The sequence below is a fragment of the Papaver somniferum genome, chromosome 2 (genome assembly GCF_003573695.1).
Source record: "Papaver somniferum cultivar HN1 chromosome 2, ASM357369v1, whole genome shotgun sequence".
Classification (NCBI taxonomy): domain Eukaryota; kingdom Viridiplantae; phylum Streptophyta; class Magnoliopsida; order Ranunculales; family Papaveraceae; genus Papaver; species Papaver somniferum.
The window spans coordinates 98620965-98693053 of record NC_039359.1 but is presented as its reverse complement, the minus strand read 5'-3'; the positions used below and the strand labels follow the sequence as shown (position 1 = coordinate 98693053).

Genomic DNA, 72089 nt, shown 5'->3' with positions numbered 1-72089 from the left:
TAGTACACTGCTGATCAGTCAGCCTAAGAATTTTTCTTTTTATAAATCGTACAACACATTGAGTCATTGACGTTGTATTCCTGGTTTGGCAACAAAATAATGAAGTGTTTTTTTTTTTAATATTTTGAAGTGGTTTTTTATTATGCTTTTCACCCGAACTCTTTAAGTCTAATCGAGTAGTGGTAATTGACGTATTGAAGAGACATGCAAACTATTTGTTGTAAAGTGGGAGCTTCTTCTTTCGTTTTCCTTTTTTCTTGTTCCCCACTTTGACCTCTTCTAACTTTTCTTTTGGGTGAATTTACCTACCTTTGTTATTTTTGAAGATTATTTTGAAACTCAATTTGACTGCATCGTGATAGTGGCTGTCACTAACTAATAACCTGCTTCTGTTTTTTTTTATTTGAGTGATTTACTCAAGTATACCTTTCCAAAGAATTATGGGGTTAAGATGATCACCATCATTTAGATTGGGATGGTATTGGAAGTTCAATTATATTGAGTTATCAACCAAGTGATGGCATTTGTAACTTTGATGCTCATATATGATTTCAACCTTTTCGCCAAACAAAGAGGGCTCGCACCACTCTCCACTTGTCTGCCAGCAGGACATTATTCAAAGTTTTTACATCCCCTGGTATGTCCAGAGAAGGAAAAGCAATATTTGAAATGGTGTTTGTAGCCCGTAGGGAAGGCAATAGATTTTTTTCTTTTTCTTTTTTGATAAATCGTATAAAATTGGGATTATATGGACTTCCAGAACATCAAGATCGAAATACAATTAAACGGTACTAACAAAGAGTAATTCGTTAAGAGAAATAACGAACTACCAACAAGAATACCAAATAATCCAAGACAATGGATTTCATTAATGTAACATACGATTTTGTGAGACAAAACTTTCTGATATTTTATGAGTATAAATCCTTCCTTAATTACTTAATTTTATTTTATTTATCGTAAGGAGAAAATTTATTTATCATTAAGGAGTGGGTATAAAAGATTTGTACCACGCTTAAAAGTTATAAACTTATAAAAAATAGAAGAGAATAAAATAAATAACAGATTACTACTTTGCTTAAAAAGAATCAAAATGCATCTTAGGCTATTTAGTAATTACATCCTTGAAACATGGTTATTCAAAATTTTTGGAAACAAAATCCCAAGTAAATAAAATAACCGCAAATAGATCTTACCAAAGTATTTGAAATTGCTGCTTAAAAGGTATACTGGTGTTCCAAGAAAACAACGTAATAACTAGGTCCTTTGGCATTGTAAATTTTCATTTCAGTTTTTCTTCGAAGGAGATAATAACTTTCCAGCAAAGAAAAAGTAAAGAAATAGATGACTAACAGTTTCATTTTGAGAGCAGAAAAGACAATTTTGAGAAACATCAGTTCCTCTCCTCCTTAGCGTATCCTTTGTTAGAATACTGTTATGATCTAAAGTCCGAAGAAAAAAGCAAATTTTTGGAGGAAATTTCTGAGCCCATGACTTGACAGTGTGCATCTGACCTTGATCAATAGACATGTCTGCAGGTGCATCATAAATAAATTTAACTGAAAACTGACCTATTCTACTGATGGACCATTCAATCTCATCATCCATATCCCTTCTCAGAGAAGCCAAACTTGAACTTCTTTGCAAATCATAAAGTTCAAGTCTTGATGCAGCAGCATTTCATCTTCTTGGTGAAGCTGGTCCAAATTACTTCTTATACCACAAAATATTAGCTAAAGTTTTATCCTTACTTCTAGAAACTGCGAAAAAAAATTGAATACTTTAAGTGTAAATATATTTCATCCAATTATTTTTCAAGATTGCTTGTACAGTACCAAATTACTTACGAGTATAGCAAAGTCTACATAAAACAAAATATCTCTGACCTATAACTTGGTACACCCCCATCAAAGTAATATTCCCACTAGAAGCCATGTTCTTATTTAACATTCGAGAGAGACTCTAAAACTAGAGTGGATAAGCATACATTGCCACTCCTTAAGTGGACACACGCCACCAACTTATTTATTATGCTTTATGCAACAATTGACATCAAAACTCACCTTGGGGGAGAAACATTATTCGACATAATTGTTCTCACATTAACACACAATTTTGGTGTTAATGTTACAATAAAACACAACCGATGATGAATTAGGATCCAATGTTTTGGTGACATGTTTTTCTAGGGTGGCCTTCCCAAAAACAAACACGATCTAAGACCTATGACATTGCCGTCTGCTATCTCGTGAATTATTTGATTAAAATTAATGATCAAAATTGAGATTAGTAGATGGAAAATTTTGGCATCTAGAAATATACTAATAATTTTTAATAATAATGAAAAGCTTTCTAAAGAAATATATCATCAAAAAAAAATAAGTGCCGGAACTATCATATTGTAAGAATAAAACATGTAAGCGAATTCTCTCCGGAACTCTTTCCTTTTGAACCATTTTAGGTATGTGCTAAGTCATGTTATTACTGCCTAAACATGTCTAGATCTTATAATTACAAACTTGCATGTTTGAAGTCCACCTATGTATATTTCTTCACAAATCTTTGTATCAAAAAAACTAAGGTTTGAATTTACTATATGTATATTAGTAGGAATCATATTTCAGCGGATATCTTAATAAAAGAAGTAAGAATCAAGGGCCTTCAACATATGTCCTTACATTTGTAGCAAAAAGTTAAGAAAATCTAGTATCTTATCTAATGTCTTGGGAGGAGATGAAGTTGTAAATTTAATCTTGACACTTAAATTTAACCTTCTCATCAAAAAAATAAAATAATAATAAGCTATATGAATTTTTCAGATCCACCCATGGTAATAAAAAATATTTTCTATGCAATAAATTTGAGTTGAATGTCTTTCACAACATTGGATTTCAAAGTGATTTGATATTGGATGTGAGAGGAACCTAACGAAACCAGAAGCTGGTTCATAGGTTGGACTAAATGACCTTCCATATCCACCTCACTTCAATGATTTCCCTATTAAGACACTGCACATGATTTGTTATATTGTTCGGCAAATTGGAACTATTTACAGAGACGAAGTCAAGTCTAAGTCCATTCTAGCTTAGATCTGAAATGGAATGGGAAATTGAGGAAGCAAAATTAAAAACGGAGTAAAACTCTACCACATATAACAACCAAGAATGATAGTACATTATTATTCTTTTCCTCTTCCATATGAAACATATGGAAGGCCTAGTCGAAGAGATGATAATTTGACCACTTCAAATAAAAATCAGCCACATCTATATTGGATGCAAACTTTAGGACACTTCTCCTTCACATTCTTTTGGATTTGATGTACAAATATATGTGTCTCTAAGAGAATCGGGATAAAACCAAAGTACCAAACAACCCAAAATCCACCCATAATTTCTTTTCCTTCCCTGTTTTTTCCCCTTCGTAATGTCAGAATCGAGGTTCTACTTGCATTCCACTAGTCGCTTTGAATACTTACTTTGATGTATGTTTGTGGTCCTTCGTGATGACATTCCTCTGGCTTGGTTAACGTCTGATTCAACCCCCGCATGCCAATATTGAGGATTGACCAAGATGACTACTCACTTATCTCGAGCAGAATATATAGGCGAATTACACTCGTGGCTCTAACAAGATTTACTAGTCAAGTAACAAAGTAGGGCCACCTTTTAGAAGTCTCGGGTGAATTGACTGAAGTTTCCAAGTCCAACAACATACCCTACCTTTGAGAACGAACGGGCGGCCCGGAGAATTTGATGTTCCAAAGTTTTTATTCTGTTAAATCGCAAATGAAAAGCATCCTACACTCGGCAAGATTGTGCACAAAACTAGTGCATTGCACCCTGACTATAAATGGAAGAGCGCCTATGGCCCTAAGCAATATCTGCAATGCTTATGCAGAGGAAGCAGCATGCATGGGTGAACCCGCTTTCTTAGGTAAAATGACAAAGGACGGTTATGAATACGATAAACAAACTGGGGCCATGCAAGCAAGGGAAGTAAAGAGCAGGGCCAGCCAGCCTCACTAACAAAGAAATCTCACGGAGAGAGGGTCCCCAAAACTCAATGAGAAAAAAGTTGAGAGATAAAGGCTAGACAAGACACACCCAGACTGTCCATAATTGACAGTAATAACACGTCGGCACGTCCTAGTTGTGTAGTAGTTAGATTGAGATCCAACAAAGACCCCCACACCATCCCATACGTCCTCCACGATTCTTGCTTTCTACTATCTAGTTTTTAGCTTCTTCCTCCTAGATTTACTATAGTAAGTTGCTAGTTTTAACTGCCCGTTCCTCTATAAATCGGACTCCCAACATATGCAACCCCCACATCCGAAGAGCTGCCTTTAGGAGTGAAGAAGAAATAGATCAGATAGTCGTAGAAACTAGAAACTACACAGACAGACACAGTTCAGAAATGGATTTGTCTTTCCCAATCATCAACATGGAGAAACTCAATGGTGAAGAGAGATCATCCACCATGGAGATCATCCATGATGCTTGCCAGAACTGGGGTTTCTTTGAGGTATATAACCTTCTCCTCCTCCTCCTCCTCTATCTCTTCATGCGTAATTGTTTCTTTGCATAATAATATGTAGTAGTCGCTGTTTTTTTACTTTAAAATTCCTTTTCAATTAATATGTTTTGTTCTGAATGATAAACAGTTGATAAACCATGGAATCTCTCATGAACTGATGGACAAGGTTGAAACCTTAACAAAACAACATTACAAGAAATGCATGGAAGAAAGGTTCAATGAATTAGTAGCAAAGAAAACTCTAGAAGGAGTTGAGAATGAGATTATTGATATGGACTGGGAAAGCACTTTCTTCTTGCATCACCTCCCCCAGTCTAACATGTCAGAACTCCCAGATCTCGAGGACGATTACAAGTAAATAAGTTTTCTTTTTTCCTTTACTTCTTAAATTCTACTTCCCTAAATTCTCAAAGTTGTTGTTAAAGTGGATTACCAAATTTCATATCAGTTGTACTTGAGACTCAAATAATTGCATCTACTGTGAGAAGCCTAAATTTGTAGTGTACGTTGTTCATTTTTTACCAACAGTTAGTACTATCACATGATAAATCTGCTGCATCGGGGTAAACATGGTCATCTGACCTGATGATAAATATCCTTTCACTTCTTATCAACATTGTCGATCTGTTAAGTACATTTATACCAGACATTACAGAGAGTTATTGTTTGTTGGCATGTCTCTTTCTGTCTCTAAAATCTTGTTTGAAAGTCAAGCTTTCAAGTTTTTAACTGACTTGTGCGGTTTGGAATTATTTCAGGACTTCAATGAAGGAATTTGTTGTGGAATTGGAGAAACTAGCTGAGCAACTCTTAGACTTGTTATGTGAGAACCTGGGGCTTGAGAAGGGTTACCTTAAGAAAGCCTTCTGTGGCTCAAAAGGGCCTACTTTTGGAACCAAAGTCGGAAACTACCCACCGTGCCCTCGTCCAGAACTAGTCAAGGGACTAAGGGCTCACACTGATGCAGGTGGCATCATCTTACTGTTCCAAGATGATCAAGTCAGTGGACTCCAACTCCTCAAAGATGATCAATGGATTGATGTTCCTCCCATGAAACACTCTATTGTCATCAACCTTGGTGATCAACTTGAGGTAATTAGTACTGTAGTAAATAATTTTCACAGCTTGAGTAATTATAGAAGTCATCTTTTTTCACTGTCTTAAATGGTTTTGACGCTTTTGAGTAAGTTGGGAGAGAAAAACCATACGACACTTTTTTTATGTTTAATGCTGTTTTTGAAAGTCAAATGCGATTAAAAAAGATCGACATGAGATTTAAAGTACATAAGAATTTAGGTTTCTTTTGTGCGCCTTATTGCCTTTAGAATCTATGCTTCTCCTTTGTTGGAAAATTATATTTTGTCTTCAGCATAATATCTTCTCTAAATGGGCATCTGGAGAAATTTCTCACCCTAATTGACAACAAGATGCATCAGTTAACAGCAAGCATTGTCATATGACGCATGAGTTGTTTATGTAAATATAGAACTCATGAGTTGATGATTGTTCCATATAGGTTATCACAAATGGAAAATACAAGAGTATCATGCACCGAGTGCTAACTCAAACTGAAGGTACACGAATGTCAATTGCTTCATTCTACAATCCAGGGAGTGATGCAGTGATCTACCCAGCACCTGAATTATTGGAGAAAGAGGAAGTTGATGAAAGCCAAATATACCCTAAATTTGTTTTCGCAGACTACATGGAGCATTATATGGGGGTTAAGTTCCAAGCTAAGGAACCAAGATTTGAAGCAATGAAGGCAATGGAAAGTGTTCCCGTTTCTGCTACAGTTCCTATTGCTTTTGCTTAATTAAGAATGCATTAAGGTTAACTACTAAAATTATGAGGATTGCCACTATAATAATGTAATAATAATGGTAACAATTGGTATTACAGTGTTTGTAATTGTTTCTTGGGAGGGTAAGTGTGTTTGTCTGTGTGTTTTGTTATATGTATGAGCTAACTTCTAGTTCTACTATCATATTGGGAATTTCACCTTGAAATGTTCGTATTTAAACATTTAATCTGTTCGTAACTTTCATCAATGAACATATCTGTTAGGTGTAATTGTTGAAGACAACCGATGTATATCCTCTTATTTCATTCTTGGATGTCACTTCCACTCTAGGATAAAACGACAATAAGCTCATCTCTCTCGCTTCTTGTTCTTGACCAAATTAAGTGCTATTGAATAGTTGGGGTCAGCTGCTTGTTCGGCCATAAGGGAGTGATGGCCCAAAAGAAAAGATAGGAACTTCAAATAAATGAATAGCCTCGCCAAATGATTAATTATTTTCTTTCCGAATTGAACAAAAAGATTAAATGAACAACTTCACTAAATTCATTAACGAATTAAAAAGTTTGAGTCCTTAAAAATCCTTGGAAATGTAAACGAATAATTACCAAATCATGTACAAGAAGTACAGGTGAGTATACCAAAATATTTCATTCAATTTACAATATTAGTATAAGAAGTCGTTTCTTTATAAAAATATTATTTAAAGTTAATTATTTTTTTCTTCTATCTAAACCGAAATGGATCTTGTCCTTAATATTTTATATAGCTTGTGTAATTTTTGAAATATTTTGTTCGCGTTGTAACATTCAATTTTTCATTTTGCTACTATTCTTTGGAAAACCTTTTTTGATGGCACATTTGGTATGACTCTATTATCATCGGGTTCAAGATTATTCTCATAATTTATTATGGACTCAATAATTTCTTCGGCTATAATAGATTCCATAACTTCACCATTCTTGTTAGAATAGTTAAAGTTAAAGGTGTTCGACATCCATCATATATCCACAGCGTACATTAGAAATTGTAGCAGTTAACAAGAAAAAAACAAGTAAAAATGCTCTCTAAATGAATAAATAAATATTCATTTATCGATAAATAAATAACCTCGCTAAACGATTTTTTTTTCTTCTTGTGCTAACTTTTTGGGTTTTTCTTATTACTATGAGGCCAATAGGCTTTAATTTTGCAAGACTAATTTATGTTGTGCAACATGATTCGATGACATTTCAGTTTAATGAATTTGACCTTGAAGTGTGTAAAATTACGTGTCAACATATAACTCATGTACATGTTTTCCAAAGCTTGTAAAAGATGTCTTTCCCTGGAGACTGATAAAAATATCTATAATGGCAGCTATTTTAAATGAAAAATTTACTAAAAATGAACTTGAAGGTTCGAATATACAGAATTCTGGAATTATCTATACTTTAAAAGATTATATCATTTGGATAACTTGATTTTATATTTACGGATATATGATTATTTCTATGATGTGTCTTAAAGCTAAATATGGATTGAAGATTTATAACTAACATAAAATGTATATGGCATCCACGTATTATGCAAATTGCATTTTTTTCAAAGCTTAAGAACCTTAAACTTTGTATCTTCACAAAACTCTTATAGTTGTTTTTTTATGTAAAACAATCTTAAGATCACTATAATCGTCTACAAGAAAACACTCATTTTCCTTAAATATGAAGAGTAAATCATGGATAAGCACAAGATATCATTTGCTTTCGTTCTTCTTTTTCTTTTACAATGGCCGCTGAAGAAGCACAAAACCTCGTTTTCATACTACTGAAGGTATTATATGGGGTATAATCACTCATTATCGGCGAAGCCAGTTCTCAGATTTTAGTGCATATGTAAGCATTTCTATCATATGACTGAACAGAAACAGTTTAGCCAGATCTATTCGGTATATAATGGGATGTTTCTTGTTAGACTTTTACTCATAGACAATAGTAATAATCTTGACTCTTGTGTTGCTGGGAATAAGTCTGTTGCGTTATCATACTGATTTTTTATGTTTATAGATTATGTTCATACTTATTTGAATCGTCTTATGTATCCTGACTCAAGTAGTAGTGGTCGTGGTTGTTTTTTGTTATTCATAAATCCTAGGGGAAGTCGAGGGTTTCATTTGTTTCGTAGACAACCCTGGAAATCAAATACGCTTGGTTAACCTAACCGGTCTAAAACTACCTTCTTCTTGGATACCTAATCTTCTTCACATGGAAGAGATGGAAGGAAATTATTTTATTTTCGATCGTTCTTCTAAAAAAAAATTGGGTACAATAAATTAGGGATATCATATAAAATAGTTTATATCACAACTCTACTATGGCGATACACATCGATCTACTTTGTTGCAAGTACTAAAATATCCAGATTGTTACTGGAATAGGATTAGTGTGCCTTTATATTTCCATACCGATTGATCTCTCTCTACATTGTACTTCCGAGACTATATTTATATATTTTCAGAAGTACAAAGGGATTACAATGTTGATACCCCCTACAACTTTATCCATTAATATTTTTAGTGATATTTGTAAAATCTACAGAGCACCAGGTTTTATTTTGGGTCATCTTTCTTCTCCCGAAATGAATCTTCAAAGCGGAGTTTGGGTGATCCGAGAGTAGAACGGTAGAATTCGGGTGATCCGATTCATCACACGTTGTTAGGTCATTTGAAGATATGTTAATTCTTTTGTGTGATATCATAGAGGATGTGTTAAGAAAGTTTATGATACAGAGTTGGTCGTATCGTTCTCGGTATTGTTAGAAGAAATTAATGTATGTTTGCGTGTCACCAAGACTTAACTTAGCAGCAATGGCTCAGTGGATACAATGTTTGAATTGTATAAAAGCACGGAGATTTTTCCTCATTTTATTTACAAAAGAAAAACACTACCATAAATGTTTTAATTGTGAATTACAAAGGGAACACTTACCAATAGATTCTTCAGAAACACAAGGCTATTACTAGAGTTGTCTCATACTCCCTGGAGGATGTAGGCGAACTAAAAATGTCGCATTTTATGCCACCAATACATTAGAAGAGCAAAAAATGTTTACACATATCTTTAACCAGTAATTAGTGTTTGCACATATAATTTTCCAAAATATTTTTTTAAGCACATTCTTGTATATTATAGTAATACTTATCATTAAAATTAAGGAGATGCAGGATTACCCACCAACTAACACTTCCCTTCTATCTTCCTATGAATATTTATTTGTATCCAATATAAAAAAAATATGTTCACCATTCTTTTCTTGGTTGAGAATAATTAGTATTTTCAAATAATATTTATATTTATATGAATTATTTGAAAACTAGAAAATTTATTTCTCAAAAATGCTCACCGAAATGGCCAAACTTACAAATATATAATTTGTAGAAAAGATACTCATCTAAAAAATTTATATGCAAAATATTAAAATTCGTATAGTGAGACATAGTTTTGTTAACATGCAAAATTTTATATTTTTTCTTATTTTGCTACAGCAGTGGGGGGCCGACGACGGTGAAAACCGACATAACTAAGAACCAACAAATGAAACGTGTATTATCAAAAAGAAAAAAAAGTTTGGAAGCAAAATGTTCAAGTACAGATTTTAGCATTTTACATCATTAAACACATAATTTCAGAAAAATAAAGTATTAAAAAGACAAATGAATTGATATCCTTTTCTTTTTCTCTCCATTTGCTCTGCATAACCGAATATCCCAAAAAACTCAAACTCCTACTCCTTCTTCATCGATTCCTTTTACAAATCTTCAATTACATATCAATTTTTTAGTAGACTTTTGTGTGTTGCCTAGGTTTACTCTAATATTAATTAGGGTAAATTTGGGTAACATTTAAATTAGGTTTTTATGCTTTCAATAAAACTTGTCCTTATTTTACATGGATCTTAGAGTCAGGTTTTGTATATATTTATCCTGATCGTCTTCTAATATCCTTAATGTCACTTTGTTAACATGTGATGGTATGTTCATGTATATTGTTGACGATGATTTCCTCCGGCTTGACGTAGGTCTTTGCAACTCGATACAAGATGCATGGCTACCGGTTTTAATTGTGATTATGATGTTATGTACTTATTATTCCTTGCTATGGGAGCATCAAGATTTGAAGAAGTTATCCAAATGGTTGGGAAGAGTTCCAAAAACCATCCCTCGGAAAACATTTGTTTTCTATTTGAATATGTACTCAATACTTTTAATGTTTTGTAAATCTTTTGTATTAGGGGCTCTCATTAAATGTATTTTTTACTATTTCTTTATTGATGATGTATGAATTTTTGTCACTTGTTGATATTTTATTAATATAATTACTCTAGGAACTCTGTTTAGCCCCTTGTTCATTCAAAAAAAAAAACACATAATTTCATGTACCACTCATTTCTTTTCACCCAAGCAAGCAACATGTACGAAAGTAAATTTTAACAATTTACACATTTGAAACACTAAAGAAATATGACAATACAGCATAAGCCTATGCTTTCAAAAAATAAGAAACATTCGATGCGTATAAATTAGGAACCCTCGGTGTTGTTGACTCATATACTCATAGCAGTTTTCATCACCCAATATCGCCTGCAATTTGTATAAGAGTAAAGAATAAATTATTGGTTCTGATATATATAAAAGATTAGAAACAATGTACATACAAAAAAAGATGATAAAGGTGATGGAAACTCACATGATGGGCTTCCTAATCGGAGAAGCGACTCTCCGCGCGCCTTATTGACCTTAGCAGATGAACTAGTTGGGTCATTTTTCTTAAATCCAGATTATGAGTAAAGTTTTTTAAAGAAGTAGGGAAATTTGCATCCCATAATCCATCAAAAGTAAATCCCTTATTCAAATCAGTCTTAAATTATATCACTTCATGTTTATTCCGGTGAGTGTCCGTGAAATTGACGAGCTTTCTAATGAAATCAATGCACTTTTCAGCATTCCATAGAAGTGGGTGCTGGTGTAGCGATAAAGGAGAAACCAAGAATTTTCGTCGGAATATAACACTCAACAGTACTCTATTGTGTTGTGAGAATCTACCAGCAGGCCTGTTAAAAAACACATGTAGTTAGTAAACTGTCATAATCGACACTTCCAATCCTAATCAACATTTTTAGTAATGGGACCAGAGGGAAGGCCGGGAATGTAGTAACTTACGGATTGGTGATTGGAATCCTACAAAGCATATCCTGAACTTCAGGAATGTTGGGGAAGCACATCTGAACAATTCTCCCAAAATCGTTGAGATTGGATGATCGTTCTACGTACACACACAAAGAAGGTGTCAAATCATATCGTGCAATGCTGAAATCCGACTAAACCGTATAAAAGAGAAAACACAATCAACGTTACTTACTGGTTCTTTTAACCCCTGGCGAGTCACTCACTGTACTAATTAGATTGTCCATGAGGCGTACAACCAATTTCTCCGCTTTCATCTCAATCGTGATGGTGCTAGGCCCAAGAGAAGAATGAGTGCGGTCTGAGTTAAAGATGCCATGAAGCCCGTTTGCTATCTGCCTGAGAAAGAAATACGATACGAAACTTTTTAAGAAAACATAAAAGGAAGTTGCCAATTGTTTAACTTAGATGCTTCAAAAAAAAATGTTTAACTTACCCCAGTAGATCAATCCAAAATAATAAATTTTAACATCTTACACTCTTAAAACCCTATGTAAGTATGATAACACATCCTAAGCTCATGTTTTTATTTTTTTATTTTTTCTTGATCGGTAAGCTCATGCTTCAAAAAGAAGAACAGGCGGCCTAAGCTCAATGAAAATAAAATGGCTTAACAACTAGATGGGTTACCTTAAAGGCTTACACCATCATCATTGTATTAATATGAATAATGCATGTAATATAGTAAGTGGAGTTAGTTGGATCTCTAAATCGGACACCACATGTTTCCATGTACTAATGCATGGTCGATACGTGTTCAAGATATTCCACCTTTTGTTGACCAATGTTGACTGATAAATAAGTGTAAGGTTGTAAGCAAGTCTTATAAAAGAGAGAAAATCTGTAATTTTATACGAAGAATTGAAAAATATTACCTATCAAACCTAATGTGAAAGAGTGGGCTTTTTTGTTTTGTTTTCTTCTTTTCTCTCGGAAGGAAAAGTTTTAACGCTGTATTTCTAATCAATATTTGAATGTTTCTCCTCCTTTATATCTCTGCCACACCAAACACCCAGTGTCTCTTAATCACATAAAACACAATCATTATATCTTTTAACTCTTGCACGGACTCAAACACCATTACGACTTACACCAAAATTGTTTATATCACATCTATTCTCAGTGAAGTGCAATGATCCAAGCTTATCACTATCTCACTCACTCTCCGAGCCTTTTCGCTTATTTCTTTGAAGCTTTGTTGTTGTCTACTCATTTTAAAGTTTTTGAAGTAGTAATTGCTGGTGACTAAGAAAGAAATTACGAGTTTTTACTTTTTTCGTTGATTCCACATTAAGGTCGGGATAAGCCGAATCTATTGCATGTGGTTAGAACAACTTAGGGTTTTATACTGATGGAGAAAGAATTAGTTTTCTCTTTTGATCTAATAGGAAGAAATTGGTTTATTTATTTTTATTGCAAAGGCAGAGAAATTGTTAATTTGGGGTTTGATTGCAAAGGACACTACTACTTACTACCAGAAGAGGAGATCCATCGGGTTTCATTGCAAAGATGGTTTAAAATGGAGAAGAGATAAGGTGCGTGTCTCAGTTGACTCCCTGAGTTGGTAACTGAATTGAAGGAAATGGGCTGAAGCGGTGGGGCATGCAAGGCAAAGGTTGGTGGAAATAATTATGGGCCAATGTGTCAGGTATGGTATACCACCGACCCGATACTCCATCTTCTACACCCGAAATTTTCAGGAAAAGAACTCTTTTTTTTTTTTTTAAGATTGATTAACTCTAGTTTTATGGAGAGATCAAATAACTTGTAATAATACTGTATAATTGATAAATTAGTCAGTTCGGTTCTAATTAAGGTCGTTTCCGTTAATAAATTGGTAGAAATTCATTGTAATTAGTCAGATTTGAAGGATTTTTTTCAAAATTGAAAACTCAGTCTTCATATTTTGAAATCAATCAAATTCAAGGTTGTTACATATCGTTTTGAAGCACTCAATTGAAATCAGAGACGAATATATAATACTAAAGTTTGAATGAGGTCGAAAAATGGAGAAAATTGATTCTATATTAGTCAAATTTTGCTCAAATCAAAAAAAAAAAAATGAAGATAAAAAGTGTGTGACACAAATCGTGACTAACAGGACTATATTTCTCATCACATAGAAGGCCTCATTAACAGTCGGCCAAAAAAAATATATTCAACATTTTTTTCTTGGTTGAGAATAATTAGTATTTTCAAATAATATTTATATGAATTATTTGAAAACTAGAGAATTTGTTTCTCAAAAATGCTCACCGAAACGGCCAAACTTACAAAAATATAATGTGTAAAAGATACTCATCTGAAAATATTTATATGCAAAAAAGTAAAATTCGTATCGTGAGACATTGTTATGTAACATGCAAAATTTTCTATTTTTTCTTTTTTACCAATGAGAAATATTTTGACATTTAAGTTAGTATTGATGTGTATAATAAATGCATAAATTAAGATAACATGAATGCACGGTCTAGTTTTTCTTAATCTATCTTTTAATTAACTTTTTGTAATTCTTATATGTCAACACACAAATAATACTAGCAAATATATTCATATGCTAAAACAAAAATTATATATATTATATAAGAAAATATTGTATGCAACAAAGTTATTCATATGCAAAAATATTCAAATGCAAGAAAAAAATCATGGCGTAAATTTCATATATCAACTAAAATTCTTATTCGAGTTTTCACGGATAGATTCCAAAATTAACATATGCGATGTCTATGGGGTTGAGTAGTAAACAAATCCTTCGAAACCAACTATAACCTAGAACATCAACCAAGTTTTTTTATTTGATCCTTAAAGAAATAAAATTATTGATCAAAATAGAGGGTACAAAAGGCTTGTGCTTCCTAAGACGAAGCAGGGAAAAATCTAAATAGTAATAGTCTACTACCTGAAAAGGTAAAGAATAAACACAAACACTCCCGAAATCAAAAAGTTACCACTAACTAACTGTCTTAAGTAGGATTAAATATGCTCTTGCCCAATTTTCAATTAATAAAGTGGCTGCATTATTCTGTTTCTCGGTAGAATCTCTTGAATAGCGTTCCTTCAGCAAGCTTCGAATGATAATAGATAGGATGACGCTCCAAATCTTGAGTTTCAATTTTGCTATCAAGAGTCAGTGTCCAAGCAAAAAGTAAAGAAATTACACCAGGAAACATAGTAAAAACCCATTTCATCTTCTCAAATGCACCCAAACTTGCTTTACAAACTCACAATGAATGAACACAAAATTTGTAGATTTACTTATAAAATAAACAAGTACGTGGAACATTCATTCCCCTTCTTCTAAGCATATCTCTGGTAGATAATTTTGAATGAGATAAAGTCCACAAAAGAAAAGAAAAACAAAAAAATAATCCGGAAGCACCTTTACTTGCCAAAGTAGCTTTAAAATATTTTGAATAGGAAGCTCCGCCTCTTTATTAGCTAATCTATGATGAGTAATTTTTACAGAAGAATCTCTTGGTAGAAAGAGCCCATTCAATTACATACTGCTCCTCCAAATTGAGCAGAACACCATTTAGTCATTCTTCAATCAGACCATCTCAGTTCATATAGAATTGAGTTTTATAAGCAAACTTAAAATCCAAATATAGCCACCTGCATTTACAGTGAAGCACTTTGACACAATTTTATTTTTTCTGGATAACGTATATAATTTTTGAAATACATAATGAAAATGAGAATAAGGTAACCAATTATCAAGCCAACATGTGCTTTAATACCTTTATTTACTCCATATCGTTACCTCCTACAATTTCTTTCCAGACAACTCTACCAATAGAAGAGTTTGGTGACTTAGAAAGCTAGTCCACACCATCAATTCCATACTTCTCAACAATAATATTTTTCCGTAGAGCACCCTCTTCAACGCAAATCTAAATTTCCACCTAGTTAACAATGCACGATTCATCCTTTTCAAGTTTGTAATTCCAAACCACCTAATATTTTTCTCCAATACAAGACAACTCAAATCACTAAATACAACTTTTTTCTACCTCAGTTTTCCTCCTATAAGTCTTTCATCAATTTCTGAACCTTCTTGGCCATAAAAACTGGCATTTCAAATAAAGACGTTATATGTATGGAGATTAGTTAGCACATTATTTATAAAAGTAATTTAATTTATTTTCTTTTAATAATGGCTTCTTTCATCCTCCTAACTTATATTTTAACTTATCTATGACTTTATCCCATTTTTCAATGCTCTTGTATATACTCCCCCCTCCCAAATGTAACCTTAATAGAATGTCGGTAAGCTACCATAGTAACACCCAAAAAGTCAGAGTAAATTGGTGTAGATCACCATCATACCACATACCAAAAATCTGAATCTTTGCAAAATTAGTTTGAGACCAGTGAGCATTTCAAAAGAAAGAAGTAATAATCTAAGTTGTTTAACTTGCTCTATATCAGCATACTAAAATAAGAGTGACATATGCAAATTGCAGATGACTAACCATCTTACCTCTAGAAATTGCTTGAAATCCATAAATTGACTCTTGAGCTTATTTATCATGTATGAACGATATTCACATATAAGAAAAAAAAAAAAAAAAAGGCGACAACGTATTACCTTGTATGACCCTTTTGTAACACTCGGAATTTTAGCATGGTGCATGCAAAAATATGCGCCATTGCATGACATGAAGCTTCGTCTCAAGTTTCTGTTGTGTTAAGAGGAATATTTTCCTAGAGCCAATGTTGCATCATCGTAATGATGCATTATGCCAGTTGGGTAGATGGCTTTAATCGATGCAGCGCAAACATCGGTGCATTATGCGGACGATTATCCAAGGGCAAATATTGCACAATCATTGTGCATCAAGAAAGAGACGGCTGGTCGAATGAATATTGCACAATCATTGTGCAATAACCAGAACGAGTGTGCAATAGCCAGGAAGAATTGTGCGCAATCATTGTGCATTACAAAACAGAACTCAGCAAACATTGCAGGTTATTCAGGGATACATGGCAACGGACATAAATAGTGAAGCAAGCACGTCAATCCTCTCCCTTTTCCTAAGTTGTAGAAATGGTAAGTTAACATATATAGGGAAGGGTAGTTGGTTAAAGGTGCATATGCGGACTATGCACCAAGCTTCATAGCTTAGCCGAAAGAGTATAAATGATGCGCAAGCCCCATTTATAGCTGCTTAACCTTGCTATGAGGTAATTTAATGCTTAATCATCGCTATGCCATGTCGCGGACTCAATAATGTGCAACCTTTGTGCATTTTGATGGAACGGCTTATACGGACTAGGCCATTACCATTATTGTTAGGCAACGGCCTTGCAAACGAGTCGATTTAAGTTTTTGTACCTTTGAGGATGAACTACAGTTTGTGCTTGATCTTTATAGAATAAGGAAGGGTACGTAGGCATCCGCAATAAGTTGCAGCATTGCTGGTCCAGCACTTTGTCGCTCATATCATATAATTGTGAGATGATTGCGGCATACTGGCCTCTCATATCATATGTCCCCGTAGCTCGACACAAAAGATGATTGTGGCTAAACTTGATGAGGCAAGTTGCACTCCTTTTCTTGGATTCGCATACTTCCTATCAAGGCGTTCGACTTAGGCATGTACCAATGGCGCGTTGGGCATGGCCTCAAATGTAAGCTACATAGATATGCAAGTTATCTAGTGGAGCTTGCATAAGCCTAAGGAAAGTACGACATGAGCCTGATTAATGCATCCTTGGCACGAGCAAGACAAGTGCATTCTCTCAGCAATGCCTAAGCTAAGTGAAGAAGGGGTATTAGGCCTGCAATGGCCTATGCGTAATTTCAACGAATGTTATATGCCTACAATGAACTCGGAAGCCAGTAATGCATGTAACGTGCATCGGCTATAGCCTTCAAGGATTTAAACCCTTCGCAGAACAAGGGTAAGCTGGAAAGGTATGGAAGATAAGTTAGATGTATCATGCTCCACGAGCATGCTTGTAAGGGCAGATGGACGTGCATTTTCCTAGTTATAAGGCCATGTAAGTAGAATCATCATGGTGCATCGGGGAAGTTATGCCCAGGCGCGCTAGTCGTAGTTTTCCAGTCCGTCACAGTTGGTATCAGAACAAGTTCCAAGATAACTCAAGGGATTGTGCAGAGTGGACTTATCAACGAGTAATTTTCCTTTAAAAAGAAATAAAGTTGGAGAGTATGGAAACTTTTGCGCGGAAAGAGTTGTAACTGTTGTTCCAGTTACTTTGGGGACTGAGTTGAACTTCTTTAAGCGCTGTGAGTTTTCCAGAAATTCGTATGGGACTGTGCTATCTGGGATATTTGGCTGGCATCCTACTACCACTGGCATAGGATTGATCACCCCTCACTCGTCCGGGACGGTGTGCATTGTCAGGTTGGCTAGAAACCCATTATTATGGGCAGATCAAAATCCGTCAGTGACGGTGGCTTACATCCCACTGCACTGGCATTACAGTTGGGTCCTCAGAGTGTTGCGTTAAGATGTTGCTTGTCATTTCAATGACATTTTTTCAACTTGTGAACTTTAGGGATTACTAAGTGGTGGTATGGGACGCCCCTAGGATACTTCGTTGAGAAATCATTTGGAAACTGGCCAACTCGATATTCTCGGTAACGTTGTGGGTACTTTTGGATCCCTGAGCAGGCAGTATGGGACAGTTGCTCAGGAGGTCTAAATTGATGTTCACGACAACTTGAAGAAACCCGTGATTTCTGAGCATCTGGTATGGGACTTTTGTTCAGGAATCCAAACCGAAGAGTTTGTCCATAATATATTTGTTTTGAATTTCGGAGACGAAATTCTTTAAAAGGGTGAATGATGTAACACCCGAATTTTTAGCATGGCGCATGAGTAAAGATGCGCCATGGGATGATATGAAGCTTCATCTCAAGTTCTTGTTGCGTTAAGAGGAATATTGGCCTAGAGTTAATGTTGCATCATCATGATGCATTAGGCCAGTTGGGTAGATGTCTTTAATCGATGCAGAGCAAACGTCGCGCATTATGCGAATGATTGGCCTAGGGAAAATATTGCAAAATCATTGTGCATCAGGCCAGGGAAGGCTAGCCGAGTGAATATTACGTAATCATTGTGCAATAGCCAGAACGAGTGTTGCGTAATCATTGTGAAATATCCAGAACGAGTGGTGCGCAATCATTGTGCATTACAAAACAGCAATCAGCAATCATTGTCGTTACTCAGGGATACATGGAAACGTCCATGAATAGTGAAGCAAGCATGTCAATCCTCTCCCTTTTCCTAAGTTGTATAAATGGTAAGTTAAACATATATAGGGAGGGGTAGTTGGTTAAAGGTGCATATGCGGACTATGCACCAAATAAGCTTCATAACTTAGCCAAAAGAGTATAAATGATGTGTAAGCCTCATTTATAGATGTGTAACCTTTCTATGAGGGAGCTTGATTCTTAGGCATCGCTATGTCATGCCGCGGACTCAATAATGCGCAACCTTTGTGCATTTTGATGGAACAGACTATACGGACTAGGCCATTACCATTATTGCTAGGCCACGGCCTTGCAAACGAGTCAATTTAAGTTTTTTTTCCTTTGAGGATGAAATACAGTCTGTGCTTGATCTTTTTAGAATAAGGAAGGGTACGTAGTCATCCGAAATAAGTTGCAGCATTGCCGGTCCATCACTTTGTCGCTCATATCATATAATTGTGAGATGATTGCGGCATACTGGCCTCTCATATCATATGGCCCCGTAGCTAGATGCAAAAGATGATTGTGGCTAAACTTGATGAGGCAAGTTGCACTCCTTTTCTTGGATTCCCATACTTCCTATCAAGGCGTTCGACTTAGGCATGTACCAATGGCGCGTTGGGCATGACCTCAAATGTAAGCTACATAGATATGCAAGTTAGCTAGTGGAGCTTGCATAAGCCTAAGGAAAGTACGACATGAGCCTGATTGATGCATCCTTGGCACGATCAAGACAAGTGCATTCTCTCAGCAATGCCTAAGCTAAGTGAAGAAGGGGTATTAGGCCTGCAATGACCCATGATTTCAAGGTATGTTATATGCCTACAATGAACTCGGAAGCCAGTAATGCATGTAAGGTGCATCAGACATAACCTTCAAGGCTTTAAACCCTTCGTAGAATAAGGGTAAGTTGGAAAGGTATGGAAGATAAGTTAGTTGCAGCATGCTCGTGGGGGCAGATAGACCTGCGTTTTCCTAGTTATAAGGCCCTGTAAGTAGCATCATCATGGCGCATCGGAAAAGTTATGCCCAGGCGCGCTAGTCGTAGTTTTCCAGTCCATCACACCTTTGTTACTCTTAAAGCAACCAGCAACAGAACCATTAATAATAATGAAAAATCTGATAAACTCATGTTGATGGTGGTTTTTAGTTCAGGGATAAATTTGTAAAACCCTGCATTTAATGTGTCGTCACTCTACAAAGAAACAGAGCCATGTAAAAGTGATGAGTGTTCAACCTCTTCACTAGCGCATTTTATTGAGCAACTCAAAATTTTCTTATGAAATTTACCCAGAATGGTGCATGTAGCAACAATCCCAGATATTCTGTAAATTTTGGCACCTTGCCTGTATTATTTAGTTAATATAAGTTTCTTTGAGTACCTTCTGTGCTATGTTCTCAGGATGAACCCTTAATGTTGATATGGCATGACAATTTGTGTTCACTCGCAGCAGAGTAGCACGAATTTCCAAGTATCAAGGATAAGGTCTTTACATAAAGTATTCAATCAGAAAGAATATTGCTCCCTGGCAATGAACTTAAATAACTCTGTGTCAACACATATAATTCAATCAATTTTGTGATAATTCACAAGATTCAGATATTATCCTGACTACTTTGCAAAAATTTGGGTTTTGCGCCTTGCGCGGTATATCAGACCCTGCCTGTCAAAATTAAGCTTAGCAAACTAGGTAATCAATCCGTCATGGATTAGTAGGTGCAAAATCTTGCCCAGAATCAGAAAACAAGAAATAAAGGAGCCGCAGAATAGGAACAACAACAAAGGGAGGCGCGGCCATGCCTTAGGCCAGCCGGCGCCATTTGCCATTGGACACGCCCTATGTTGCCTAACCGGCCCTATTTCCCTCGACCAATCAGGTCGCCTTAAACCCGACACACGCACACATAAGTTGTGGTTGAGACCAAACTTGCCGTCCCTATTTCCCATCGACCAATCAGGTCGCTTTAAACTTGCCACACCCACACCAGAAGTGTGGCCACTCCCGCGTTTGTCCGGCCCTCTCTTTTTCGACCAATCAGGTTGCTCTGAACCTGTCGCAGATTAAAAAAGAGAAGCAAAATTGCGCCACTACCAAATTGGATTTCCAAAGTTGCGCCAATGCGCTAACTGACATAAAAAATTTGCATGCCCAACGTGCCGGACGTGCCACTTTGCCACAGAAGCATGCCGAACATGGAAACATACCATAAATAGTGCACTTACGTGCCAACCCATCTGTTGTTCGTGGTAAACGTCATAACAGACTTCAATGTGGTTATCCTAACCAGAAACACGACCTTGCATGGTCGAAACCCTAGTTTCCAGTCGTGGTATAAATTATGCCACTTCGGACTCCACAACATGCCACGAGCCATGCGGGACCCGGGAAACCCTAATAAAGACGCCATATCATAGCCACCCGCATCAATCCTTACTCCTGTGGTCGTTTTCACATGATGGTCTGGCCATGGTTCCTTTGGCGTGGCTATGGTACCATTTGCACAAAACGCCGATGCGCCACGGCCACATGCCATATGCACTAATTAGGGTCTTGGCACGCCAAACCCTAATTTAGGAAAAGTTGTTATGCCAACCAAGCCAAGTAACATTTCCCAGAGTATTGGGATTGATGTGGAAACAGGGCCAATGTCGCCATGCCACATTTGGGTTTAACACCAATGTGCCAAAATCTAGCGGACATGGCTACGCCAGATGCTATTTGCATCGTCGTGCCACTGGCATGCGCTAACTATGTCAGCCACGCCACCGTGTCGTAGCACACGTGTTAATAAGGGTTTCGATACGCCAAACCCTAATTTAGCTAAAGTCGCCATGCCAACTAGGTCAAGTGATTCTCCTAAGGCCTTAAGTTTAATTTAGAAACAGGGCCAATGTTACCGTTGCCATATTTGGGGTCTAACACCAATATGCCAAAACAGCTGCCACTGGCATGCCGCTATGCCATGGATACATCAGGCGCCACTTTGCTATACAACAGGATGTGTCCATAATCAATGGCCATCCTTTATCATAAGCTACAATCTCATCCGTCCAAATTCGCCATGGAATTGACAGGCATGTGGCAAATTTTTGGCGGCCAGCCAAGGCAAGCCTAATAGAATCACATGATATTTTCTTATGGCAAGTCTCTTGACTTTGACTTGCCACACATAGCAATATGCTACACATTTTTCATGAAAACACTCGAGCCATTAAACATGTCACAAACTGGGGGATGCTCATCAGGGTATTGGTCTGGCGGTTTACAGCGTGCAACGTGCAATACGTTTATCATAAGAAAGTGTCAGGAGAACAGGGCAGTTAGTGGAGGAAAGAATTAGTGGGTGTAAACGAACCCGCTTCATTCATAGTGGAGGCGTGGTTTCTGGCAGTTACACATTACTCCACTCTTTCATCACTCAATCACTCCCACTTCCTACGAGACCAGGGTGTATTCAATTATGACTTGTATAAATAGGTTTTACATATTTTCCATTAAACAACAAGTTTTGGTGAGAACAACCACACAGTATCCTGAAAATACCAAAGAACTGATAGCTTTCATTCCGCAAGCCAGTTCCAAATTCTGATACAAGTCATAAAATAGCCACACCTTCAGAATTAACCATTCTAGTCTCAACACCTTCTTCGCTTCCCTCCCTAAGACCAAACCTTTTCCTTCACTTCGTGACCGAAGAAAGACTGGAACGACAATTCTTGGTTTAGGCCAGGATTGTACAGATTGATCTCTCGAATCTAAAGTACTCCCGTGAAGTGCATTTGTTTTAGGTTTAGACTCGTTTCTCATCCACACACCCAAATTTACCAAAACCAGCAGAAACAGTCTTCACCCATAAACAACTCCACACGACACCTGACCCATGACTCCCTCATTTTGCACAAAAACTCATCTTAACAATAATTTCATCAGTAAAGTCCCATTTAAAATGGTCAGAAGCTTTCTTGAAATCAGTTTTCCCGAGTAAAACGAGTTTCCTTCTAGAAACAATAAGTTCATTAGCTACCAACACACAATATAACATTTGTCTTTTCTTGATGGTAGCCGTTTCTTCGGAAGAAATTATAGAAGGTAAAATTGTTCTGAGTCTTTCAACAAGCACTTTTAAAACTATTCTATATGCGCCATGAACCAGAATAATAGGTCTTAAATCTTTAATCTCCTCCACATTGTCCTTCTTAAGAATTAAAAAGCAATAAAACTTGTTTTTCAACCTTTAGTCCAAGAAACTTTCATGCTGCGATTCTTGAAAAATCTTCATCAAGTCATTTTTGAGCACATCCCAGCAAACAATAAATCTTCTCAACAAAATGCACCCAAACTTGCTTTAGAAACTCACATTGAGTGAACACTAAATTTGCATATTCACTATAAAATAAACAAGTATGTGGCACATCCATTCCCCTTCCTCTAAGCATAACTCCGGTAGGTAATCTTAAATGAGCTAAAGTTCATAAAAGAAAAAATAATATTCTCAGAAATACCTTTAGCAGCCAAAGTAGCTTTAAGATATTTTGAATATGAAGCTTGACCTCTTCATTAGCTAATTTATAAAAAGTAGTTTTTAAATAAAAATCTCTTGGCAGAAAGAGCCCATTCAATTACATACTGCATGCTCCCCATAATGAGCAGAACACCATTTAGTTCATTCTGCAAACCAGACTATCTCAGTTCATATATTTGGAATTGAGTTTCATAAGCAAACTTAAAATCCAAATATAGCCACCTTCATTTTCAGTGAAGCACTTTCACACGTAAGAAAAAAAATTCCTGGATATAGCATATAAATTTTGAAATACATAATGAAAACGAGAAGAAAGTAACCAACATTACATAATCTGACTATAATACCTTTATTCACTCCAGACTTTGATGTTGAGAAGTATGGAACTACATTCCCCTACATTCTAGAATTTCATTTCATACTTCTACCAATATAAGAGTTTGGTGACTTAGAAATCCAGTCCACACTATCAGTTCCATACTTCTCAACAATAATGTCTTTCCATAAAGCACCCTCTTCAACGCAAATCTCTAACACCACCTAGTTAACAATGCATGATTCATCCTTTTCGAGTTTGTAATTCCCAAACCACCAAAATTTTTCCTCCAATACAAGACAATCCATGTCACTGAATGCAACTCTTTTTCTACCTCAGTTGTCATACCATAAATCTCTTATCAACTTTTCAAACTTCTTGGCCACAAAATCTGGCGTTTCAAATAAAAACATATAATATGTATGGAGACTAGTTAGCATACTATTTATAAAAGGATATAACATTTTTTTTTAATAATGGCTTCTTTCATCCCCCAAACTTAGATTTGAACTTATCTATGTGATAAAACGGCGGTCTAACAACCACACCCAATATTTTCATTTAGGCAATCTGTATGGACTAACTCCAATATAATTCCAAGAGAATCAACTTGACAGTCAGACTTAATCAAGGAAAATATATCCAAGAGTTATATCTCAATTTCTAAAATTAATCTACAATCAAACAGATAGTAATCTGTGAGACAGATCAACATGAGAAATAACTTACATGGTACCAAAGACCAATATCCAAGCATCAAACAATTTTAATCAACAACAAAAGGTTGGATTTACCAATTGATTGAACTACGCGATGAAAATACGAGGGTACCCAAATATATACCTCAATCTAAAACTTTTCCACCTATAAGTCCTTTCTCCGAAGTGATTGTCTATGGACTGAGTCGAGATAATACAACTAATCAGTTCACACTTCGTGTGATCGTCTATAGATATGAGATCGAGATCGACACAACACAACAACGAAGTATGATTACTTGATAATATGTTCGGACTTAACCAAACACAATAGGATTGCTATCAAGTAATTAATAATTAACGTTTGTGTATTTTGTTTCTAATTATAATAAATCAATTATAATTACGGAAGTAGAAAAATAAAAGATACAACAAGATTTTGTTAACGAAGAAACCGCAAATGCAGAAAAACCCCGGGACCTTGTCCAGAATTGAATACTCTCAGGATTAAGCCGCAATACAAAATCCAAACCAACTTCGTATAGTAGATACCAAGCAACTAAATCTATAGTTCACCTAGTACCGTCTATACCCCTGCGCCTCCAACTTGAAATAAGTCACTCACTTGGAAGAATTCCTTTGGTTCGTATTCTAAACAGTAAAGGAACAACAAATATGTTCGGTAACAACTCTTTTCAATCAAGTGATATGAGTTTGACAAAAGGCTCTTCCGTTTATCCCAATAAACTCCTTTGTCGGGTTCTTAGATCAATCTATTCAACAACTACCAAAGTAATTGTTTATACTATGCAATCAATTCTATTAATCACAACGAAATGTATTGATGTCAATCTACTCAACTAATCAATCCAATCTATAAAAATATAAACCGATTATAGTTGGATCCCCAGCCGATCAAGTTTTGTGCACACCAAAGATTATGAACTCAAATAAGAAATCTTCTTTGTCTTCAAATCTTCTTAGATCTTCAATAAACACCTGCACACAATCAACTTGAATCTCTTGTGATCAATCACACGCAGAAAGGAGTTTGTTAACAATGGATTATCACAAGACGTCTTTAGATCTACAAACAGTCTAAAGATCTTCCGTCGAAACTTAGATCTAGTTTGAGTGAATCTTATATCAGAAGAGAAGATTCTCAAGCATAAACAAACTAGGTGCAATCAAAGTTCAAAAACAGTTAGCCAATCAAAAATCAATCGAAAATTAATAATAAACTGCAACTATCTAGTTTCCCACCAATGGTACTCGTAGAGCTTCCAAATCCCAAAGAAGTCTTTAAAACGACTGGTCGTAAGAGATTTCACATAATTAGGTTACTTTCCTCTCCGAATAGACGGCTCCACCAGTAACAACACAACAAGGTAGTTTTGCTGGATCTAAGGATTAGTTTGCTTGAAATGCAAACTTCAATATTTATAGACCAAGGAAGTTTGGACACCAACGAATTTCCAAAATCGAATATTCTCAAAAATATGCAATAAACACCAAATCGGTTTTCATAATTCCTGGAAATGCTGTGTCCAAATATTGACCGAAATCTCAGTAGAAAATCTCCAATTAGTAAATGCACATTACCAATTATTATTTTCTAAAAATTTGCATTTAATTGCTGAAAGCTAAAAGCATATAAAACTAAAAACCTTAATAAAAAGATTCTCAACTTATTTCGATCCGGGATTCTCCTTTAGTTGTTAAGGAATATCTTTGAACAATAATAGGTAAGAATTATTGCACGTGTTCAAAGTATGTTGACATATTTACTTTGTAAATCTTCTTTCATATTTACAATCTTGGAATCGATTTGCCACACTTCCAAACAACTTTAGAATTGGTTCATCTGTATTCCAAGAACTATGTGATTGATCAAAAACATTCAATCACAAATCATGGGTTTCATGGTTATACCAAAAAAAAGTTTCGGTTCTACCTCCAAGTGGCTACTAGGATCGGTCACACTAGTTTCCGTAACATGGCTAACTAAGTACCAGGATCGGTTACCACTTACTTATGGTACTTACTTGTGATCGGTTGCACAAGTTATAGGATCAGTTACACCAATTACTAAAACTTGTTAACCTACTACAATGATCGATTACCATCTTGTGATTAGTCCCAATCAAGTTCTAGGATCGGTTACCCAATGACTAGGAATTGTCACACCAACTAAAAATATCGATCATACCATATCAGGTGATTAATTAAGATTGGTTTCACTAATAAAAGTCATACTGATACATAAGTCAGGCCTTGTGGATAGTTTTACAAAGAACATAAACAAGTCATGAGTGGTTATACTAAATACACATATTGGTAATCCAAAGATTTGCAATGAATAACAATACCAATAAGCCTAGCGATTTCCCTTTCAATTCAAAAAACAAGTTTATGAATTTACTTCCTTTAAACGAATGTAAAATATTGTTTCCTAGGACGAAATCTTCACCCATACCCATACACATAATCATAATAGCATTCATATGATTATGTCGATGTCTTATTGTTGATGGTGGTTTTTAGCTTACGGTTAAATTCGTAAAACCGCACATCTGACATGACGTCACTATGACCATTAGCACATTTATTGAATTGATCATCATGCCTATGTAAGTATTACCATGGTACCTTTTTTTTATGTGTCATGTTCCACGGCAGAACCCTGAACATTGACCGGTATCATCTATGTCAAACCCTAATTCTCATGCTACCGTGCCAAGGCATGCCAACCATGCCGGCCGCACCACTGTGCCAATGGAAAACCATGCCAGCCACATTTCCGCGCCAAGGCATGCCAACCATACCAGCCACATCTCCGCGCCAAGGCATGCCAACCATGCCAGCCGCACCACTGTGCCAATGGCAAACCATGCCATCCACATCTCCGCGCCAAGGCATGCCAACCATGCCAGCTGCACCACTGTGCCAATGGAAAACCATGTCAGCCACATCTCCGCGCCAAGGCATGCCAACCATGCCAGCCGCACCACTGTGCCAATGGCAAACCATGCCAGCCACATCTCCGCGCCAAGCATGCAAACCATGCCAGCCACATCACTGTGCCAATGGCAAACCATGCCAGCCACGTATACCGCGCCAAGGCATGCCAACCATGCTAGCCGCACCATGCACCAATGGCATGCCAAACCCTTGGTCCCACCATGCCAAGCCAACCGCACCTTGCCTTGGCCCCACCATGCCAAGCCGTCTGTACCAAACCCTTGGCCCCAACCATTCTAGCCGCACCATGCGCCAATGGCATGCCAAACCTTTGTCCCCACCATGCCAAGCCAACCACACCTTTCCTTGGCCCCACCATGCCAAGCCATCCGTACGAAACCCTTGGCCCCACCATGCCAAGCCATCCGCGCCATTGGCCTTGGCCCCACCATGTCGGCCTTACCCATGCGGCTACCAAAACGAAGGCGTGCGACGATCAACGGCCACCCTTCCATCCTGGATGAAAATCCTAGACGTCCAAGGTCACGAAACAACGCATGGTAACCTTTGGCCCAAAACCCTAGTTTTGGCCACGCCAAACCGCGCCAAGGCATGCCATGCCACATGTGCCAATGGCATGCCAACCACCTTGCCGCGCCATACCATGCCGGCCTTCCCTATGCGGCTACCAAAACAAAGGTGTGCGACGATCAACGGCCACCCTTCAATCCTAGATGCAAATCCTAGCCGTCCAAGGTCGCCAGAAAACGCATGGTAACCTTTGGCCCAAAACCCTAGTTTTTGCCACGCCAAACCGCGCCAATGGCATGCCAACCACCTTGTCGCGCCATACCATGCCGGCCTTCCCTATGCGGCTACCAAAATGAAGGCGTGCGACGATCAACGGCCACCCTTCAATCCTATATGCAAATCCTAGCCGTCCAAGGTCGCTAGACAACGCATGGTAACCTTTGGCCCATTCTTGGTTTAGTCCGGACTTGTACAGATTGATCTCTCGAATCTAAAGTACTCCCTTGCAGTATATTATTTAGGGTTTAGATTTGTTTCTCACCCACATCACACGAAATTACAAAAACCAGCAGAAACTGTTTTCACCCTCAAGCAATTGGCGACCACAGTGGGAGATTGCTATTTCGGTTACAATTTCAATTTTCAATCCTCTATCTCATACTTCGACCCAGACGTCAGGACGGTAGAGGCAAAAAATCCGATCAGGGATCGACGAATCAGCTACTAGACGGCCCCATACGATCCGCTCAGGGATTGACGACTCAGTTACACGACGACCCGATTACCAGTCATGACACGGCAAGGGCCGACTGGGGACTTCCCAGAGGTTAAAAGCAAACGATCCGCTCAGGGTTTGACGACTTGATTATCAAGTGACTCAGGGACGACTGGGTACTTTCCACGATTGCGGTGCTTCTCACAAAACTCGGACTTGCACCTGACTCATTTTTCGTTAGCAGATCCAAAAAAACCGAATAAGTATTGCCTAGACAAAATACATTGTTTACTATTTCAACTTTTCAAGGGAATGATAAAACCGATAGCCATGTTATGTTTCATCTCATGTCATCTACCGACACACAACGTTCACAGTTCCATATCTTCCCTGGGATGTTTATGTCACTTACAATTTTAACCAAAAACGGCATCATCCTAAAACAGTTCATCCCGAATAATAATCCAAAACCCTCATAGGTAACACTTGTCTATCAACCCAAAAATCCAGAAAATCAAAACCATAAAGCCAGGTGTTTCATTTGCCTTTCAAAAAAAAAAAAACAGTAGAATTTTAGAAGACAGAAGTGCATTCAAAGGAAGCCATTCAACGTTGTTTTGCTCTTCTCAAAGAAGGCGTCCATCGTCATTTGGAGGACCGCCTGTTTCAGCTCCAACGCTTTGGACAACCTTTCGACCTCCGCTTTTTGTTGTTTGACCACGTCCGCAGAAGGACCTTCGGTCACCTTGTCCTGAAACTTTTGGATCTCAGTGAAACCCTAACACCCAGTTCCTCGTGGAATCAGTCACCTACCCATACGTACCTACTTTGCATAATAACGATTACCAGTCACTATTCATGAGGTAGCCGATGCTACTACAGTGATATGTGAAGAGAAGCACAATATTTCTACAGATTCATGGAAGGCATACCTATGGATAGGATTTTCCCCAAAACAAGAAAACAAATTGAAAGAGAAACACTGGAGTACATAGCTGGAATACGCTTGCCCACTTTATTACTACCGCGCTACCGTTAAGCACCAGGACGTGAGAACAAAGATAAGAGATAAAAAGGAGAGCCAACCCCTTTCATACGCATAACATTTTTGGAATTTGAATAAGGAAATGATTTCATATTTGAGCTACGTATGGAAAGAGGCAACTGGGCCCGCAAGAACAAGTCTGCGCCACGCCAACGCCATGCCAAGCCAACAGTCTGCACCATACCAAATCAAGCCAGCGTCCACACCAAGCCAGCGCCCATTCCAAGTCGATCTAGCACTAACAGCTTGCATATTTCTATCGCCAGCATCTTGTATCCTTCCAGCGCTAACAACTTGCATCTTTCCAGCGCCAGCAGCTTGCATCCTTCCAGCGCTAACAGCTTGCATCCTTCCAGCGCTAACATCTTGCATTTTTCCAGCGCCAGCAGCTTGCATCCTTCCAGCATTTCCCTTTGAACGCCCAGTAGAAGGGAATAAGCAGTCTAATTTCATCACACGTAAAGATCGGGAACGACTTCTCCAAAATCGAAGCAAAGAAAATCAGCAACCCCCCTGAGTTCACAAAGACTCTCTTCCTGTCAGGAGCTACATGATTTCCGTGGACTTCGCCCACAAAATTGTGCAGTCTATGATGAAACACTTATGTGAGATTCTGTAGGCGCAGCGTCAAGACAGATTCGCATCCCTCAACCGCACTGCATCAGGGAAGCAGCTGTTTCCAACCAGAGAAGTCGTTCCCAAACCTCAACCTCTCTTGGAAAGCACGATTGATAGATGGAACTGTGGACTCCTAACCACTGTTCGCTTGAAGGGTGTCCAGTTTGATAGCACACTGATTAATGTAGCCGCTCCGCTTCAACGTTCGCTCCAACAGCCGCTCCGCTTCAGCGTTCTCTCCATAAGCTGCTCCAGAATCCGAAGCCGAAGCTTCAGCGTTTGGCTCCTTAAGTTTCAACATCCTTTCCAAGAGTCGAAGCTGCTTCAACGTCGTTTCTTCCTATACAGGGTCGTACCACCACGGTCCCCATGTCAGGGATCATGATCACAGCCATCCAACCTTCATAGTCATGACCACCTTTTGATCCATCTCGCCAAAACTCGTGATCATGGAAAGTTTGCTCGCTTACGCGTCCAGCCAATCCTTTTACTTCCATGGATGCCCATACAATTCCAGCCAACCTACTTTGTTACCACGACAATGTAGTCTCTTCTGATTACATCTGCTACCAAGAACTGTTGCCGCTCATTTGTTGATACCAGCCAGAGCTTCACCACAACAGTAATCACTACAAAAGTAACCTTACTCATCCATATTTTAAGTTCCACGTGGAAGAAGTAACAAAATCACCAGTACGAACGCACGATGGTGATGTCTTTATCATGGTCAACCCACTGACCATACAAGATGGAAACATGTAAACCATACTTGGGGACTGAGGATATACATGAAATCCCTTCACTTTCAAAGCTCAAAAGACACGTTCAACCAAAAGGTCATAGCCACAACAAGGTCATCTACTCTTCAAGGGTGCAGCTCAAGAAAATCATCACATATCTGTCCAGAAGACTCCTTCAACACTTTACAAGGCCTCGGAGGATCCCAAGCCTGCTCAGAGGAAAACAACTTCAGAAACTGAAGAAAAATGCGACAGGGGACTGCTCATCGCAGTCCATCCCGACGACCATCAAAGACTCATGAGATAACTCCAGAGACGTGGCTGAAACATTTTCTTGAAGAAATAGAGGGATCCATGATAAACAACATAACTCTCTCATTCCTACCACTTCATTATCCAGGATATTTCATCATGTGATATTCTGATCACCCCAGCGTCACATCCAGAAGAGTACGATAAGATTATATCAAATCCCGTGGACGTGGATTCAAAGCGATGCAATGAAAGTAGGCTACACATGAGGACTACCAACATGGGACACTTTCACTCCCCTCAACCAGGTTATTTCTGATTTCAACATCATCACTGTCGAAGTTTTACGAGCCGCAGGAATTTCTCAACATGAAGTCGTACATGTGCACCGAAGACTCCAAATGCACGCCACAAAGATATATTCACATATTCGGCCAAGCCATCGGATCTAACAGAAGCATAACTGGGGACTGCTCACCACATGCCATTTCACACGATAGTCCAAGATTCGGAAAATGGTTCGAAGGATGCCACTTGGAACCAAGTCCTTGAAGACTTGATAGTAGCACATCGCCAACGAAACGTCTCCCAACTCATCTATTTCATCCAGTGCCTCCGGAATATTTCGACCAATACAAGCATCCACAACATATTGTCATTGCGATCAGAGGGTCCAGGAACTGAACAACCTAAAATCAAGGATGGACCGAAAACGCAACCACATCCATCTGTCCCAAAAATGCAATGGAGTTTGATAAATTTTGGAATCCAATGGAGAGACACTGCACGAAAGCATGGATCCGGACGAGCAACAGAAAACAGAAGAAGGTCAATATCTCTTTTCATGCGGATGGAGTTTCTAGAGTTTGAACAAAATAAAGATTCTTTCTTGCTCCATGAAACGAATGACTGGGCGCGACTATGCCACCTCGGGCTCGCAACATCCCTCTTGAGTTCTTCCTGATTTTACTGTTGAGCTATTTTCGCCTCCCGAACGAGCTCAAAACCTAAATATTCCCGCGGGGGGAGATAGGAAATTCTTTTCCGTTCAGAATGGAGGGGCGGACGAGTTCGTACGGGAATTATACAGATTCTAATAAGGGGCACTAATTAGGGTTGCAGCATGCTAAAATCTGAAGCAAGTTGTTACCTTCCCGAAGCCAGTCGTCACCTTCCCAGGGAACTGAAGCAAGTTGTTATCTTCCTGAATCCAGTCGTCACCTTCCCAGGGAAATGAAGCAAGTTGTTACCTTCCCGAAGCCTGTCGTCACCTTCCCAGGGAACTGAAGTAAGTTGTTACCTTCCCGAAGCCTGTCATCACCTTCCCAGGGAACTGAAGCAAGTTGTTATCTTCCCGAAGCCAGAAGTCAACTTCCCAGGGAACTGGAGCAAGTTGTTATCTTCCCAAAGCAAGTCATCATCTTCCCACGGAACTAAAGCAAGTTGCCATCATTCCACGGGCCCGCAATTCTTCCTGAATTTTACTGTAGAGTTGTTTTCACCTCCCGAATGAGCTCAAAACCTAAATATTCCCGCAAGGGAAGATTAAAAATTCTTTTCCGTTCATAATGGAGTGGTGGACCGTCAAAACCTGAGTTCGTACGAGAATTCTACAGCGATTCTAGTAAAGGGCGCTAATTAGGGTTTCGGCATGCCAAACCCTAATTCAGACAATGTTCCCATCATCCCATGAAACTGAAGTCGGTCGTCATCCTTCCACGGACCTGAAGCCAGTCGTCATCCTTCCAAGGAACTCAAACTAGCTCCATTCCAAGCCGAGCAACGCAAGCAGCTCCATTTCAAGACGACCAATGCTGACGGCTCTCATTCCAAGCCGACCAATGCCTGCGGCTCCCATTCCAAGCCGACCAATGCCTGCGGCTCCCGTTCCAAGACGACCAACGCCTGCGGCTCCCATTCCAAGCCGACCAACGCCAGCAGCTCCGCTGAAGCCGCACCAACACCGACAACTCGCTAATCCAGACTAAGCCGACGATTTTCATCTCACCACTCCACGGTCTGCACCACCAGTACAATTTATGCAAGGCCTCCAACACGGGAAGCACAAACTCTCTTTACCTCTCGAAAAAGGTTAGTCGGACCTTCCTGACCATCTTTTCACGACTTGTTGTTTCGATTTTTGTCCTGGCATGTCACCATCTAATGTTTACCTCGCAACGATGCTCCCGTTCCGAGCTAAGCAGGGGACTTAATGTTGATGGTGGTTTTTAGCTTAGAGTTAAAATCGTAAAACCGCACATCTGACATGACATCACTGTGACCATTAACACATTTATTGAACCGATCAGCATGCCTATGTAAGAATTACCAGGGTACCATTTTTTTATGTGTCATGTTCCACGGCAGAACCCTTAACATTGACCGACATCATCTATGCCAAACCCTAATTCTCATGCTACCGCGTCAAGGCATGCCAACCATGCCAGCCGCACCACTGTGACAATGGCAAACCATGCCAGCCACATCTCCGCGCCAAGGCATGCCAACCATGCCATCCGCACCACTGTGCCAATGAAAAACCATGTCATCCACATCTCTGCGCCAAGGCATGCCAACTATGCCAGCCGCACCACTGTGCCAATGGAAAACCATGCCAGCCACATCTCCGAGCCAAGGAATTCCAACCATTCCAGCCGCACCACTATGACAATGGAAAACCATGCCAGCCACATCTCCGCGCCAAGGCATGCCAACCATGCCATCCGCACCACTGTGCCATTGGCAAACCATGCCAGCCATACCATGTCAGCCTTCCCTATGCGGCTACAAAAACAAAGGCGTGTGACGATCAACGTCCACCCTTCAATCCTATATGAAAATCCTAGACGTCCAAGGTCGCCAGAAAATGCACGGTAACCTCTGGCCCAAAACCCTAGTTTTGGCCACGCCAAACCGCGCCAAGGCATGCCATGCTACATGTGCCAATGGCATGCCAACCACCTTGCCGCGCCATACCATGTCGGCCTTCCCTATGCGGCTACAAAAACGAAGGCGTGCGACGATAAACGGCCACCCTTTAATCCTAGATGCAAATCCTAGCCGTCCAAGGTCGCCAGACGATGCATGGTAACCTTTGGCCCAAAACCCTAGTTTTGGCCACACCAAACTGCGCCAAGGCATGCCATGCCACATGTTCCAATGGCATGCCAACCACCTTGCCGCGCCATACCATTCCGGCCTTCCCTATGCGGCTACCAAAACGAATGCATGGAACGATCAACGACCACCCTTCAATCCTAGATGCAAATCTTAGCCATCCAAGGTCGCCAGACAACGCATGGTAACCTTTGGCCCCAAACCCTAGTTTCGGCCACGCCAAACCGCGCCAAGGCATGTCATGCCACATGTTCCAATGGCATGCCAACCACCTTGCCGCGCTATACCATGCTTGCCTTCCCTATGCGGCTAACAAAACGAAGGCCTATAACAATCAACGACCAATTTTTCATCTAAGGTGCAGATCTTAGCCGTCCAAGGTTACCAGTTAACGCATGGAAACCTTTGGCCCTAACTTTTGGTCGTTCCTAGACTAGGCCATATTAAAGCCATACTGATCATGCTTTCATGCCACTGGCTATCAAACGAAAGGTTGCAATAATCGACGGCTACCTTTCCTCTTAAGATGCAAAGTCTCAACTGTCGAAGGTCACCACCGAGCCGGCAAGTCTCCCAAGCTCAACTTGCCAGACAACAACAACGTGTTACATGTTTTCAACGAAAACACTCGAGACATCAACGCATGTCACAAACTGGGGGATGCTCATTGGGTATTGGTTTGGCGGTTTACAGCGTGCGGAGTACACTACACCTGTTATAAGAAAGTGTCATAAGGATGAGGCAGTTAGTAAATACATGGAGTAATGGTGAAACGCTTTCTTTTATGGAACATCAATTCCAAGCGTTACCGGTTACCACCTCCTCCCATTTACTCATATGTTGTCCATTTCTTAATGAGACCAGAGTACGTTTCACTTCGACTTGTATAAATAGGCATTACCTATTTCCACCGAACGACAAGTTCTGGTCAGGAGCATACAATACTCAGAAAACGTTTGCTAGCTTTCCCATCTGTTAGCTTCCCACTTTCTGATACAAGTCAAAAAACAACAACTCTTCAAGAATCAACTATTCTGGTCTCAACACTCTCTTCTCTTCCCTCCCCAAAACCAACCCTTCTCCTCCACTTTGTAACCGAAGCAAGTCTGGAATGGCCATTTCTTGTTTTAGGCCGGACTTGTACAGATTGATCTCTCGAATCTAAAGTACTCCCTTGAAGTACATTGTTTAGGGTTTAGATTTGTTTCTCACCCACATCAAACGAAATTACCGAAACCAGCAGAAACTGTTTCACCATCAAACACTTATATACGAAGTTCAGAAGATAGGCATCATAGTTATTAGATCATTGCTCGGTCGAACTCGCATGCGTTGCTATCTCAAGCATGTTTGTCAATGCTAGTGATCAAAACTATAAGTCTTGATTTCTAGTCTATTATAGCTAAGTCTCGGACTAGGACAGAAAGTTTAGTTGAGATCAAGTCATCATACAATAAGAAGAACTATTCAAGGAACCGGTGGAACTTCTCGACAAAAAGGTATGTGAATACTTGAACTTATCTGTCACTCAAAAGTCTATCTACTCTATCTCCCACTCTTTGAGAAAAGAAGTCGTATGTTATATATATATAGGCTTGGATTATACACATTTGGTATTTCGAGCCGAGTATACCTCGCCTATCTATATATCGAAATATGTGTTGGTAAGGTTTTCAATTCGATGATGTTTATCTTTACCTAGTGACGAAAGTCATGATATGTTTCAATCACTTTTAAAATTGCTTTGACGAGAAATAGTGTAACAACTATATAATGTCCTCTAAGAATGTTTCAATGATTGAAATGGGAGTTTAGATTACATAACCAATGGTGGACATAAGCATTGTTGTGGAAACACATTTATGTATAAGTCTTATTCCTTGAACCAAAGTTTGCGAACTTTGTTGATCAAGAGAACCGGAAGAATGGCGTGAGCCAAGTCCACGAACTGCCGAAGTTCTCAAACCCGAAAATTTCTGCTGGAGTTCACAAACTACTTGCGTGAAGCTAAGTCCGCGAACCGGCGAAGTTCTCAAACCCGAGAATTTCTGCTGGATTTGTAAACTCTGCCCGGTAACTTAAGTCCACGAACCTAGTCTGTGAACTTGAGAAGGTTATATATCTGAAGATGATTTCTGAACTTAAACTTAAAAATACTAAGGAATGCAGTTTGCAAACCGTGGCTATAAAAGTTCATGAACCGATTCAAGTGGATCAAATCATCTTTGCTTCAATTGTGTCTTATGTAGTACATGAGATTTCCTTGCAATTGAACAACTCTCTAACTAGTTCATTTGAAGTCATTTGAACTAGTTATGGTGAAGAAGAACATGGTTGATATGAAATGCTCATATGGCTAACCTTTTGGTTAACTATTGTTGAACCAACAAGTGCATACGTTTTGGTACGGTTAACAAACCTAGAAGCGTGTATTTTCAAGTGTGTGTAACAAGCTAAGTTTTCGATCTAACCGTTGAGAATTATTATCTTGAATCTAAATCAGGTTTTCATCTAACGGTGAATATTGAATGCTTTGTTACTAAGCTAACATTGATTGCAAACCCTGATTTGAAAGACTATATAAATGACACATCTAGTATTGTACAAACTAATCCCCACACCTTATGTGTGATACTAGTTTGCGTGCTAGAGTCGATTCTCCTTTAACCTTTGGTTTTCTTCTTCTAAACCAGGTTAACGACTTAAAGACTTCATTAGGATTGTGAAGCCAGACCGATACTACTTTTATCGTAGTTTTGTGATCTGGTCTTACATCTTCTATCGTATGAGTACAATCAGATTGAGTGGCTTGAGATTGATATCTCCGATAGGCAATATATAAAAAGTAATCACAAACATCTTCGTCTCATTGTTTGTGATTTCGTAACATCTTGTTTCGCTACCATACGATTAAGATTGTTGTGAGGTGATTGATAACTCTGGGCTTTTCTTCGGGAATACAAGACCGGATTATCAATTGGTTCCTGTTCACCTTGATTATTATCAAAAGACGGAACAGAACTTTTAGGGTTTATCTGTGGGAGACAGATTGATCCTTTGATAGACTTGTCTGTGGGAGACAGATTTGTTTATTGTCAAAGCCTGCGATTTTGGGTCGTAGCAACTCTTAGTTGTGGGTGAGATCAGCTAAGGGAATCAAGTGCGCAGTATCCTGCTGGGATCATAGGCGTAGGAACATAACTATACCTTGGATCAGTGGGAGATTGATTGGGGTTCAACTACAGTCCAGTCCAAAGTTAGCTTGGAGTAGGCTAGTGTCTGTAGCGGATTAATACAGTGTGTGTTCAATATGGACTAGGTCCCGGGTTTTTTTTTGCATTTGCGGTTTCCCCGTTAACAAAATTTCCGGTGTTTGTGTTATTTCAATTTCCGCATTATATTGTTTTATATTTATAATTGAAATAATACAGGTTGTGCGTTAGATCATCAATTAGAATATCCAACCTTTGGTTGTTGATTTAAATTGATTGATCCTTGGATATTGGTCTTTGGTATCATCCAAGTTGTTTCTTGTATTTGATTAAAAACTCGCTGATTTCTATTTGCTCGAGTAAATCAAAACAAGATAGAGATATTAACTCCTTGAGATACTTTTACCTAGATTGAGTCTGACCGTCTATTTGCTTCTCTAGAAAGTAATTTGGAGTTAGTCAATACAGATTGTTAAGCGAAATATTGGGTGGTGGTGTTAGAACCCCTCTTTTTCAATAGTTCGTATTGTATTCCATGATATTACGTATAACTAGAGTATAATCATTCACATCTTCGCAGTTATGTTTTCAATATAGCACGACTTGAAAGATACGTTAGGAATGAAACAGTTCAAGTCAAAATATTACTAACCTGAAGAGGAAGGATGGTGTCGTCGTTGTAGATCTTTACTTCTTCACACTGTTCAAGTCTTCAAGTAATACTTGTATGTCTCATATCCTAATAACTTTCTAGCTAACCTATACGAAGTTGACTCTAGTAAATAATCAAGCGGCTCTTTAAATGAGTTTTTGTTCACTAAAATATGACAACCAAACTTGACATACCAACGCTTGGTGGCTTCAACCGAGCTATGCTCTAACACGCGCAACCTGTGATATTTTAATTATATAGAAATAATATTGCGGAAAAGAAATAACATGGACACCAGAAGTTTTGTTAACGAGGAAACCGCAAATGCAAAAAAAAAAACGGGACCTAGTCCAGATTTGAACACCACATTGTATGAAGCCGCTACAGACTCTAGCCCACTACAAGTTAACTTCGGAATGGAATGTAGTTGATCCCTAACCAATCTCACACTGATTAAGGTACATTCGCATTCCTTACGCCTCTGAATCCCAGCAGGACTCTACGCACTTGATTCCCTTAGCTGATCTCACCCACAACTAAGAGTTGCTACGACCGAAAGTCTAAGACTTGATAAACAAATCTGTCTCACATAGAAAAATCTATTTGAATAGATAAATATGTCTCCCACGGAAATACCTACAAAGTTTTGGTTCCGTCTTTTGATAAATCAATGTGAACAGGAACCAATTGTTAATCCGGTCTTATATTCCCGAAGAACAGTCTAGAAATATCAATCACCTCACAATAACTTAAGTATATGGTATTAGAACAAGTTATTGTGGAATCACAAAAAATGGGACGAAGAGTTTTGTTACTACTTTTTATATCTTACCTATCAGAGATAAATCTCGAGAAAATCTTAGAGAAGATAGTACTCAATACGATATAACAAAGTAAGATCAGAACAAGAAACTACAGAGAAAATAGTTGAGTCTGGCTTCAGAATTCCAATGAAGTCTTTAAGTCGTTAACCTATAATGGTTTTAGGAAAAATTTAGGTTAAACGGGAATCAACTCTAGTCGCAACTAGTATCACACAAGAGGTGTGGGGATTAGGTTTCCCATTTGCTAGAGTTCTCCCTTATATAGTCTTCAAATCAGGGTTTGATAACTTTAGAACAAAACAATCAATATTCACCGTTAAATGAAACCTGATTTAAGATTCAAGCTAATATATTTCCGCCGTTACATGGTCTTTAGCTTTTTACACACCCATGAAATATACCTTTATTTAGATATGGGTAACCGTCCCTAAACGTTGGCTAATAACAGTTAACCGAAGTTAGCCATATGAACACTTTTCTCTTGACCTTGTTCATCTTAACACTTTTAGATCAATTGATAATCAAATTAATCTAATTGTGTTACTCATAGAGTTGTTCAATTGTTTATATTATCATAGATGTATACAAGACACAATTGAAGCAAAATCGGATTGATTCAAAAGAATCAGTTCATGAACATTTTATCCACGGTTTGCAAAGATTGCATTCCTTAATTTATAAATGCATTTGTTCATGAGTATAAAATCATATTTAACCGATTTAAGGACTTGAACCACTTAAGTTTGCAAACGGGTACGCGAACTTAAGTTCTGGACATTGGTCACAAGCCGACAGTTTGCAAACGGGTATGCGAACTTTAGCTCCGGACTGAACTCAGTTGAAACCGTTTGCAAACGGGTATGAAAACTTGGTTCCCGGACTTCAACAGTTAAATCAGTTTGCGAATGGGTATGCAAACTTAAGTACCCTGACTTAAACAGTTGAATAAGTTTGCGAACGGGTATGCAAATTTCCGGTCCTGAATTCCGTCAAAACAGTTCGTACACTAAGTACACAAACCGTAATATATCCAGACATGGGTTATCTCTTAACTACCATTTCAATCATTGAAACATTCTTAGAAGACGACAATAGCTGTCTCACACAAACTATTAGCTTATAAGCAATTTTTAAGTGATCGAATGATCAATACGAAACATTCCGAACCTACATCAAATGAGTGTCTCACACAAATGATGTAAGATGTTACCAGGTGATTTTCACATGATCATCTTTTGATTTTCGTCAAGAATAATGATGAACGTGGTTAAATCGAAAAACTTACCAACGCAATATATTTCGAGAAAGATATAAGCGAGTTAAACTCAGCTCGAAATATCAAATGTGTATAATGTAAAGTCTATATAGCTATACGACTTTTGTCTCAATAGGAGATAATATAAAATAGACTTCTGAGTGATAGATGAGTTCAAATCTCCACATACCTTTTGTTGATGAAGTTCCACAAGCTTCCCTTAGTAGTTTTTCGTCTTCAATCTATGAATGCCGTGAAGTCTAAAGCTCAACTACACATTCTATCCTAATCCGAGACATATCTATAAGTAGATTATAAATCAAGACTTATAGTTTTGACAACTAAACTTGACGGGAGTAACACTACACCCAACTAATTCTATGCATAAGATTCTGTATTATCTAACTCCACATCTGCATGAAACTGCATCTCATTCAGGCACGCATAATACTAATAATCAATCACTTTGGAAAACACATTTGAGTGGAATTAGAAAAATTAATGTTGATGATTCTTTTGATATTGACACTAACCAACTTGGCACTGATCTTATTTTACGAGATCATACAGGTTCCTACAATGGCATTAAAGGGAGTTATGCAAATGGAGCATTAAGTGCAGAGGATGGAGAGTGTATGGAAGTGCGAGATAATATAAAATAGACTTCTGAGTGATAGATGAGTTCAAGTATCCACATACCTTTTGTTTATGAAGTTCCACAAGCTACCCTTATTAGCTCTTCGTCTTCAATTGATGAATGCCGTGAGTCTAAATCCAAAATACACATTCTATCCTAATCCGAGACATAGCTATAAGTAGACTATAAATCAAGACTTATAGTTTTGACAACTAAACTTGACTGGAGTAACACTAAACCCAACTACTTCTATGCATAATATTCTGTATTATCTAACTCCACATCTGCATGAAACTGCATCTCATTCAGGCACGCAGAATACTGATAATCATTCATTTTGGAAAAAACCTTTGAGTGGAATTAGAAAAATTAATGTTGATGCTTCTTTTGATATTGACACCGACCAACTTGGCATTGGTCTTGTTTTGCGAGATCATACAGGTTCTTGCAATGGCATTAAAGGGAGTTACGCAAATGGAGGATTAAGTGCAGAGGCTGGAGAGTGTATGGCAGTGCGAGAGGCTTTATCTTGGGAAAAGTAAAATCAGCTAGACAACATTCATATTGAAGCTGACGCAAAGCTGGTCATACAATCTATTACTGGAAGCACTTTGCTAGTTCAATGGCAGAATATGAATATAATAAAAGAGATTAAACACTTTATCTCAAGTTTTAGTAGTTGTGTTTTTACTTTTGTTGGTAGAAAAGACAATCAAGTAGCTGATTTTATAGCAAAATCAGTAAGAGAGACGGCTTTAAGTATTAAAGCATATGAGTCTTTCAATCCTGAGCTTTGTAGTCTTCTAGCGAAAGACATGCAAAATAATACCAGCTAAAATCCCAATAAATGTTTTCTTATAACAAAAAAGACAACTAAACTTGACAAACAAGTTTGATATAGAAATCTTGCGAGTTCGGCCGAGCAGTGCTCTAACACTATGATTTTTTCCTATTTCGCAATGCTCTTGTATATACTCACCATAAAGGTAACCTAAATAAAATACAGGTAAGCTACCAGAGTAATATCCAACAAGTCAGAGAAAATTAGTGTAGATAATCATCACACCCCATACTAAAAATATGACTCCTTGTAAAATTAGTTTGAGACCAATGAGCATTTGAAAAGAAAGAAGTAACAATCTAAGTTGTTTAACTTGCTCTATATCAGCATACATTAAAATAAGAGTGACATATGCAAATTGCAGATGACTAACCCTTTTACCTCTAGAAACTGCTTGAAATCCATAAATTAGTCCTTACTCTTGAGCTTATTTATCATGTATGAACGATATTCACATATAAGAAGAAAAATAAAAGGTAACAACGAATCACCCTGCATGATCCCTTTGTTACTCTTAAAGTAACCAGCAGCATAGCCATTAATAATAACAAAAAATCTGATAAACTCCACACAACACCTTACCCAACTCCCTCATTTTCATAGAACTCCATCTTAACAAGAATTTCATCAATGAAGTGCCATTTAACATGGTCAGAAGCTTTCACAAAATCAATTTTGCAGAGTAAACCAGGTTTCTTATTTTTGATTATAGAATTAATAAGTTCATTACCCACCAACACACAATCTAATATTTATCTTTTCTCAATGGAAGTAGTATGTTCAGAAGAAATTATAGAAAGTAAAATTGTTTTGAATCTTTCAACAAGCACTTTGGAACCTATTCTATATACGCCATGAACCAGATTAATAGATGTTAAATCTTTAATCTCATCCACATTGTCCTACTTAGGTATTAAAAAAAGCAATAAAAAAAAGTGTTTTTCAACCTTCAGTCCAAGAAACTTTTAAGCTGCAATTCTTGAAAAATCTTCAGCAAATCATTTTTTTAGCACATCCTAGTAAACATTAGAATTTTACCATAAACCTATCAGAATGATCAAAAGAAGGAAAAAGAAAAATAGGATTTTCATTTTTTTTTTGTTTGGTTGGAAAAAGTAGTGAGGAAAATTCACGTGCTTCCTAGTTTGAAGACACTCAAAACCAAATTGTACACATTCACATCCCACATTTTGTTGACAATAACTAGATGATTGTACCGAAATAACGACGCATCATGCCCCAATAGTCTTTTCCAAATTTCTGCACCGCAGTTTTCACCGATGCTCATGAAAAAAATCATCGAAGCAATTCAATTAATAATCATGGATTTTTTTCATCATCAATTACTATTATTCATCAAACTAAAAAACTGTTTAATCATTTTTTAAGGCTGAATGTTTGTTTGGAACACAATTTGAGGCACGAAATTTACTGACTGTAATCGAAGACGAAAAACATCATTAACAAAAAGAACAACATTTGATGATTGATACCACAGTTGGGGGAAATTTTTTTATAGATTTTCGTTGATTTTTGCTACTGATGATTTGTTTCATCCGTCTATCAAACTACTAGTGCATGTAAATTATATCACTTTATAATGGTCGTTACATACCCAGTCAATCAAATTCCTTGTCCATTGATATGAAATTTTCATTTCCTCTTAGTTGTCTTTTCTCCCAAAGTTAAACCCCTAGTAAATCCAAAAACAAAGAAAAAAACCAAAACATCTCCAAAGAAAAACCCCATAATAAATCAAGAGAATTTTGACCAGATATCCGGCTATTCCTTTCTAAGAAGTCAGTTGTCTGGGGGATTCACCTTCTTATAGGCTCCGCTGGACGACATGATATTCTCCTTTAAGTATTTAGGTTATTCGTCTTCTAATATTTGTTTATTTTTTGGATGCATCAACTCCTGCAGGAACTAACATGGAAGGTAGAGTTAGCTTGTCCCCTTGTGACACAACTCCCCCCACCCACCCACCCCCCACCCATCTGCTTCGTTTTCCTTGGCTAGGTTACCCATGAGGCTCGCTGGTAGGTTAGCACAGCAACCTGTTCAATTAATTTAGTAGTATATTGTTGGAATTTAGCTTGTTAGGATTCCAACTAGTTAATGTAATACTCTTTATCCAATAAAGAAAAATCATGAGTGAAAGAAAAAAAAAATTGTATATTTTTTTATAAGCAAATAAACCAAACAGAGGACTACACATTCTTGTGATCGGCACAGAGAGCCGGTACAAGCCACACAGGAGGGGCGTACCACGCCATATGAATTGCACTTTTCTTAGCCCATTAGGCGAGTTCGTGTGCTACCTTATTAGCCCTACGGTTTACATAGACAAATTGCAGGAATCTAAATTTTTGACTTAGGATTCTTATGTCTTCATAGCTTGAATGGGTGCGATGATCACCAAGGAAGATCTTCTTGTTAATAAGTTCAACAATTCCGGCTGCATCACTCTCCACGATAATATTCTTCTCCTTCCTCACCAAAGCTATCTTTAGTGCTTCTCTGATCGCCTTCACTTCTGCTTCTTCTGCTGAGTAGCATTTTAGGTTTGTTGATTCGGCATATATGAATGATTCCTTTGAATCCTTAATAATTATAACCATTTCTCCATTACTAGATTCAGAGTCCAAGCTCCATCTATATTAAATTTTATCCAATTATCAGGCGGAGGCACCCAAGTCGAAATCTCTTGACTAGATTTATCCATTGTTGCAATTCGATTAAGAGGTGAAGCTAAATTAGGGATCGGCATCATCGATTGAGCTCTTTTCATAATGGAAATTGGTTCTTCTGTGTTGTTATTGTGAACTATCTCGTTTCTATTAGCCCATAAGGACCATAAAATGCAAGCTACCATGGGGAAGCTTTCAGATCTACCAGAAGAGTCTTTATAAGGACTTAATTGGAGCCAATATCTGATCCATTGATGAAAGGTATGATTCTGGAATTGTTGGTTGTTGACAATGATCATGAAACCATTTCTTTTTAGTTTCCTGCAAGTCACAAGTGAGTGCATAATTTTTTCTGACTTCATCTTGATAAAAAGTTGAACCCTCGCAGGTATGTTTTGTTTCCAAATTTTTGTCCATAGATCAACATTAGAGTTATCACCCCTAACACTAAGGGCATTGTAAGCATATTTGATAGAGAAGTTTTCATCTTTTGATGGTGTCCAGATTCTTCTATCACTATAAGTTTCCAGAGTTAGGGGGATTTGTTCGATTAACAATTTCGACTGTTGATCAAATACATCACTCAATTTTACTGTATCCCAAGCTCTTGATTCTTGATTAATCAAGTCTTTTACTTTTAGATTCATGTCTGACACAGTGTTAGCCTTTGGAGTAGCAATTGCTTTGCCAGGAATCCAATCGTTGCACCAAGGGTCAATGAAGTTGCCTTCACCCACAACCCAAACAATGAAAGGTTTTGTCTTGGTCATGGTTTGGTGAAGGCATTTTCATACCCAAGAAACAATACAAGGGCACTTAGAATTTACCACATCCACATTTTCAAAGTACTTTGCTTTTAGCAATGTTGCTAGGAGTGAGTCTGAATTTTCTACTAGTCTCTCCATACACTCCTAGACATCATAGCCAAATTGTTTGTTTCACTTGTTCCGAAACCTAATCCTCCTCCTTCTTTTGTTTTACAGAGGCTTTTTTTTATAGATAATAGATGCAATTTCCTTTTTTTTTTTTGTATTTGGATCTTCTCTCCACGAATGTCTATTGAGATGAGTATCAATCTTATGGCATAAGCTTTTCGGAAATAAGAAAGTGGCCATGTGATATAGTGACATTGCCTGTCCAATATGTTTCACCAAGGTAGTCCTCCCTGACCGTGTTAACCACCCATTTACTCTTTTCTCGACATAGATGAGTAGAGAGATGTGAGCTTGGATTTTGGACTTTAGAATTGTAATTGGAGCACCAGGAATTGTAATTGGAGCACCAGGATATTTCTCTCCAAGGCTCAAATTAGGGATATTCAACACTTTGGCTCGAAGTTTTTTATGTTTCGGATGAACCTTCCCACTGAAAAAAAAAATTGTATTAGTTTAGACTCGAGCTGTATGGCATACGAGGGGGGAAACAGTTCACCATAATGCTTGCTTTTACCGGCCATACTTTACAAGTGTCCGGTGTAAGGAAAGTGTATAGCAACGAAAAACAACGGTAGCAGTGTACTGTACTCTGTTACCCGTAGTACGCAACCTTCTCCTCGTTTCGTAACCTAAACTTCTAAAGATATTAGGGCTAGCCGGCGGCTAAGTTTCAAACAAGGGTTTTCGCTGCCTATAAATTGAATAGAAATGCTTTCTTTCAATCTCACCTGCCTCCACCGTTTCACTCATCCGTTTTAGGGTTTTCTTCTCTCATTTTTTCCGTCTATCGCCCTTCAGAGAGAGTCTCTCTGTTTTTCTAGATTTTGATAATTTTTTATATGTTTGTATTTTGATTATAAGTTTGATTTTGTTCAAAACCTCTGTTTCTTTATACAGTCAGAGCTATAAATCTCTCCCTGTGTGATACGGAGTAAGAAAGATTTGGTGAGAATATCGTTTCAGGCGTCCATTAATTGATTGACGATCTGATTGTTGCTCTTCAACATTCCTGAATCAAATTGAAGTTTTTAGGGTTTCTTTTTCTTTTTATTTCAGAGGTGAAATTGTATTAATGTTTGAACTTAATATTTATTTCTCCTCCAGGATCACTTCAAAAATCTGATCCACATTTTGACAAAGTATTCTCTAAATATGTTTAATTTCTTGTATTTTGTCTATTTGGATTGGATGAAAAATGAGTGATTTGACATTTCTTAAAATTATCGGTCAGATGTAGTATTTAAACTTGGGTTGATTGTAGCTTTGAGTTGCAAGTTATTCAATTAGTAGCATCAGAAGGCAAATGGAACTTGAAATTATGAGTCTTTGCCTGCTTCAGACCAGACCTTTTTATCTAAATCTGAATAATCTGATAGAACTTGAAATTATGACCCTTGATCCCTCTAAACTACTCCAAATTCTCAAAAACTCATCAACGTTGAATCGCGCGGCCACATGCATTAGTAATATGTTGATGCCCACTGATTTCCATTGCAGTTGAAAGGATTCTTAAGCCTTTGGTCTGTAGAAGGCCAAGAGAAGTGACTACCTCTTTGAACATGATAATGGAAATGACAAGTGATTCAAATTAGTAGCATCAAACTTCTCCATAAACCTCTGATCTGTAATCCTAGCCTTAGCAGCAGCAAACCTTCTGTATTCGTCAAACACAGATGACAAACACCATCTTTGTGATTTTCTTAAGCAACCAACAAGACAACCAGTCCGGTGCTGCAACAACGAAAGGATTTATAGATTCGCCAAGGATTTAAAAGTGGCATGTTATCTAAAGAAAACGAAAATCTGATACGTACTTTCCCTCGTTTGCAATGAATTAGAAGTGGGTGATTCCTAACATCTGCATTACAAACAATAGATATTAGAAACTCAACTCCATAGGCATGCTTAGAAGGTCTCTGAATCACAATCACTGCACAAGGTACAAAGATTTTGACGCATTCCATTTCTGAATAAGATTGTATATAATACCCAGTACAATTTTAAGTGCCTCACGAATTGTATCCTCTGGGATGTTCGCACAACACTCCTGCACGCAATAATAATCCCCATTGTTAATCCAATCCACAAAGTAACTTAAAAATTACAGATGTGTTGCAAATGTATAATTAGTCTTTGTGAAACCACAATTAGAAGATCATATCATGTTTGACTGATATATCTCCAACACTCAACTGTCTCGTCAAATCAATTTGTTAGTGTGCATACTGCATATAAGACTTCAACAGATATATTTAGCACTGGATCCTTAACCCACTTAAAAAGCTGGGTGACCATGAAGATGCTTTGTTACAGACTTACAGTTACATTCCCAATAGGGTTATCTAAGATTCAATGTGTTTGAGAAGCTAGTACTCACAATTCAACCAAAATAGACAAGAATAAAAAAGAAGATGAACAATGACATATCAAAATCAAGATAAAATCAGTAGTGAAGTTGTTAAGATTAGGCCACAGAATGATTGTGATTAACAAGTTCACAAAGCCCGAGTTAGGAAGGGTTTCTACATGGGCGGTTGAAGGATTGATGGTACACAGAGGAGGCACTTTAATTCTTTAGAATCACATTACTTCGGACTTAATGTAGCATCACAACTGAAGAACAAATAGAAGAGAACTTATCTACAACTCTATGATGTCAGTTAAGAAAAGAATAGATGAGTAAACCCCTAAAATAAACTTGTAGTTTGAATGACATTGAAGTTGCTGTCAGAGACGGGCACAAACATAAAAAGCAGAACTGCTGATTCACCAGTTTGATACTTAATCTAACTAGAGAGCTTATGGGATTAAGAGGATTACAGCATACCAAAACTACCAAATTCTTAAAGACATGATAATTGATACTTTGTTATCAAGACAAGTTTACGCGGGCTCTCTGAAGAGATGTTTCCAAGACAACATCTAGGCAATACTTCAATATCTAATTAGCTGACAAGGTCTAATAGCTCACCCAAGATTGGGAGACTTCGAGACCGATGCAAGGTCAGGATTGAAAGATGAACAACGAGTATTCTACCATAACACACATATCCTACCTAATAAAATCTTGATACAAGGTATATAGGAGGTGGCAGATGCGGAGATATTTTACTCGAAAAACAAACAAAATACACTGAATATTGACAGGTTCATACAGCATAAAAACTTTGATCATTTTTCTTATGTGCACCAATTGGATAGACAATGTAGTGGATACACATAAGGTAAATGATGCACAATATTAAAGTAATACAAGTTGAAAACTGTTGGGGATTCCACTATGAATGTTTACATTCACCTATTAGAGTTTCTAATTGTGGTTGCTAGTACCAGTCATAACTCACAAAAGAATCCCAGATGACATAATTAAGGTGAGAAGTATGAAGAAGCCACTGAAGGAAAAACAAATTTCACAAGAGAGGTCCCTTTCCAGACAACAAAACCACCTAAAGACTGGAAGCACACTAAAGTACATAAAGCTACTTTAAGTCAAAAGCTTCCACTTGTTCGCGTAATGCAAACATTTACAGAATGGGAGTAAACCTCAACAAGTTGACAGCGAAATATGAATGCAGATGCAAGTAATAGGTTACAGTAATTAGCAACAAAAGTCTGGTCCGAAGCTCAAAAATAGGCAGAACACGATCTCAGTGTTCTGGTGAAGCGGGAAAGTAAACAATATCGGTTTCAGGCATCACTCAAACGTCCCAAAGGCATAAATATGTTTGAGGGAAAATTACATTGTCTAACATCCCTGATTCGCTATTGTTATGTTTGTTCTTCTTTTTTCATTTTAATGGAATTCTTTTTAAACTTCTAGTTTTCCGGTAGATAAGTATAGTAATACTAAGAGAACAAAATAAAAAAAATTAAATTCTAATCCAATTTGGTACAAAATCATACCTTGTTTCCTTCGATCGGAAATTGGAAAAGCCGAATTCCATTCGACTTGAGAAATTCACTGTTTGCAGCCGGATAGGGTTCCGGACATAAATATCTGCATCAATCATCAAACAAAAAGAACCCTTAGTTACATATTTCACCAAATTCTCCGAAAATGTACAAAATTTAAACAATTAATACTCACATTATAGAACGTAATCCAAGGGTTTCCAAGAAAGTGAAATTGGATACACCAGGGAAACCAGACCTAAATACTCCATTATCCACCATAGAGAAATTCAAAGGCGGAACAAACATATCTTTATCTTCTTCTTCTTCTTTTCTCACTTCATTTTGTCTCTCTACTACTACCTCTTCTTTGCTCACAATTTTCTTATCAACTACTCCTACAAACTCTTCTTCATCTTCTAAAATCACTTCTTCAATAAATCTCCCCATTAACAGCTTCTCAATTTTCATCACTTTGGCGCCACAACTAAAAATACTTCAGCCTTGTGAATTTTGATCAATCAAACAAGTATCTGATGAAGGGAAGAGAAGTTCATTTGGACTTCAAAGAAGTGTAAGTAACTGTAAAATATGACCATTACATATCTCCTTTTAGCTTTTTTGACAAAGATTTGTGGCAAAATATTGGGAATCTACTGCGTATGACTAGTCTTTGATGGTGACTAGAGCGTTATGCGATTTGTATATGAGATTTGTGGCAAGTACTTGCATATATACCGTCAATCTCTCTCCCATAGCCATAATAGTCTAATTCCCTCCCCATTATCTTTCACTCCCCTCGACCATTGATTGTTTCCCTCCTATTAACATTATTCCATGGGATATGCCATTGTGTTGTCGAATCATAGTTTGTTGCGGTGACGGTGCGCCACGTTCGACTGCCTGTCGCTTAGTGCTACTAGTGCCTACTCTACTGTCCCATCAAAAGAAAATATCAATCATTTTTTAGAGGAAGCTAAAGAAAAGTGTTGATAGGCTTACTATAATCTAGCCAAGCACTATGGTTCTCCAATTCTTTATGCTATGGCTATAAACTAGCCAAGCCAAGAGCCCTCAAAAACGCATCCGCTGTGACGGAAATTCAAATATTTTAATTATTTTTAAAATATTTTTTGAAGCAATTCGTCGTGTTTTTGATTTTTATCCAAAATATTTTAATTATTTTTAAAGAAGAATATTGAGAAAAAATAGAAAATTTAATAGAAAAAAGAGAAAATATAAAAAATAAATTGGGGAAAAAATATAAATTAAATTGAAAATGATGAGGAATACTCGGTATCCATCAAAACCCGAGCGAAAAAGTATCCGAGAATTCTATTGTTATTGTGGAAATGTTATTACGGAAATTGAGTTTCCGTCACATATTTATTTGCTAATGAGCTACTAATCACTGACCAAGGTTTATTAAATCCCTACATTCTAGCCAAGGGATAACCTATAGTAGCTGGGTCTGGATATGGGGATAGCCAAGCCAAAATGCTCCATATAGTACTTAGTGTCACAGGGTTCAAACTATCCAAATGCAACAACCAACCTTGACGATGACACTATACTCCACATCACAGTTTCAGCTAACTCGCCCTTAGCCAATTTCTTCACTTTTTGGCTAAAACTCTATTCAACCCATATTGAAGATTTACAGATTTATTTTACACAAGGCAGTTGGCCAACCATGCCAACTGGCCTAACTTCTTTCCCAAAGCCTTATAGGTAGTCCCTAGCCTTTTAGAAAGCATAAAGCAAATACTAACTCGTGTAACCAACTTGTAACCGCCAAGGCCATGTGCCTAACACATGTCATCTAGCCTTGTTGTGCCACGATAGCTTAAGCCAGCCAAAGTACGACCATCATACCGGTGCATCATTCCCCCAATGATGCAAGTGTGCTAACGTAAGTCTTGCTTGCAGCCCTGCATGCCTCATGCACACATGCTATGTGCCAAACTTTTTTGGCACTTCTTTGTGCTAATCTCGCATCTTTTGCCATGTCAAAACCATGTTTGGCCCATGCCTTGGCCTATCTTGCAACTCCGGATGCACTATGTATCTTTGGCCTATGCCACGTTGCAAGTATCGCGCCATCTTGGCGCTTTATTACTAGGCTGCTTGACCGACCGGTCATAGACCTCCCCCACCAACTGAACTCAACACGCTCTTCGATTCTTTTTCTTGTGGGTAAGTCTGAATTTGTTCTTCAAATTTCCACAATGTAGTATCCTTATCCCAAGAAGCTTCGGAGTCTGGTAAACCATGCCACATTACCAAATAATAAGTTCTCATATTCTTCTTGCTTTTCTTCTCAACCCAATCATCAAGTATACTCTCTACTTGCTTGTCGAATTCTGATCTGATTACTGCTGGTGCACGCTTTTCTTGTTGTCTCTAAGTGTCTAGCAAATCAGGATGGTACTTTTTCAAGAAGCTGACATGAAAAGTGGGATACACTTTCAATCGTTCCGACAAAACGAGTAAGCCACCTTACCAACTCTTTCCAACACTTCAAAAGAACCATCATATCTTGGATTTATGCCTCCATGCACTGTCTTGCTATAAATCTTCTTCCAAAACTGGGGTGTTAGCTTAACCAGCACCATATATCCCACCTCAAATTCCACATCTCTATGACGTAAATCCGCATACTTCTTCATCCTTCTTGTTAGATAATTGCTCAGTCGAACTCACAAGTGTTGCTATCTCAAGGTTGTTATCAAATTTAGTTGATCAAAACTATATCTTGGTTTCTATCCTACATTTAGTCAAGTCTCGGATTAGGATAGAATTGTGTAGTTGAGTACCAGACATCACTGCGTTCTACCGTTTGAAGGCGAATATCAACCGAAGCTTTTGGAGAACTTCATCAAAAAAAGGTAATTGAAGACTGAACCACATATTACTTAAGTTTTCACCTTTCTATCCATGAGACAATATTGCATGACTAAAGAAGACTTTACATGCACAACAAAAATTTCGAATCAAGTTTATCTTGATTAGTTATTTTCGAAATATGTTGACTAAGCTTAAGAACATTTGTTCATACTTGATGAATTTGGTTAAAAACAATTTATTGTTTATGACCTAAATTATGATTCAAGATTATCATTTAAAAATAGCATGGAACGGTGATATGTGTCATTGACGTTATTTGGGAATGTTTCAACTTGATTATTAGAGAGATATAAAACTATTGTAAATCTGGATACAGGACAGTACATGTACCAGCTTACATACTGGAAAAACTGTTATAGTCCGAAGCCGCAGTACGTGTACCTTGTACACGTACCGGCGTAGCTATAGTTCGGCAACGACATTCAAGTACACACGATTGGTATGTAAACCCAAAAAGTTTTGTCACTCGTGAACTTAGGATGAAACACATACCCGGTATACAAACCCAAAAAGTTATGTCACTCGTGAACTCATGTTGGTATACATACCTAGTATGCATACCGAAAAGGTTCTGTGAAGTACAGGTACTTACCCTAACGAATATTTTCAGATGCATCAGAATTATTTCTATGAGATAATCGACATTTGAACAACTCTCTATAAAAACACATCTAGACATACTTGATCATATTAACCGATGGTTGTGACTCTAGATTAAAGTCTTAAAGTGTTATATGAAAAGGATTAAGCTTATAGTTCGTCTGGCTAGTTTCGGCTAACCTTTCATGGACAAGTCATTGTACATGGTTCGGTTATGGTCCATTCTAACCAGAGTGTATATTTTGTTGTGTTAATCTCAAAACGAAGATTCCTCCAGCGGTGGATATTGATTGCTTGATTCCAAAGCTACCTAGCTTAAATCTAAAGCAACATTTATAGTCTATATAAGAAGAACCTCAAGCAACTGAGATCTTTTAATCCCCGACATTATTCTTGTGTGTCTTAGTTATAAACTAGAGTCGTCCTCTCCTTTAAACCTTTTTAGGTTTAGCGACTAAAAAGACTTCACCTAGGGATTCATGAAGCGAGGTACAACTATCTTTATCTTGATAGTTCGTGTATCCTGATCTTGCTACTGATTGTTGAGTCTCACTCCGATCAGGAAATATAAATAGAAATCGCAAAGTTTCTTCGTCTCGGGGTTTGTGATTCCATAAGTATATTTCTAAATAACGATTCTTAATTGAAACCGCAATAGGAATTACTTGTAAGGTGAATAATAATATAGGATGCTCCTCGAGAGTCGTAAATACCAGATTTTGAGATTTGCTAGACTTTGATCAAAACGGAAATCACAAATAGGCTTATATGTGGGAGGCAGATTGGTTTAAAGTCTTCAATTTAGTTGCAACAAATCTTAGGTTGTAAAGGAAGTTAGCTAAGAGAATCACTTGCGCAGAGTCTTACGAGATTCGAGAGGCGTAAGGAGCGCGACTGTAACTGAATCGCTGTGACGGTAGATTCGGTCTCAACTATATTTCAGTCCGAAGTTTTGATATCAGGATAGAGTTTGTATCGGCTTAATACAATTTGGTGTTCAAATCTGGACAAGGTCCCGGGGTTATTCTGCATTTGTGGTTTCCTCGTTAACAAAATTTCTGGTGTCTGTGATATTTTTTTCCGCATTATATTGTTTATCTTTATAATTAAATATCACAGGTTGTACGTAAATCAATCAAAGTAGATACGTCCATTGTAATTCTTGGATACGACTTGATGGATCTAGGATATTGATCTTTAGAATCGTCCAAGTACTCTCACGGTATAATCAGGTTCACGAACTTGTCTCCGTTTGCATATTGATTGTGAGAGAGAAAGATACAAACTCTTCTTATAGTTCCTTATTGACAGGAAATATCGGAATTGTAATTGAGTTTAGTCCATACAGGTTGCCTAAGAAAAAGTTGGTGGTGTATTTTGGTACCCCCGCATTTTACTATCACGCGTTTGCTCAGTCATTCCTTTTTAGACCTTGCATAGGGATATGCTGCTAGACAGGAGCCTTGCTTCTTAGCCTTTGGCACCTCATGAGGGGTTAATGGTTGATGTCCTGTTGCTAACTCAATAGGACTCAACCCCGTTGATGAAATATTGTGCAAATTGTAACAAAATTGGGCAGTATGTATCAGCGACACCTAATTTCCCTGGCTTACAGTCACATAATGACGCAAATACTCTTCTAACAATGCATTTATCCTCTCCGTCTGACCATCTGTTTTGGGTTGATTGCTATTAGATTAGTTCAGATCCAAGCAATCCGAACAAGGCAGTCCAAAATCTTCCTGTAAACTGTGAGTCTCTATCGCTCACAATATCATGCGGAAATCCCAAATACTTCACTATATTCTTTAAGAACAGATCCGCTGCAATGTCTGCGTTACAAGAATGGGGACAGGTAATGAATGTAGCATACTTTGAAAAAGCGATCAACGACGACCATTATCGAGATTCACTCATAGTATCTTGAGGAAGTCCCAAATACTTCACTATATTCTTGAAAAACAGATCCGCTACAACGTCTATATTACAAGAATGGGGACAAGGAATGAATGTAACATACTTTGAAAAAGCGATCAACGATGACCACTATCGAGCTAAATCCTTGCACCTTCAGCAACCCATTAGCAATGCTATGGATTGTCTGGAATCAACAAAGGCTGTAGAAATCCTGCTATATTCCGTCATTCCGTCTTATCCAGTTGACATACTAAGCATGTCTTCGCATACAACTCAACATCTTCTTCAATCTTAGGTCAGTAATGAGAGCGATTTATCAAAGCATGTGTCTGTTCCATGCCTGGATGACCAGCCCAAATGGAATCATGCTTCTTTAGCAAGAGTTCCATTCTCAATCTAAATTCCTTAAGAAATTAGGTGTGTCGACCAGCCAACTTCCAAATTTATTCAAAAGTGTATGTGGCGCATTTAAAGCGATCTGATTAGTCGATGGGAAAGGGGGCCGGCAAGCGACAACATGGAGTGTGGCCGACCGGCCAGGGTGGCGCCTGCTGGAGCATATCGGTCGGCCAAATGGCGTGGCCACGCCTTCCTTTGTTGTTGCTTTTACTTGCTGCAGTTCCTCTGTATTTCTTTGTTTTCTGCTCTAGTAGAACCTTGCTCCTACTAGCTCCATGATGGATTAATCTCCTAGCTTGCCTAGGTTTAGTTTCGACCAATAGGGTTCGAGATATTCCGCAGGGCGAAAAAAACCTAAATTTGCAAATTAGTTAGGTTAAAATTTGAATTTTGCGAGCTGTCACAAAATTGATCAAATCTGGTGAATTTTGGGTGTTGACACAAATTTTTTAATTTTATTCTCAAAGAGCAGTCAACGCGTCTTCTGACTGAGCACTTTCATGCAGACCTTAATCTTGATACTTCGGGAAATTCATACTACTCAGCTGCGAGTGAACACCAATTATCATGCCATATCAATATTAAGGGTTCAGCCGAGGAACATAGCATAGGAAAAATACTCAGTACGACATATATTAATGAATAATGCAGGCGGGAGATTAATAAAATTTATATAACGTTTGGGATTGTTGTTAGATGCACCATTCTGAATAAATTTTTTATGTATATATATATATATATATATATATATATATATATATTAAATTTCTCAACACATATGTAAGTAAAGAGGCCTAGGTACTCATTATTTTTAAATGGCTCTATTTCTTTGCAGAATGACATCACATTAAATACAAGGTTTCACAATTTTAACCCTGAACTAAAAACCACCATCAACAATATGTTTGCCACATCCTCCCAAGTAGCGTCAGCGGGTGTAGTATGAAACAAATGGATAAGAACTTGAGAAACTTAGGTACCCCTATGAGTTAGTTGTTTAAAATCCAAAGTAGCGACAAGCATGAAGACTATCTCTCCTTCATCATCAACTAGTGGAAGAATAGGTATCGTCGTAGCAGAAGCACCTATCTTTTTCTTCAATTGAGAAACATGTAAGACATGATGGATCTTTGACTGGATAGGTAGATCCAGCTTGTGGGCCACATGGCCTATCTTATCCAAAATAGTGAAGGGTCCATAATAACGAGTTGAGAATTTAAAATTTCGTCTTGCCGCTATGGATGACTGACGATATGGTTGCAGTTTTAAGTAAACATGATCACCCACCTCAAATGTCCTATCAGTTCTTGTCTTATCTGCAAACAATTTCATTCTTTCAAGATATCTAACATCTTTAACAGTAAGACCGCTAGTCATTTCTCAAGAAAAGGAAAAACCACTGCATGATACCAATTGTAATGGTTTCTCATACCTATTTAAAGAAGTTGAGCTGTATTGATTAGGGTATTGAATGAAAAGCTAAAATTTCGCTATGCTCATTTTGAATGTAGGTTAATATCAAACTTCAGAAGTTGATAGTAAAGAAAACCTATTTGAGTATTCGGATACATATCCAGAAGTTGGTTTTTGACTTCTAAAAACAAATAAGCAGACGTTAATTTGGGTACACAATTTCAGAATGACTTTAGAAATCAGAAAAAATTAAATGTTTTTACTTTTGACTCATGCTTCTGGCATACAGACGCGCTATAGAAAATCAGAATTTTAACCACTTTTATGATGTCGGTCTTCATAAATCCAATATTTAAGGATAACCTTCGCGTGCAACCCATCAGGTCGAGAAGCTTATTTTGGGTCATTTTGAGAACCTTCGACTCCATTGGTTAGATTACCCGTAAAGGACTTTACACAGAAGTCTAATGTATTTGTTAATGGCCAGTTGACGTAAAACAACTGTTAAGCGATACAAAAATAACTCGTTCACGTACGAAATAGGTTTTACGTGTGTGACAGAGTCAAGTGTGACCACTTTCGCGCGCAATAATTAACGACGATATCACGATTTCTCTTTTCTTTTTGAAATCCAATTTTTCTTATTAATTAAAAAAACAAATTCATTTCCATTCCCCCACTTTCTCTCTCTCAAATCAATGTACAGAAAAACAAAGTCCGGAAGCTTTTTTAACCTATTTCACACGAATCAAGAACATAAGGAATAAAAAAAGATCAACAAGAATCATCCGATTTGTTATTTTGTAGATTTGATACATCAAAAAAGATCGAATATTAGGATTGATCTTTTTTTTTTTTTCATTCTTTGATTTTATTTATTTTTTGTAATTTGTTTGATTTTTTTTTATTTTAACTAGGCCTAAATTAGTAAATTTTGTGGCAGTTGATGATCGGTATAAAAGATCGGTGACTAAAGTTGATAATATTAATTAGATTGATTTTTGTTTGGAGTTTGAGAAATTTTGGCGATGAATTTTTTGGTTTGTTGAGGAGGAGTTTCTGAACTTGTTGTTGTATGTAAATTTTTGATTGAAGTAAATAATTTAGAATCATCACGATGCCTGATAGTTGGAAGGTTAAGATCAATGCCTCTCCTGATAATCTTCAAGGTAATTCACTCTCTCTTTTTCTAGTTTTTGGTTGCATCAAATTTGTTAGTATTCTCCATAAGAGGCTTACTTTGTTTTTATTGTATTCAGAAGCAATGTGGCGATTGAAAATCCAGGCACAAAATGGTGTTGTTGTTGCAAATTCAAATCTCTATCCCGATCGGCCAGGTGAACCTGATTGTATTTATTATATAAGAACAGGATTATGTGGTTATGGGAACAATTGTCGCTTTAATCATCCTTCTTATCCAGGGCAGGTAACAACAACATTTTCACTTCCCATTGTATTCAAGAACAATCCAGTTCTTCTGCATATGGTTGTAGCATTAAATTAGTTTGTTATGGAAGTCTGTGGATCTTTTTAACAGTAACTTGAACTAGTTGTTCTGTTGTTACAGGTTGCTCAGTACAGAGGGGAACTTCCGGAAAGAGATGGACTACCAGATTGCCAGGTACTTATTTCCTATAGAGATCATACTTGAAGAATGAAATTTGCTACCAGTATACTTGAATTATCTACTAATAGTCCGTACTCGGTTTCATGACTATCTGCATGTATACCAGTTTGGGTTATCCTGATATAGATACCACGTCCATTTAGAACCATCCAGGCTAATTAGGTGGTGATTATTATACAGTGTGTATCTTTGGAGGTTAAACACCATTTACTTTCGAATTTGGTAGAAGCTTGGTAAAGAAAATCTCTCTGACAGGCTTTTATATGTTTGCTCATCTTTATAGTATTTTCTCAAGACTGGAACTTGTAGATTTGGAGTGACATGTAAATACAATCACCCACGAGACAAAGATGATGCAAGAAAAATCCAACTAAACATGTTGGGATTGCCTATTCGTCAGGTGCCTACTTCAATTTTCTGGACCTGCTTTTTAGTCCAATTCGATTGGGTCTTGATGCTGAACACTTTGAATTTACTTTCCCGTTTCATATTAATCAGTATGACATGCTTGTGTAATACTGTTGTTATATAGGAAGAAAAACCATGTCCACATTACATGCGAACTGGGGTTTGTAAATATGGGTTCGCCTGCAAGTTCAATCATCCACAGCCAGCTGCTGTTGGATCTCTGCCACCTGTAACTGGAAATGCCTCTTTTGGATCCACAGGCTCATCAGTAGCACCTCCATTATCGGGTTTACCATATGTTGGTGGAATTCCAGCATGGACTTTACCAACAACTCCATATTTATCTGGTCATCCTATGCAAGGTCCTCAAGCCTACATGCCTGTTGTTCTTTCTTCTTCTCAAGGCATTATAACTGCACCACAAGGCTGGACTTACAGTGTTAGTAGCTAATCTCTTAAAATTAAAATATAATATTGACTTCAACATCCTAGTATCATCTTTATGCTTTCTTATATTTTCTTTATTTAGATCTGACTTTCTTATAAGTTGAGATTGTTGCTGTAAGATTGTCTGTCTATATGCGAAACTTCTTCCATAGATAGGCTTGTTGTTTTTTATTCTTTCATAGGCATTTCAGTCACAAAGTAAAACTATTTCTGGAGGTTGATAGGATATATAGGTTGTCTGAATTATTATGAGTAAGTCACTATAACATATCACACATGAAACTTTAGAGATCTGGTGTCGGTTCCCATCAGAAGTAGTGTCAGATTGTTTTGTTCTGGAGCAAAATATCTTTTTAAGCCTTTGCGGTTTTCATGTTTGCATGCCCTATACACTTGACTTTTATTATATTATATCAAGTTTCAGAATGCTATTTGCTTGAAGACGTTTCGGGCATCATAGATTAGAACAAAAGCTTTCATACTAATTGCACATCTTTATTACATAGTGTTCACCTTGGATTCCATTACTTCTCCTAGTTCTACTAAAGGTTACTCGCGACTTCCCTATTTTTCTTACAGTCATAACTCCATGGTTATTTCTTGGTCAACCAGTAGTTGAAGTATGAAGAACTGCCATCATGAAGATGCTGATAACTTCATGCACTTAAATGAAAGGTCATTGTTCATCTATTTCTGTCCCTATAATTTGCTGGCTGCATGAGCATAAGAGAATTCAGGTGAGGTTTCTACAAAATGGACTTGATATAACAGTTATTGAGGTTAGCAAAGTGGAAGCTGTTAGAAAGGAGAAAGGAGGTTGAGAAATGGATGTGATATTCTCTTTCCAACATGATAAAATTAGAATAAGAAGCGACGTTTGACATTTTAAATACGAATGGCCATCTGCCCACAAGATTTCAACCAAGATGGAAAAACTCACTATGTAGGCTATCCATGCAATAGAAGATTTCAGTTTTACCCATTTAGGAGCATGAGAATTTCTTCCTATATAGAAAAAGGATTATAAATGGAGAAACTTGGTATAGAAAAGAAAGAAAAGATTTAGGCGTAAGCTATATACATGTAGGAGTAGAGACACGGAAAGAAAAAGAACAAAATAAAGAAATTCGGAATTCAGTGGACCTTCAGAACTTAAGTAGGCACATTATTGCTTCATTAAATCAATTTCATCTACGTTTGTGAATGTGGAAAGATTATCATGGTTTTGAATGCAGTATGACGGTAATATAGGATAGATTGTTTCAATTATACATTTCAATTTTTGTTTCAGCTGAGGAACATTGGAAAATTAGGACAGAAAAAAAATTATAATAGGTTGCCTCATTATAAGAGTTATTACTCACTTCGTTGATAGTTTAGTTCAAGAAAGATGGAATAATACTTTGACCTTCTTGTTGATGATTATTCTCATACATTCTTTGGCTCCACTTATCTTTTTAACAACAGAAAACGTTGGCATCGACCCTAGGCTCTACTAAGAGTTAATGGCATTCAATCATTGAGCTCTTCATAGGGTCTGCCTAAGAATAGTTGGTTCTTATTGATCGTTAGATAGAACATATTGTTTGATTATTCCCATATTCCCACTTGTATCGACAGTACCAAGAAACTACTTTAAGGTACCATTGTTCTACTTTAAGATAGAACAATGTCAAACATTGCAAGTAACTTAGCAGGCACATGGCTGTGACACACGCTGAATCAGCTACTGGAGCATGGATTGCGAATAAGTACAACCATCAGTTTTTTTGTCTAATTATCGTCTTCATCAACCAACAGGAAACTGCAAACCCTGTGTCATCAACCAATGTTCTCGGATCCAATTTCATCTACACCAGTAAACACCAAGGCGAATTGGGTATCAATGGGCAAGTGCACATGTTGCAGACTCCTGCGCCCCAATTCCCTGAGAGACCTGACCAACCAGAATGCCAATACTACATGAAGACTGGAACCTGCAAATTCGGTCCCACTTGCAAATATCATCATCCAAGAGAGAGGACAGCTCCTTTGGCAACTAGTACATTGAGTCCATACGGATTGCCACTGAGACCTGTAAAATCTTAAACTCCTTATTATCTTAACCCATTTGTTACATTCTTGATGTTCACTTTTGATGGTTGTTCTTTTTTGCTGCAGGGTCAAGCTATATGTACCTTTTACAGTCTCTATGGAATCTGTAAGTTCGGTTTATCATGCAAATACGATCACCCATTAACAGGATTATATAACTACAACTTGGGCATGCCCGCTCTTTCCATACCAGATCCTACCTTTTCTTACAATAGAATCTCAACATTGGCTGGCTCAGAAGAGAAATCTCCCTCCAAATCTTCAATATCGCTTTCTGACCAGAATGAAGAAACTGATACCACAAGTATCAAACATCAGTGCATGGATGCCAAAACATCTGAAGAACCAAAACAACAAGCTGTCTCTTCTGTAAACACTTCAACCACTTCACTTCAATTGCCACTAGATGCATCTGAGTAAAGTTTTTTTTTCTTTTTTTCTAAGTTTTTTTTTCTTTTTTTCTATTTTGTTTCCATTTTCTTTTATGGCTTACATTTTGGGAAACATTTCGCAAAAGGTGCCTCCTATTCCCCATTTTCACCTGCAGTTCTGAGTGTGGAATAGGCTAAATGGAGATCCATATGGTGGGTGAAGGCAGGAGGCACTGAAGGCTTTCTTTTTTTGTGGTGAATAAATTGCAGGTGAAAAAGTTGTGAGTTACCGCGGGCAACAACTCTTTTGGTCTTCTTAAAAACAATTACTACAACTTATCTATGGTTGATGAAAAGAATAGCATGTTATAATTCCCGTATTTTGTCCTTCTACCTTGCTTGAAGTGTTCAGCTTCAAACGCTGTACCTGAGAAAGATATGGCTCAGTGAACTGATCTAGGCTAAATCTAAGAAAGCAACGAAAGATAAAATCTTGCATATCCTTTTGTCATTTTCCCATTAATTGCAGGGGTGGGCATGGCATGGCATGGTCGAGATTGATCTGGTTCGCCTCATCCGCGTCCAGATTGATCTGGTTTGACATCCGCCTCTGATCCAACATCCGATGAATTGGATGCGGATAATTAATATTTAAAATGTCGAAGTAGAAATAAAATAGGGAAGAACAAGAAAATGAACACTCTTATTGATTAGAAACAAGTTACTGTTACATAGGTTTAAGCATCTACATATACGATACAAGCTATGAGACTTTCAGGTATTAAAGGTTTTTTTTTTGTCTTTGTTCCTCCTTGTATTATTCTTCTGTGGAGAAATAGGAATATTCTCCACAACAACCATAGGTTTAAGCATCTACATATACGATATAATCTATGAGGCGCTCTTCAGGGATAATTAAAGGTTTTTTTTGTCTTTGTTCCTCCTATTATTCTTCTGCGGAGAAATAGGAATATTCTCCCCAACAGTAAAAGATGGTTATTTTTTCTTGAGTCAATTAACTTCCCCAACATGGTCAGCAATAAAACAACCTGGCTTGATTGGTGTACATCCAAATTAATTGGAGTATACCAAATGAGACAAAATAAGGTCATTTTGAAATAAAATATAAAATCCCTTAACCACATATTTACAAAAATGGCTAATCTACCCTTGATTAATTAATACTAATAAATGTGATTAGGATAATTAATTTAGTTAGTTAATTAATTGATTAAAATTTTGAAATTAGGGTTTATTTTAGATTGAACTCATGGATGTGGGTAGATTTTTAAGATTTTTTTTTTTTTTTTTGAGAATTCTACTTGTAACGAAATTAAATCGTACTACCCAGACATTTACAAATATGAGATTGTGGAGCTGCTGGGTGATTTTATACTCAAAATTATAGAAGGAATCAACATTTTTAGTTCTGAAAGTATGAAAACTCGCCAAGGTCGACAATAAATACCCTGCCGACTATAAGATTTTTGACATACATAGAAAGGTATTACAAATGCATGATTAGTCGGTAAGGTATTAATTTCATAACCTGCCGCCTAAACTATAGTCGGCAAGGTATTAATTTAATAATCTGCCGACGAAAATATAGTCGGCAAGGTATAGAGATGGATATCTTGTCGACCATGTAACTGCTAATTTCAGAGATGAAAAGTCGGCATGGTATTCAACCTTATACCCCGTCGATTATAATTTAGTCGGCAAGGTCGACAAAAAATATCCTGCCGACTTTTGATTCGTTTTGATTCTTCGTTTTTTTTTTTTTATATGATTTCACATGTATAGTTAGAGCGTATAAGAAATATTTTTTTTTAATATATTTTGGTCGGCATGATTTTTTAGTATGGACAATTTGATCTTTTAGACACCTCTTAACACACTAGTTTGGATATGAATAAAATAGGTATACCCCAATCAAGCCAGGTAAGACAATCATGTCTCTTTTTTTTTTCCTTGAAGCATGAAGATTGAGACAAATTTTTTTGGATGCTTCTGGAAATATATATGAAAACATTAAGAATGTTTTACAGCATTTTCAGCTAAGGTACCTTGATGAAATTATTGACATTAAGTTCATAAAAAATAAATTTAAGATGGGATATGGACCCATTATTCTTGGGCTCCATGGTTGGATTCCATTCTTTCAAGACAACGAGATGGCCATCTACATTCCATGGAGTTCCAACAATGACACATTGTATTCTTCCCAACCATAAAAAGTAAAAATGACAACATTTGTAGCCCCGTTGTAAAATGGCACTGTTACACTCCTTTACATTTCAGACTAGCTCACGGTAATTAGTTATACAAATAGCTCAGAATACTAATACGAGATATAATTAAGTGCTAGGCTAACTAGGAAATGTATACAAGTAAATGATAATGGGAGAAGTTTCTGTTTTCATTTCATTACTCTTTTTCTATTTTGAGTCGGTCTTACAAAAGGCTATTTATAGCCTATGCCAATAAACAAGGCGGCATATATGGAAGATTCAGGAACTGCTCACGTGGTAGTGTACAATCCTAAACTAGTTTTATGTTTATCTTAACATAGTTTATTTAAGGATTAAGACTAATCCAGCCCGTTGATCATTATCTCATTTTGTGAGATAAAATTGCCGATTCTTGTTTGTTCTTTGACGTGTCCAAGTGAAGTGGGCCCCACGCTGTTCAGCCACAAAGATAATCTACTTATAACACTCTCCCTGAATGACCACCGTTTCAAATGTTGTCTTGTTAAAACTTTGTCGGTAAAGACCTGATGGGGAAAATCCGAGCAGAAGAAATTCTGTTGCCTCGTCAAAACCTTGCCAGAAAAATCCAATCGGGAAAAAAACTGGTCGAAGGAAAAAGAGTACAACATCATCGGTAGCTTTAAAGTAATGACGGTCGTCACGAATTTTCTCCCCTTTTCAAAACTGCGCCAGAAAAACCATTCAAGAAAAACCTGTGCTTAGAGTGAGGTTGGTCACCGCCATGAAATGCTTCCTCTGTCAAAGTGGCGTCAGGAAAACCATTTAGGACAAAACCTGAGCTTAAAATGAGGGTGGTCGCCACCACAGAATATTTTCTTTGACAAAACTGCGTCAGGAAAACCACTTGGGACAAAACCTGAACGCCCGCACCAAGAAAACCACTTGGGATAAAACCCGAGTGCCCAAAGTTCATAATAATGCTGACGTCGATGCTAACGTTGCCTCGTTAAAAACCTCGTCCGGAAAACCACGTGGGACAAAACCATACCAAAGGAAAAGAGTACAACGGACGGCGCCCAATAATGGTGTTGAACATGCATATGCTGCCTCGTTAAAACCTTGACAAGGAAAACCCAACGGGACAAAACCTTGGCGAAGGAAAAAGAGTACAACGCGTTTAAGTCCAGCCAATGATTCTACGAGTTTACTCCCCCTGAAGCATGATTTCTTAAAGCGATTGGTGGTGCAAATATTATATAGCCTTCAGAAAACTGCTTTACCATTTGCAGTTCATGGAGGATTTACTTCAAGTCGTTCTCAGGGTGCACAATCGCCATTGTACGCCTCGTATTTAAATCCTCTGTCTATTGCACACCAAATTCAGTTTGCCGCTTTAACTTCAGGCATTACAGTGAAAGGCCTTTTGTAAACTCATATATACTGTAGAATCAATTTCTTCCTTTAAAAGTGTAACCTGCAAAACAAAAGTTAGAACACCAACAAGATAATGCATGCATTATATTCGTGTATGGTACTTCTGGATCATAAATTCAACGTACGTATCAGATAGATCGATCACTTCCATTTTTTGGGAATCACATAGTAATAGTGCTAATTTAGTTGCACAACAAGTATCATGAGTACCAAAATTGGATACTCTAGTCTATACAGACAGGCTATGTTAGCATAATCTCGAACTTCAGGTCGAGAAGTTGTTTCACTTTTCAATGAGATCTCATATTTTAGTTCAAGCGTGGATTTTAGCGCTACTAAGGGCTCTTTAAGAAGCCAAAAATGATATCATAAATCCATTCAGATTTTAACCTTATACCAAGAACATAAAACACATACAAGGATTGCTCATGAATTTCTCCTATGTGGTGATAATGGCTCATTTCAATCCTGACATAGTTCACAAAGTCAGGTGGATGCCTAAGTCAGAAACTCGAATCCTTCAGGGATTTATTACAACCACTAGTCATAACAAGATGCAATATGAGTCCCTCGGGGACTACCATGCTAAAGTGGATCTATATTAGGAGAATAATTTCGTTTTACAGAAACAATCCTGGGGTTCAGCAGGAAAACCCCTAAATCGCACTTTGAGCGATCATATTACTCTCTCTACGCTTCATCTCAAACACCAACCTATGACATTCAGGCCTCAAAATTTTACGGTGTGAGTAGGATCCGATCTTTTGCGCTTTTTGGAGAGATTTCATCATCTACCTTAGTTTGATGGGAACATGTCATATGCCTACCAATCACAATGTCGATGTTCCTCTACAGAGGGGTATACAACCACTATTGTAAACAGTAATCGACAATCATATACGATTTAGCACATTCTCTAGTGCATGCACATTCAAGAAAATTTCACAAACTGGTAACAACGCCACTTCAGGGGCATTATCATCTCCTCATTTTCAATAAGGAGTTTCAAACTTAAAGAATATGGATCATATTCTGATAGTCTCCATGAGCACTATATGTAGTCTCTCTTCAAGAGCACTACATATTAGAAAAGTGATTGGATTCTCTTTTAAGAGGCATATATGAGGCAGTTATTCAGGCCTCAAGCGTGTTTTAACACACAACTTTGTCATTGCGAGATGCATGATTTAACCTGCTGTGACAACTTCTCGTGTCTACATCCTCGAACAATATTTTCCCAGAGCTATTGCAGTTATTTGTTTTAATCATGAGTATTCTCCAACACCTCAATTACATCCAATATCTTGGTGTGAGAAAACAAATGAGATGTTTCACGCAAATTCTAGTGGCAGCCGAACTTTCTTTCATCAGGATAAAGCTTAATCAGATAACCTATTTGATTGTCGACATTGTTTACATCAATCTTTAGGTGGTGCCTGTCATCTCTATGACTTCAAGGGAAAGCCCTAAATTTTTTTGACATAATACTTGCCATCTTCAGGTGGCAAGTCTTTCTCCCCCTGGTTAAGGAGGGAAAACCTTTTTAGGTTATCAACATAACTCTCACCAACTTCTTGTGGTGACATTTCTACCCCTGATTAAAATAGAGAACCTTAAAGGTTATCAACCTTACTCACGCCAACTTCTGGTGGAAGGTTGTCATGCCAACTTCTGGTGACATTTTAGTTTTCTTGATCATGGCGGAAACGTTACTATCTCATTTCTGGAAACTTCTGGTTCCATAATTTTGTCCAATTTTCAAAGACAGTTCCACTCATGATAGTTTTTGGGTGTGAATTAAACCACAAAAGTATCCCAAGAAAGCTGCAAACTCAACAAAATATGAGACATTTCACGTCGTTCCTTCTAACGGCCTCCCCCTAACGGCGGGAATACAGTCTCATCTGCAATAAGACATTATCATCTCAGGTTTTCAATGTCTTATGAATCGAAACCAACATATATAGTTAGGTGACACTATGGACCAAACATGTAAATTTAAAATGTAGGGTTGCTTCCCAAAAATATCTTGATGGTAAACAGTTGGTCGAGCAATCAACTAAAGATGCTTAAATAAAGAACTCAACTATACCATGTTGAGCGTGCACATGTGCTATTTATGATCGATATAACACCAACTGAAGGCAAAGCATCAAAAGTCCATAAATTTACCACTAAAATAAACGAGCCTACTTAGAAAGTCAAACATGGATAGAAAACCATGTGATTTACACAAATGGTTAGACAAATCCAACATTACGTGTCAATATAAACAAGAGACCATCTAGAAGATGCGTCTATTAATACAGTGAAGTATTAAAAATTGTCCATAATGCAGGCAAATAAGCTCTACAAAATGCCACCGTAAATCCTCTTTGCAAGAATGATGGTGATTCAGCTGGTTACCGTAAGCTTATTGTTAATGCCAGTTAAAGAGCCAAATGTCTCAGAGAAAGAACAACACGATTTACATCCTTATTTGACAGAAGCTTCATATTCCGTAAAGGATGTCCATCAGCATTTTGTATCGTTCCACTCAACTTGGTAGAACTTGGGTGTCCAAACTTATCATGCCGAAGCATGAAAATTCAAGGTCATTAAACTTCTGGTTAATGACAATGTGAGATTCGAAAATTCGAATTCTCCTATGGCACACCCCATAAAAGAGAGCCTTACGCTTCTCTATAACGTGTTTCTGGCACAAAAACAAATGAAGTAACAAAATACTCCATAAAAATGCTCATTTATCGTTTCAAGGTGGTAATACCAAATATTTTTAAAACTCAACAGATTCTTCTGGAACCTGATAAAATATAAGGCAAATACCACACCACCAGATAAAATGATATACGCTCTTCTGCAGACATCTATCATACTATTCGTACCTGAAATGATATTTTACATTTCGTAAAACCTCTACAAGGTTATAAAAGTGGTTTGAAAATTTGTGTTTGTTGTTCCATTGTTTTTGAGACAAATATCTCCATCATCCATATCTTTACTGGATAGATTATTTCTGGAATCCATATCCTTTGGAAAAGATAGACGGGAGAAAAATAGTAGAGTCATCGACAAAAACATTTGGTAACCATGGGCTATTTCGGGAACCCAAAATTTTATGTCTATTCCTGAAATCTAAAATTTTCCATAAACCACTTTTGGGTCCATATTTATGAATTATTACAGGAATTAACAATTTCCATGTTGGACCGTTTCCGGGGTCAACAACATCTCATGAACTACTTCAGGATTTCAGTATTTACGAAAAAGAAAAGAAGTAACTAAAGCAAAATTTCAAGTAAAGACATACATAAAAATACACACTATTGGTATTAATATTAAGAAATCTCCATTTTCGTCACCTTCAAAGTCGACGAATTATTAATTTACAAGTGTACAAAAATAGATACGCTTTGGCAAAATTGCCTCAAAATCAGTCATAGGTCATTTCAGGGACCGCTGATAGAAACCGGCTAGTACTTTGTAACGGGTCATTTCTGGGACCGACTGGCTAGCGAAGCGCACTTTTGCATCCATACTATGCCACACGATATTCCATCTTCTGGTGGAATTATTTCATATTTCAGGAGATTATCAAAGCTGAGAAAATCAAATTTACGCCATCCCCAGAAAGGAGGCAATTTCTCGCTCAACAAGTATTAAACTGTTAGTACCACAATAAATAAAAAGAGAATTGTTAAAATTCGACGAATTTCAGTTCTCACCATTTCCTTTCTTACCTGTGACCCTGCTTATGCGTACCAAAAATTATTCTCACTTGGTTCTTAAAAATAAGCACGTTACTTTCATCACAGACTTATTTAGGTATCACTTGTGGAGTTAGTATTCTAGCTTTCCACTTGCCTTGACAGTTAACACCATGTTCAGTTAAGTGATTTCCTGACCACCACAAACACAAATGGAAAGCAATTATAATAAAAAAATAAAAATCAAGGCTATAAACGTATCTCAATTAATGAAACTGAGAAGTAAAAGGAGAAAGAATATGTTTTTCTCTTCCATCAACATAGACTTCGCAAGTATATATCATTAGTGAAGCGAGTATATCCATGCTAGAAGTGTTTGGAGATTGGTGGAAAACCCATCCTCTCTCCTAGCACAAGTTCTAAAATCCAAATACTATGCAAATTGTGATGTATTAAATTCTAAGTGCCCTGATAAGGCATCATGGGTGTGGAAATGTCTACATGATACTATGAACAAAATAAAACCTTTTGTATCATGGGTGGTGGGCGAAGGAAACTTCATTGATCCATGGTGTGACAATTGGATCCCAGACAAAGGGGTTGCTACACCAAAAGAAAACACATAAAGATAAAGTTCAAGATTTAATTAACCAGAATACAAGAACATGGGATGCAGCTAAACTAAGTGACGTTTTTGATCAAGAAACAAAAGAGAAGATTGAAAAAATCCCTCTTAGTATAGAACCTTCTAATGACAGAAGAATTTGGATCCCATCTAAAGATGGTGTCTTTTCTACAAAATCCGCTTATTCTGCCCTAAGTATTAGAGGGGATGAATCTGTGTCTGAACTATGGAATGCAATTTGGAAATTAAAAGTACCTGCAAGGATTCAACTTTTTGTCTGGAAAGCACTAAAAGGTGTTATAACAGAAACTATCATGCATGCCTTAGTCACCTGCAAAATTTTGACTAGGGTGTGGCAACTCATAAACATACAAATTGACCAGTTTCAAGATATTACATTCATGCAATGGATTAAGTATTGGCTGCAGATTTATCCGTATCAGGACCTTACCTCAAGAGCAGAGCAACTTCCTTTGATCACAGCAATGTTGTGGTCAATTTGGGAAAGCAGAAATGAAATTGTTCACACGATATTCAAGAAGAACAGGTGGCCATACTGTTGAGAGCTAAATCAATGATGTTGAACACAACAAAAACCTCTATTATCAATCGAATCTCTGCAATAACACAAAATTAACCAATCTTCAGCCCATGGGTTGCCCCTCCTAGGAATTGTTTGAAAATCAACACTGATGGTGCTTGGAACCCTAATTCTGAATTGGGAGGATTGGGTTTCTTAATCAGAGATTCGTCTCTTGAATTTGTTTATACAGAAGCAAAGAATTTGGTTTGCCATTCGGCGGAAGAAGCAGAAATTTTTGGAATCAGAGATGCGCTAAAACTTGTGGTAGGAAGGAAGATTGATCAAGTAATAATCGAAGCCGATGCAGCAGAAGTTATTGAGAAGATAAATACGAAGAATCTTTAAGGGAATTTGAGGACTCACTGTGTATACCAAAATGTAAAAAACCTAGTTTCTAAGATTAGGTCGATTTCCTTCAGTTTTATTAAACGCATAGGCAATGGGCCTCCCCATGATCTAGCCCAATGGGCCAAGACAAATGCTAGTCATATGTTCTGGTCAGTTCCACCGACTTGGATACTCCCTGCCCTTTGCGGCGACCTCAGGGGGGAGACTAATGTCGTTATGTAATCCTGTTTTCACCTTTGATTATAAAAAAAAAAAAAAGTATCTCCAGGCTAATGGAGTTGATGATTTGGTATCGACATGTCTTTCACTGGATCTTTCCGCGCGAGCATTTCGTGCTGATATCGTGTTGTGAAATGGCATTGTTACACTCCTTGACATTTGAGACTAGCTCACGGTAATTAGCTATACAAATAGCTCAGAGTACTAATACGAGACATAATTAAGTACTAGGCTAACTAGGACATGTATACAAGTAAATGATAATGGGAGAAGTTTCTGTTTTCATTTCATTACTCTTTTTCTATTTTGAGTCGGTCTTACATAGGTCTATTAACCTATGCCAATGAGTTCAATGGTGTGCACACTCCTCTAAGGAGTGTATATTTGACATGTTGTTTTGATTGGTTGATTAGTTAACTGTTGGGACCATTACTCTCCATGTTTAGAATCTTAACCCTCGTTACATAACTTCCTAAATTTAATAAACGATGGAGATTGAAATGTTACGTGCACACTCGTCAAGGAGTGTGCACAAAATCGGACTCTATGCCAATAAACAAGGCGGCATATATGGAAGATTCAGGAACTGCTCACATGGCAGTGTACAATCCTAGGCTAGTTTTATGTTTATCTTTACATAGTTCACTTAAGGATTAAGACTAATCCAGCTGGTTGATCATTATCTTATTATCTTATTATCTTATTTTGTGAGATAAAATTGTCGATTCTTGTTTGTTCTTTGACGTGTCCAAGTGAGGTGGGCCCCACGGTGGTCAGCCACGGAGATAATCTACTTATAACACTTTCCCTTGGATGACCATTTAAGACAAAACCTGAGCTTAAAATGAGGGTGGTCGCCGCCACAGAGTATTTTCTTTGACAAAAATGCGTCAGGAAAACCATTTGGGACAAAACCTGAACGCCCGCACCATGAAAACCACTTGAGACAAAACCTGAGTGCCCAAAGATCATAATAATGCCGACGTCGATGCTAACGTTGCCTCGTTAAAAACCTCGTCTGGAAAACCACGTGGAACAAAACCAGACCAAAGGAAAAGAGTACAACGGACGTTGCCCGATAATGGTGCTGAACACGCATATGCTGTCTCGTTAAAATCTTGACAAGGAAAATACAACGGGACAAAACCTTGGCGAAGGAAAAAGAGTACAACGCGTTTAAGTCCAGCCAATGATTCTACGAGTTTACTCCCCCTGAAGCATGATTTCTTAAAGCGGTTGGTGGTGCAAATATTATATAGCCTTCAGAAAACTGCTTTACCATTTGCAGTTCATGGAGGATTTACTTCAAGTCGTTCGCAGGGTGCACAATCGCCATTGTACACCTCGTATTTAAATCCTCTGTCTATTGCACACCAAATTCAGTTTGCCGCTTTAACTTCAGGCATAACAGTGAAAGGCCTTTTGTAAACTCATATATATTGTAGAATCAATTTTTTCCTTTAAAAATGTAACCTGCAAAACAAAAGTTAGAACAACAACAAGATAATGCATGCATTATATTCGTGTATGGTACTTC

General features: G+C 37.6%; 4 protein-coding genes and 1 non-coding gene across 9 annotated transcripts; 3 read left to right on the top strand and 2 right to left on the bottom strand.

Annotated features, from left to right (window-relative positions):
- Nucleotides 1-4310: 4310 nt before the first annotated feature.
- Nucleotides 4311-6569, top strand: LOC113348538 (1-aminocyclopropane-1-carboxylate oxidase 1-like). Its single transcript, XM_026592351.1, has 4 exons — nt 4311-4527; nt 4667-4893; nt 5298-5631; nt 6056-6569. Exons 1-4 carry the CDS (start codon nt 4420-4422, stop codon nt 6353-6355), a joined length of 969 nt encoding a protein of 322 aa, XP_026448136.1. The 5' UTR covers nt 4311-4419; the 3' UTR covers nt 6356-6569.
- Nucleotides 6570-46238: 39669 nt separating this feature from the next.
- On the top strand, nt 46239-46356 carry LOC113354876. The gene has a single exon (XR_003362079.1). It is a non-coding gene; the product is annotated as a small nucleolar RNA snoR111 (small nucleolar RNA).
- Nucleotides 46357-46585: 229 nt separating this feature from the next.
- Nucleotides 46586-50006, bottom strand: LOC113348537 (tyrosine-protein phosphatase DSP1-like). Its single transcript, XM_026592350.1, has 5 exons — nt 49437-50006; nt 49253-49346; nt 47339-47396; nt 47164-47207; nt 46586-47080 (listed from the first exon to the last, which is right to left on the bottom strand). The coding sequence occupies exons 1-5, from the start codon at nt 49709-49711 to the stop codon at nt 46895-46897; spliced, it is 657 nt and encodes a 218-aa protein (XP_026448135.1). The 5' UTR covers nt 49712-50006; the 3' UTR covers nt 46586-46894.
- A 4433-nt stretch (nt 50007-54439) lies between these two features.
- On the bottom strand, nt 54440-56440 carry LOC113351672. Its single transcript, XM_026595615.1, has 2 exons — nt 56044-56440; nt 54440-54579 (listed from the first exon to the last, which is right to left on the bottom strand). The coding sequence occupies exons 1-2, from the start codon at nt 56438-56440 to the stop codon at nt 54440-54442; spliced, it is 537 nt and encodes a 178-aa protein (XP_026451400.1).
- A 717-nt stretch (nt 56441-57157) lies between these two features.
- LOC113348536 (zinc finger CCCH domain-containing protein ZFN-like) lies at nt 57158-61803 on the top strand. 5 transcript variants are annotated; one of them, XM_026592349.1, is made up of 7 exons: nt 57158-57645; nt 57739-57813; nt 58044-58097; nt 58387-58503; nt 58636-58950; nt 60759-61034; nt 61119-61803. In XM_026592349.1, the coding sequence occupies exons 2-7, from the start codon at nt 57769-57771 to the stop codon at nt 61470-61472; spliced, it is 1161 nt and encodes a 386-aa protein (XP_026448134.1). In that variant the 5' UTR covers nt 57158-57645; nt 57739-57768; the 3' UTR covers nt 61473-61803. The 5 variants fall into 5 exon arrangements, with proteins under 5 accessions (XP_026448134.1, XP_026448130.1, XP_026448133.1 ...); XM_026592345.1 differs by having other exon boundaries at nt 57739-57902; XM_026592348.1 differs by having other exon boundaries at nt 57736-57813.
- Nucleotides 61804-72089: the final 10286 nt, after the last annotated feature.

Coding starts and splice junctions, on each gene's coding strand:
- LOC113348538 (XM_026592351.1), top strand. CDS start 4,420: ATGGATTTGTCTTTCCCAATCATCAACATGGAGAAACTCAATGGTGAA. Junction 4,894..5,297: donor GATCTCGAGGACGATTACAA/GTAAATAAGTTT, acceptor GAATTATTTCAG/GACTTCAATGAAGGAATTTG. Junction 5,632..6,055: donor ACCTTGGTGATCAACTTGAG/GTAATTAGTACT, acceptor TGTTCCATATAG/GTTATCACAAATGGAAAATA.
- LOC113348537 (XM_026592350.1), bottom strand. CDS start 49,711: ATGAAAATTGAGAAGCTGTTAATGGGGAGATTTATTGAAGAAGTGATT. Junction 49,347..49,436: donor CTTGGATTACGTTCTATAAT/GTGAGTATTAAT, acceptor TGATTGATGCAG/ATATTTATGTCCGGAACCCT. Junction 47,397..49,252: donor TTCCGATCGAAGGAAACAAG/GTATGATTTTGT, acceptor TATTGCGTGCAG/GAGTGTTGTGCGAACATCCC.
- LOC113351672 (XM_026595615.1), bottom strand. CDS start 56,440: ATGACTAGCGGTCTTACTGTTAAAGATGTTAGATATCTTGAAAGAATG. Junction 54,580..56,043: donor TAAACAACTAACTCATAGGG/GTACCTAAGTTT, acceptor CTTGTAACGCAG/ACATTGCAGCGGATCTGTTC.
- LOC113348536 (XM_026592344.1), top strand. CDS start 57,594: ATGCCTGATAGTTGGAAGGTTAAGATCAATGCCTCTCCTGATAATCTT. Junction 58,951..60,758: donor CACAAGGCTGGACTTACAGT/GTTAGTAGCTAA, acceptor ATCAACCAACAG/GAAACTGCAAACCCTGTGTC. Junction 61,035..61,118: donor ACGGATTGCCACTGAGACCT/GTAAAATCTTAA, acceptor TTTTTGCTGCAG/GGTCAAGCTATATGTACCTT.